The sequence below is a fragment of the Manihot esculenta genome, chromosome 17, assembly GCF_001659605.2.
Source record: "Manihot esculenta cultivar AM560-2 chromosome 17, M.esculenta_v8, whole genome shotgun sequence".
NCBI classification, from domain to species: Eukaryota; Viridiplantae; Streptophyta; class Magnoliopsida; order Malpighiales; family Euphorbiaceae; genus Manihot; species Manihot esculenta.
Genome location: NC_035177.2, coordinates 22,316,898 through 22,388,986, shown reverse-complemented (window position 1 = coordinate 22,388,986; position 72,089 = coordinate 22,316,898). Strand labels below are relative to the sequence as shown.

At 43.6% G+C, this 72,089-nt stretch overlaps 2 protein-coding genes across 2 annotated transcripts; both read right to left on the bottom strand.

The window, feature by feature from the left end:
• Positions 1-43,187: 43,187 nt before the first annotated feature.
• Positions 43,188-46,107, bottom strand: LOC110604447 (cysteine-rich receptor-like protein kinase 25). The gene is made up of 7 exons (XM_021742605.2): positions 45,244-46,107; positions 44,927-45,064; positions 44,713-44,834; positions 44,350-44,560; positions 44,023-44,260; positions 43,792-43,942; positions 43,188-43,699 (listed from the first exon to the last, which is right to left on the bottom strand). The coding sequence occupies exons 1-7, from the start codon at positions 46,028-46,030 to the stop codon at positions 43,379-43,381; spliced, it is 1,968 nt and encodes a 655-aa protein (XP_021598297.1). The 5' UTR covers positions 46,031-46,107; the 3' UTR covers positions 43,188-43,378.
• A 533-nt stretch (positions 46,108-46,640) lies between these two features.
• On the bottom strand, positions 46,641-49,533 carry LOC110604443 (cysteine-rich receptor-like protein kinase 25). Its single transcript, XM_021742602.2, has 7 exons — positions 48,689-49,533; positions 48,403-48,543; positions 48,204-48,325; positions 47,903-48,113; positions 47,560-47,797; positions 47,296-47,446; positions 46,641-47,214 (listed from the first exon to the last, which is right to left on the bottom strand). Exons 1-7 carry the CDS (start codon positions 49,500-49,502, stop codon positions 46,891-46,893), a joined length of 2,001 nt encoding a protein of 666 aa, XP_021598294.1. The 5' UTR covers positions 49,503-49,533; the 3' UTR covers positions 46,641-46,890.
• Positions 49,534-72,089: the final 22,556 nt, after the last annotated feature.

Genomic DNA, 72,089 nt, shown 5'->3' with positions numbered 1-72,089 from the left:
ACTCTGATGGCGAGGAGGTATGCTACAAAGAGGATAATAACCCTTTGCTCAAAAATACTCCTTGCTTGCCTTCTGGACCTCGAGACCTGTAAATAACTTAGTTAATTCTGCCCTCTCTTCCCCTGCTACCTCTGTAACCCGTTCAAATAATTAATAAAACTCAATTTTTGGTTATTTTTCCTCTGTTCACTTTTTATTTCCCGTATTAAATTTGTTTGTATTTTTCCACTTAGTCTGCTTTTATATGCATAACTTGTGAATGTAGCCAGGCTGTCAACTTATTAATTTGGACTTGTTTGTTTTCCTTCCTATACTTAGGCTATTTTCATGTTGAATTGTACTGAGCTGGTATTCTACCGACTTGTTTTACCTGCAGACCATCTTATTTGTTATGTTACTTATTATTTTCTGTCTGTTGGATACTTTCGTGTCTTTCTATCTCTTGTTTCTTTAAAGTTTATGAGTTTCATTTTTATTTTAATTTTGCCTTAGCTTTATTTTTCTTTAAGTCTTAGAGACATCGGGATCTTCTTCAAGGTCGGTGTTGTGCCTTAGACTTTACAAACCTTAGATTAACCTTATGATGGAGTATACTCTTTTGTGAAATTTATATTATGATTCCTTAGATGAATTTTTCTACTAGCCAAACTCTATTTATGAGGTAGGCATCATACCTTAAGTTAGTTTTTCTTATGAGCTGAGCTTCTTCGTGAGGTCAAAGTCTCATTTTCTTGTAATCTGAACTCTTAAAAGAGGTCGGCATTGTACCTTAGGTTAGTTTTTCTTATGAGCTGAGCTTCTTTGTGAGGTCAGACTCTCGTTCTTCTGTGATTCGAACTCTTCAGAGAGGTTGAAAATGGTTCCTTATTTGAGATCCGGGCCCCTTTATGAGGTCGGTCACTTAGGTTTGGGCCCTTTTCCTCGAGTCTCACGTGCGCCAGAGTCCTCTCTTTTAACTTTGCTCTCTCGTTCAATGTAACAGCCCAGCCCTCTTACCGGCACTGTTACCGCTCACGGCCCAGGGCTATCCCTCGCTTGGCCTCTTGCCACCTCTGGCTTTCCACTGGCGTCGTGAGCAGCTCTTAACATCCCTTCACCCTCACGGGTTCCAGGCAGGATTTGTCCCCTTGGGTTCTCGTCAAACGCATCCTTCCCCAAGTAGATTTGGCCCAAATTTCCCTTAGGAAATTAGGTCGCCTCCCCCACTGCTCGAACCCTTGACCTCCCACTTTAAGGGAATAGTCTGGTGAGAGTGAGTACCAATTGTTCCACTCACTCTCACCAGACTATTCCCTTAAAGTGGGAGGTCAAGGGTTCAAGCAGTGGGGGAGGCGACCTAATTTCCTAAGGGAAATTTGGGCCAAATCCACTTGGGGAAGGATGCGTTTGACGAGAACCCAAGGGGACAAATCCTGCCTGGAACCCGTGAGGGTGAAGGGATGTTAAGAGCTGCTCACGACGCCAGTGGAAAGCCCGAGGTGGCAAGAGGCAAGGCGAGGGATAGCCCTGGGCCGTGAGCGGTAACAGTGCCGGTAAGAGGGCCGGGCTGTTACATAAAAAGGCGCCTTTTTATGTAACAGCCCGGCCGTGATCCCCGGCACTGTTACCGTTCACGGCCCAGGGCTATCCCTCGCCTGGCCTCTTGCCACCTCGGGCTTTCCACTGGCGTCGTGAGCAGCTCTTAACATCCCTTCACCCTCACGGGTTCCAGGCAGGATTTGTCCCCTTGGGTTCTCGTCAAACGCATCCTTCCCCAAGTGGATTTGGCCCAAATTTCCCTTAGGAAATTAGGTCGCCTCCCCCACTGCTCGAACCCTTGACCTCCCACTTTAAGGGAATAGTCTGGTGAGAGTGAGTACCAATTGTTCCAATTGTTCCAATGGAACACTTGGTACTCACTCTCACCAGACTATTCCCTTAAAGTGGGAGGTCAAGGGTTCGAGCAGTGGGGGAGGCGACCTAATTTTCTAAGGGAAATTTGGGCCAAATCCACTTGGGGAAGGATGCGTTTGACGAGAACCCAAGGGGACAAATCCTGCCTGGAACCCGTGAGGGTGAAGGGATGTTAAGAGCTGCTCACGACGCCAGTGGAAAGCCCGAGGTGGCAAGAGGCCAGGTAACTGTGCCGGTAAGAGGGCCGGGCTGTTACATAAAAAGGCGCCTTTTTATGTAACAGCCCGGCCCTCTTACCGGCACTGTTACCGCTCACGGCCCAGGGCTATCCCTCGCCTGGCCTCTTGCCACCTCGGGCTTTCCACTGGCGTCGTGAGCAGCTCTTAACATCCCTTCACCCTCACGGGTTCCAGGCAGGATTTGTCCACTTGGGTTCTCGACGTCGCATCCTTCCCCAAGTGGATTTGGCCCAAATTTCCCTTAGGAAATTAGGTCGCCTCCCCCACTGCTCGAACCCTTGACTTCCACTTTAAGGGAATAGTCTGGTGAGAGTGAGTACCAATTGTTCCAATGGTCAAGGGTTCGAGCAGTGGGGGAGGCGACCTAATTTCCTAAGGGAAATTTGGGCCAAATCCACTTGGGGAAGGATGCGTTTGACGAGAACCCAAGGGGACAAATCCTGCCTGGAACCCGTGAGGGTGAAGGGATGTTAAGAGCTGCTCACGACGCCAGTGGAAAGCCCGAGGTGGCAAGAGGCCAGGCGAGGGATAGCCCTGGGCCGTGAGCGGTAACAGTGCCGGTAAGAGGGCCGGGCTATTACATTCAAGCTCTTTGGATCCTGTATCATTTCAGACTCTTTAGCCCTAACTTTGGTTTAAGTTTCTTACTCTTGAGTTTGTCCGTGTGCAATTTTTGAGCTGCTTGCCCCTAAGCGTCTTTCAAATCCCCCCTTTTTTTTCTAGGTTAAGTCCTAAGGTTCTCTTCTTACCGGACTAGTTTGATATCAGGGGTCAATCTTTGAGGTTGACACTTCTCATTATTGCCACTACTTTTATTTGCGTATGAGCCTTGAGGTCGGCGTGTGAAAGTTGAGCCCAGAACTAACTTATGGAAAATGTGGAGAAGCTTTGTAACTGCGTTGATGGATTTTCTTGAGAAAAATTCAAAAGAAGAAGGATCCACTTAAATTGGCTATATACGTACACGGAGAGATAAATAATGAATTGATTATTGAATTATATTTTAATAGTTATTGTGGGATTGGGGTCCTATATTCCTGCGGTCCGAGCCTTTTGACTAGGTCGGAGCTATACCTTCTACTGGTATTCTTGCAATCCGTGTCCTCTGGTGAGGTTGGATTTGAATTTTTCATTTGTGTTCTTGTAATCAGAGCCTTTATGTGAGGTCGGAGTCAGGTTATAGTCTTATTTACTGAGCTTTACGCATGCCGAGGCCCTTTTCTAAGGTCGGCTACTTATTTCTCAACTTTTCTCTTATAAGCTTATAGCCTTGCTGGTGTAGACCTTTGAAGAGGTATGTCTGGCCTTTCTGGGCTTTTGGGGAGATCGACCAAGGTTGAAGATGTCAGACTATTTGTTTTGGACCTGACCATACTGGGGTTTGATTCTTTTGTACCCAATGAATCGGAGCTTTCTACTGTCCAATTCGACCATTTAGAATGGTCCATTCGATCTTTTCGAATTGCGAGTACATGCGTCACGACCTTGATATATCTTATTTGACTTAGTGTTGGTATTACCCCTTTACATCTCCGATGGTTATTTATGATCGTTGGAGAAGGGAATCTGTCATGCTATTTTGGTGCTTCCTTTTACATGTCAATCTTGCATATTAGTTTTTACAAGCATGTTGGCTTTTTGCCGGGCTCTTTAGCCCTGGTTATTTGTTTGAGCTCTTCAGCTTTTTACATTGCTCCTGACTCCTTGATTCTTTATCTGAGCGTTTGGTTCTCGGGTACATCTTGATTGTTTGGGTTATTTACCTTATCAGGCATAATTTAGCCACATTTCTACTATTATTATTGATGCTAAATTATACATTTTCTAGCTAATTTTGTTTTTTTATAATATTTTGCAGAAAAAGATAAAGAACGAAGAATTTGTGAAAAATGGCCTAAAATGCATGAAGAGTTGATTTGGCCAAAGTAGCTTAGGCAAATCACCCCAAGAATAGCCAAGAGAGTTGCACAAGTAGATGGAAGCAAGAAGCTAAAACTCAAGATTTTGATATGTCAGAAGCGATTTGCCAAATCACTGGGCAAATCAATTATCGCAGAACAGAGAAGAGAAGAAATGACACAGACTCGCAATAAGGGCAAACGATTTGCTCAAATCACTGGGCAAATCAATCATCATAGAACAGAAAAGTGCAGAGTGGTGGAAAACACCAAAATTCAAATTTCAAGAGTCAAAAAGAAATTCATCTCATAAAAGACTGATTTAGGGTATGCATCTATAAAAGGAGTAGCAAACCTGCAGTAGCACATCATCAATTTTTGCAGAGCCTTAGCAGCACCAAGTCTCCCTTCTTTTCTTCTTTCTTTTCTCTTTGTTTTTTCTTTGTCAACCATTGTAACGACCCGAAAATCGGACCGTTACCGGCGCTAGGATCCAGATCGGCTTAAGGCAGCCGGGACCCGTAGCAAGCCTGACATATAACCTGAAAACCTGTTTAATCCCATACATGATCAACAACATACATAAAAATTAAAACTTTTCTTTCATGCATTTCTCAGGTACCAACCTCAATCTGTGCATGTACTGAACATAACCATAGCCATAACATTGACTCCTCAGTGGGATCTCATCAAAGCCCCAATGGGCTACATAACATGCGTTGAGTTGGTTCACATATACATCATAAAACATCTGAGATCATGTATTAAAAGGGATAACAACATACTAGGGTCAAGCACTATTCTAACATCCTTAAACGTCATTACATTACATATCTATACTGTACTTTTACATTACATCATTCTACAATTCGTCATGTCCACACTCTCTCTATTACATACACAAGACTTCATTACTCTTGCTGACCTCCTGGTCTACCCTGTACCTGCAAGTCTGGGGGTTAAGGGAGAGGGGTGAGCTACAATAGCCCAGTGAGCAGAATAATAAAACATTTAAAACATATGATAATATGAAATGCATCACATCACAGCTAATCACGTCAAGGATGAATTTGTCACCAATAGTCCCCTACATGGTCCAACTGTGCCAGGGGCGTAGAATGGGCCTCGCTGGTCTTTCTCTTACATAACATAACATAACATGGTCCAACTGTGCCAGGGGCATAGAATGGGCCTCACTGGTCTTTCTCTTACATGGTGCCAGGGGCGTAGAATGGGCCTCACTGGTCTTCCATACCGTATCATCATCATCATAACATATGGGGACTAAAGGATCATTCAACATTCATCCACATCATCAACATATTATGCAATGCAACATATTCATGAGTCTAATGCAAACACCCTATTATATCTCATGGCATTCATGATGCGTGAATGATGCTAAAACTGATTTATTTATTTAAAAGCATAAGGTTTATTCCACTCACCTCTGGGTAGCTCTGACCAGACACTGGAGCAGCTGACTCACTGCTGAGGTCCTCGGTTCCTCGGGTCCGAACCTACACATGTGGACTCAAATGAGGGACCAAACAACTAGAACATATCTCTAAAAAACATCCCCCAAAAACCCCCTAGAATATCATGAAACAATCATAGAAAAACTTGCAAAAGAGGGCTGGACAGGGCACTTTCGGCGGCAGGTTCGGCGGCCGAAAGTCCCTCCAGAGCCGAAAGTCAGGCAGGTTCGGCGGCCGAAACTCCCAGACAGAGGCGAAACTCATGCATGTTCGGCGGCACTTTCAGCGGCCGAAACTCCCAGACAGAGACGAAAGTCTCCTTTCGGGGGCAAGCTTCGGCAGCCGAAGGATGCATCCACAAGCATGTTCGGCGGCCGAAAGTTCCTTCGGCTGCCGAACCTGGTTTCTCCCATAATGGCAGAAACTCAGCTCTTCTATGCACACTTGCCTCCAAAACTTCCCAAACATACATAAACCTATTCTACAACACACATACACAAGCATACAAGCTCCTAGGGGCTTCAAACTATCTAAAACCCCATCTACAACACATCAAACATACATTGGCAAGCCACATTGCTCAAAACACAACAATAACTCAAAAACCTAACTATAAGCTAAACATGCATTCTACCCCATAGATCTTCATAAAACTTACTTAAAACATGCATTGAGCTTAAGATCGGCTCTTACCTCGTGAAGATCGAGAGAGAGACGACCTAAACTCGGAGATGGGAGATTTACAACTTCCTTGGGTCTCCAAGCTCAAAACTTGCTCAAAACTGGAAAATCTTCAAAACAAGACGAAAACTTGTGAAAATCGTGAAAGATTTGAAGGAAGAACTCAAAGATTGGTGAGGGACGGCGGAGAGCTCACCTTGGCCGACAATGGGGAGAAAAGCTCGCCCATTTTCGGCTAAGGGACCCTTTTATAGTGGCTGGCTAGGCCACATTCGGGGGTCGAACGTGCCTTCGCATACATGCCATGTTCGGGGGCCGAACTTGAGGTTCAGCGGCCGAACCTGGACTTCCCTCACTCATGCCTTCGGGGGCCTAAGGCACACCCGAAATGCCTGCATGTTCGGCGGCCGAACCTGGGTTTTCCTCCAAGGTTGTTTTCATGCAAAAACTCATTTCCTTTTTATTTAAAACCATAAAACACATTAAAACATTTTATGAAAACATGGTCTTACCCTTCTAGAGGTCTCCGACATCCGAGATTCCACCGGACGGTAGGAATTTCGATACCGGAGTCTAGCCGGGTATTACAACCATGAGCAGCTAAATACATTTTTCTTTTAGTTAAAGTTGGTGAAATTTCAGTTTATTTGTGAATTATGAGATCTAAAACTCTATTTTAATATTCTATTTTTCAGTATTTACGCAATTTCATTCTTCATGCCATTATTGCCTTACTGTTAGAATCAATAGGGCCCGTTACTTTTAATTGCAAAGTAATATATTGTTAGTTTGAATATTTTAGGTCCGCAATTGCTTAGATTGTTCAAACGCAAGTAACAATTAATATAACAACTAAGTGGTTGCATGTTCTAACTCACCACGCGGTCGGCTAAGTTAGAATTAGGTCTCTCTAGTTCTTAAAGCAGTTAACAATTGAAAAGTAAAATGTAACGACCCGGAAATCGGACCGCTACCGGTGCTAGGATCCAGATCGGCTTAAGGCCGCCGGGACCCGTAGCAAGCCAAACATGCTGCCTGTAAACCTGTTTAATCCCATACATGATCAACAATTCATAAAAATTTAAACTTTTCTCATTCAATTCACCAAACTCAACCTGTGCATGCACTATTCACATTCATAATCATCAACCCCACACTGGAGTCCTCATCAAATACTCCAATGGGGTAACATATCATAACTTAAGTTTGGTTTACAAAACAATGATAAAACATTATTAAAGACCATGCATAAAGGGATTAACAACATACTAGGGTCAAACACAATTCTATCCTCAATAACACCATTACATTACATAACTGTTTAACACTACTCATTACATTACCATACTAAACATTACATTTCAACATTTATCATGTCCACCACTAGCTATTACATGACCATAACTTTACTCTAGCTGACCTCCTGGTCTATTCCGTACCTGCAAACCTGGGGATTAAGGGAGTGGGGTGAGCTACTAGAGCCCAGTGAGCATAATAATAAATATTATAATTAAAACATATGAAATCATGGAATGCATCACATCGCAGACAAATCACATCAAGGATGAACTTGTCACCAATAGCCCACTATACATTCCAATAGTGCCAGGGGCGTAGACTGGGCCTCACTGGTCTTTCTCTTACACTACATAACAAAACATTCCAATATGCCAGGGGCGTAGAATGGGCCTCACTGGTCTTTCTCTTACGTAGTGTCAGGGGCATAGAATGGGCCTCACTGGTCTTCCATACCGTATCACATCATATCATGATATAATGTGGGCTAAAGGATCATCCAACATTCATCCACATCAACAACATATTATGCAATACAACATATTCGTGAATTCTAATGCAAGCACCCTAGTATGTCTCATGGCATTCATGATGCGTGAATCATATTAAGAACTAATTTATTTATGTAAAAGCTTAAAGAGTTATTCCACTCACCTTAGGCTAGCTCTGACAAGACGCTGAAGCAGCTGACTCACTGCTGGGGTCCTCGGTTCCTCGGGTCCTAACCTACACAGGTGGACTCAAATGAGGGACCAAACAAACATGAACATGACTCTAACATACTCCCCAAAAACCCCCTAAAATACCTTAAAACAATCACATAAATCATGCAAAGGAAGGCTGAACAGGGCACTTTCGGCGGCAGGTTCAGCGGCCGAAAGTCCCTCCAGAGCCGAAGGTCATGCACCTTCGGTGGCACTTTCGGCGGCCGAAGGTCCTCTCCAGAGACGAAACTCATGCATGTTCGGCGGCACCTTCAGCGGCCGAAACTCCCTTCCAAAGCTGAAAGTCCACTTTCGGGGGCAGGGTTCGGCAGCCGAAAGCTGGCCTCCACAGGCAGGTTCGGCGGCCGAAAGTCCCTTCGGCTGCCGAACCTGAGTTCTTCCAAAGGGCAGAACTCAGCCTCCTCTATGCACAAAAGCCTCCCAACTCATTGAAACATGCATTTACCTATTGTACAACATGCAAACTCAAGCATAAGCTCCTAGGGGCTTCAAACTATCCTAAACCCCAACTACAACACATCAAACCTGCATAAACAACTCACATTGCTCAAAACTCAACATAAACCCAATAAAACCTAAACATGCATTTCTACCCCAAGAAACTTCATGAAACTCAACTAAAGCATGAAAATAAGTGTGGATCTACTCTTACCTCTTGAAGATCGAGAGGAGAGGCGATCTAACTCGGAGATGGGAGAGATCTCGCTTGTAATACCCGGCTAGACTCCGGTATCGGAATTCCTACCGTCCGATGGAATCTCGGGTGTCGGAGACCTCTAGAAGGGTAAAACCATGTTTTCATAAAATGTTTTAATGAGTTTTATGTTTTTAATCAAGAAAGAAAATGAGTTTCTGCATGAAAATAGCCTTGGAGGAAAACTCAGGTTCGGCCGCCGAACCTCAAGTTCGGCCGCCGAACATGCATGCCTTCGGGAGCGCTTTAGGCCCTCGAAACCATAAGTGAGGGAAGTCCAGGTTCGGCCGCCGAACCTTATGTTCGGTCGCCGAACATGGCATGCATGCGGAGGCACGTTCGGCTCTCGAATGTGGCCTGGCCAGCCACCTATAAAGCAGTCCCTTAGCCGAAAACGGGCGAGCTTTTCTTCCCATTTTCGGCCAAGGTGAGCTCTCCGCCGCCCCTCACCGATCCTGAGTTTCTTCCTTCAAATCTTTCACGATTTTCACTAGTTTTCACTTTGTTTTGAAGATTTTCGAGTATAAAGCAAGTTTTGAAGAAACTCAATCTCTCCCATCTCCGAGCTAGGGTCGTTTTTCTCTCGATCTTCAAGAGGTAAGGGCCGATCTTGAGCTCACTATATGTTTTAAACAAGTTTTAGGTTGATCCATGGGGTAGAAATGTATGTTTATGTTAGTTGAGCATTGTTAGGTTTTATGTGTTTTATGGACAATGTGTGTTGGATATGCATGTTTGATGTGTTGTAGATGGGGTTTAGGATAGTTTGAAGCCCCTAGGAGCTGATGTATGTATCTATGCATGTTGTAGAATAGGAAAATGCTTGATTGAAGGTTTTGGGAGGCAAATGTGCATGAGGAGCCGAGTTTCTGCCCTTTTGGTAGAAACCAGGTTCGGCAGCCGAAGGACTTTCGGCCGCCGAACCTGCCTGGAAGGCAAGCCTTTCGGCTGCCGAAGCCTGCCCCCGAAAAGAGACTTTCGTCTCTGGAGGGCACTTTCGGCCGCCGAAGGTGCCGCCGAACCTGCCTGACTTTTGGCTCTGGAGGGACTTTCGGCCGCCGAACCTGCCGCCGAAAGTGCCCTGTTCAGCCTTCCTTTGCATGTTTTGCATGATTGTTTTGAGGTTTTTTAGGGGGTTTTTGGGGGATGTTTTTAGAGTCATGTTCTAGTTGTTTGGTCCCTCATTTGAGTCTACCTGTGTAGGTTCGAACCCGAGGAACCGAGGACACCAGCAGTGAGTCAGCTGCTTCAGTCATTGTCAGAGCTAGCTGAGGGTGAGTAAAATAAACCTTTTCATTTTAAAGCGAATAAATTATAAAGTTTTGAGCATGTTCATGCATCATGAATGCCATGTGATGATTCTAGGTTGTTTGCATTAGAATTCACGAGTATGTTGCATTGCATTTTATGATGTTGATGCGGATTGGTTATTGGATGATCCTTTAGTCCTCATATGATATGATATGATGATGATACATCATGATATGGTATGGAAGTCCGGTTGACCCATTCTACGTCCCGGCACCTTGGAATGTTATGTTATGTTATGTTTAAGAGAAAGACCGGTTGACCCATTCTACGTCCCGACACTTTGGAATGTAGAGGACTATTGGTGACAATACCATCCTTGATGTGACTTGTTGTGATGTGTTGCATTACATGAGAGCATGAGATTTTAAATGTTTTATTATTTTGCTCACTGAGCTCTAGTAGCTCACCCCTCTCCCTAATCCCCCAGGTTTGCAGGTACGGGCTAGGCAGAGAAATCAAGATGATTGAAGTCATGTGTATGTAATAGTTAGAATGTGGACATGATAAATTGAAAAATGATGTAAAGTTATAAATAGTTATGTCATGTAAATGTTGATTTTGAGATTGAGGTTTAGAAATTGTGCTTGACCGAGTTTGTATAGTAATCCCTTTTGTAAACATGATCTATGTTTTATGATGTTTATGTTCCACCAAGCTTGTGTATGATGAGATACCCCATTGGAGCATTTGGTTAGAGCTCCAGTGCGAGGTTTATGTTTATGTTTATGTATATGCTTATGTGCATGCACAGGTTGAGCTTGGTAAAAGAAAAGAAAAGTTCAAATTTTTATGTATGTTGTTGATCATGTATGAGATTAATCAGGTTTACAGGATGCATGTCAGGCTTGCTACGGGTCCCGGCGGCCTTATGCCGATCTGAATCCTAGCGCCGGTAGCGGTCCGATTTTCGGGTCGTTACATCGCTCCTTTGGTCTCCAAGCTCCAAAACTTGCTCTTTTGCTCAAAAATCTTCAAAACAAAGGTGAAAACTCATAAAAATCATGAAAGATTTGAAGGAAGAACTCAAGATCGGCATGAGGGTGGCGGAGACTCACCTTGGCCGAAAATGGGGAGAAAAGCTCGCCCGTTCGGACATGGGGACCCCTTTATAGGTGGTTGGCCAGGCCACTTTTGGGGACCTAACGTGCCTCCGCATGCATGCCATGTTCGGTGGCCGAACATAAGGTTCGGCGGCTGAACCTGGACTTCCCTCACCTATGCCTTCGGGAGCCTAAAGCACTCCCGAAGCGCATGCATGTTTGGCGGCCGAACTTGAGGTTCAGCGGCCAAAGCTGAATCTTCCTCCAAGGTTATTTCCATGCAAAAAAACTCATTTTCTTTCTTTCTTAAAACATAAAATACATTAAAACATTTTATAAAAACATGGTTTTACCCTTCTAGAGGTTTTCGACATCCGAGATTCCACCGGACGGTAGGAATTCCGATACCAGAGTCTAGCCGGGTATTACATTCTTCCCCCCTTAAGAACATTCGTCCCCGAATGTTCACCAAACAAACATGGCATAGCATACAACATAAACACATAACAAAACACATAAAATTCACCTTAGAAGAGATGAGGATATTGCTGGAGCATGGACTCCCGTGTCTCCCAAGTACACTCCTCGATGTTGTGGTGATTCCAAAGGACTTTCACCATCGGGATTTCCTTGTTCCTTAGCCTTCTGATCTGGGTGTCTATGATCCGCACTGGCTGCTCAACATAAGTGAGATCCTCTTGGATCTCCACATCAGGCTCACTAAGAACCTTGCCCGGATCTGACACGAACTTTCTTAACATGGAAACATGGAAAACCGGATGGATTCTCTCCATTGAAGCAGGTAAGTCCAACTTATACGATACATTCCCGATTTTCTGCAAGAGCTCAAAGGGTCCGATGTATCGTGGATCTAGCTTACCTTTCTTCCCGAACTGAATCACCCCTTTCATTGGAGACACCTTGAGCAATACCAAATCCCCTTCCTGAAAATCCACTTGCCTTCTGCGGATATCTGCATAACTCTTTTGCCTGCTTGCAGCAGTCTTGATCCTTTCTCTGATTATGGGCACCACTCTGCTGGTGATCTCTACAAGCTCAGGCCCTGCCAAGGCCCTTTTCCCAACTTCTTCCCAACAGATAGGCGACCTGTACTTCCTTCCATACAAAGCTTCATACGGAGCCATCCCGATGCTAGCATGATGGCTGTTATTGTAGGCAAACTCCACTAAAGGTAGATGCTGCCTCCAAGAACCGCCAAAATCTAGCACACACATCCTGAGCATATCCTCTATTGTTTGGATGGTCCTCTCTAATTGTCCGTCCGTCTGTGGATGGAAAGCAGTGCTAAAATCCAACCTGGTACCCATAGCGTTCTGCAGACTCTGCCAAAACCTGGAGGTGAACTGGGGTCCTCTATCGGACACTATTGAAATAGGAACCCCATGCAGTCTGACAATCTCATCAACATACACCTGTGCCAACTTGTCCACAGAATAGCCACTCCTGACAGGGATGAAGTGAGCAGATTTGGTCAGTCTGTCCACAATCACCCATATGGAGTCCAATCTGTTGGACGCTGCCGGTAACCCCACCACGAAGTCCATAGCTATATTCTCCCATTTCCACTCTGGAATAGGTAGTGGGTTAAGATTCCAGCCGGCTTCTGATGTTCCAGCTTCACCCTCTGACAAACTTTGCAGGCTGACACGAACTGTGCCACTTCTCTCTTCATAGCTGGCCACCAATAAACTTTCCTGAGATCTTGGTACATTTTGATGCCTCCAGGGTGAACACTGTATCTGGCATTATGAGCCTCCCTCATAATGTCTTCCTTTAGCCCTACGTCATCTGGTACACATAATTTGTTCCCATAGCGGAGGATCCCCTTGCTGTCAAATCTGAACTCTTCGTTCTTGCCTGACTGGATAGTCCTAACAATCTTCACTAATTCTGGGTCCTTATGCTGTTTCTGAGCCACCTGCTCCAGAAACACGGGTGCCACTCTCATCTGGGCTATCAAAGCACCTGTACCAGACAACTCCAACTGTAGCCCTTTGTTCATGAGCTCGAAGAACTGCCTCACTACTGGTCTTCTCTCTGCTGAAAGATGGGACAAACTGCCAAGTGATTTTCGGCTTAAGGCGTCTGCCACAACATTTGCCTTACCCGGATGGTACTGGATCTTGCAATCATAGTCACTAAACAGCTCTACCCATCTTCTCTGCCTCAGATTCAGCTCTCTCTGACTCAGGATGTACTGCAGGCTCTTATGATCTGTGAAGATCTCACATTTAACCCCATAAAGGTAATGCCTCCACATCTTGAGTGCAAAGATTACCGCTGCCATTTCTAGATCATGTGTAGGGTAATTCAACTCGTGCTTCTTTAGCTGCCTAGAAGCATAAGCAATCACTCTTTCATTCTGCATCAGCACACAACCCAGTCCCACATGGGACGCATCGCAATAGACTGTGAAGTCCTCATTGCTAGTTGGTAGAGCTAACACTGGTGCCGACGTCAACCTCTTCTTTAACTCTTCGAAGCTCTCTTCACACTGGTCGGTCCATACAAATCTCTGGTTCTTCTTAGTCAATCTGGTCATAGGAGCTGCAATCTTAGAGAAGTCCTGAACGAACCTCCTGTAGTAACCTGCCAAACCCAAGAAGCTCTTGATCTCTGTTACTGTAGTGGGTCTAGGCTAGTTAGCTACGGCTTCCACTTTCTTGGGGTCTACCTCGATTCCACTTTCTGACACCACATGCCCCGAGAATGAAATGCTCCTCAGCCAGAACTCACATTTGGAGAACTTGGCATACAAGTCGTGGTCCCTCAAGGTCTGCAAAACCATCCTCAGGTGATGGGCATGCTCCTCTGCATTCCTGGAATACACTAAGATATCATCTATAAAGACAATAACAAAGTGATCCAGGTATTGGCTAAACACTCTGTTCATGAGATCCATGAATGCTGCAGGGGCATTGGTTAACCCGAACAACATCACAAGGAACTCATAGTGCCCATATCTGGTCCTGAATGCTGTCTTCGGCACATCCTCTTCCCTTATCCTCAGCTGATGGTACCCAGATCTCAGATCTATCTTGGAGAAACAACCCGCTCCTGCTAGCTGGTCGAATAGATCGTCGATCCTTGGCAATGGGTACTTATTCTTGGTAGTGACTTTGTTCAACTGCCTGTAGTCGATACAAAGTCTAAGGGATCCATCTTTCTTTTTCACAAATAGCACTGGAGCACCCCAAGGTGAGGTACTCGGTCGGATGAAGCCCTTATCTACCAGCTCTTGCAACTGCTCCTTATGCTCTTTCAATTCTGCTGGTGCCATCCTGTAGGGAGGAATAGAGATCGATCTGGTTCCGAGCATCAATTCAATTTCAAACTCTATCTCCCTAGTAAGTGGTAAACCTGGCAGCTCGTCTGGGAAGACATCTAAAAACTCACTAACCACAGGCACTGAGGCGGGCTCTCTGACATGACTATCCAGTTCTCTCACATGAGCTAGAAAACCCTGACAACCCCTCCTGAGCAGCCTACGAGCCTGTAGGGCTGATATCAAACCTCTAGGTGTACCCCTCCTGTCTCCTCTGAAGACAACCTCTGACCCATCCTGACCTCTGAACTTGACTACCTTGTCTCTGCAGTCCAAGGTAGCACCATGGGTAGATAGCCAATCCATCCCTAGAATGACGTCAAAATCTGTCAAATCTAGAACCACAAGATCGGCTGAAAGGCATCTCCCCTCAACAAAAACTGGACTACATAGGCAGACTGACTCTGCCATTGATGGGTCACACTTGGGTCCACTGACCCATAGGGGACACTCTAACCTAGAGACCATCAACCCCAATCTCTCGACGGCCCTCGGAGCAATGAAAGAATGAGATGCACCAGGGTCCATTAATGCATACACATCAGAACAACCAATGATGAGATTACCTGACACCACGGTGTTGGATGTGTTTGCCTCCTGCTGAGTCATTGTGAAGATCCGTGCTGGAGTTGATGGACCTTCACCCCTGAAACCCGCTGAAGAAGAGGCTGCCCCTCTCCCTCGACCTCTGCCACTAGCCTGAGTAGCGGCTGGAGCTATTGGCTGAGCCACACTACCAGAAGCTGTCTACTGAGACTGAGCCACAAAAGCTGCTCTAGGACACTCCCGTGCCATGTGTCCCTCCTGCCCACATCTGAAGCAGGCTGTCGTCCCAAATCGACATACTCCTTTGTGCGGCTTCCCACACTTCATACACGCTGCATTATTTGCACTTGAGCTCGAGCCACTTCCTAATCCCAGACCTGATTTGATCTTGTTCCAGAACTTGTTCTTCTTTGGCTTCTTGGTGGTACTGCCCCACCTCTTACTAGCTGAACTCAGAGAAGAAGGGTCTAATCTTCCCCCACCTGGGGTCTTGGAACCAGAAGGCTGTGCCACTGACTGCTTAACTTTCCCTTCGATGATTGCACTAGCCTCCATTCTCCGAGCCATATCTACTATGGCATGGAAACTCTCCCTCTCTGCTGACTAGATCAAGGAGGAATACCTGGAATGGAGCTTCATGATATACCTCATTGACTTCTTCTGATCTGTGTCCAGATTCTGCCCAGCAAACGGCAACAGCTCCAAGAATCTGTCTGTATACTCATCCACACTCATCTCATCTGTCTGCCTTAACTGTTCAAATTCAATCATCTTCAGCTCCCTTGAACTATCAGGAAAAGCCCATCCTGCAAACTCATTTGCAAACTCCTCCCATGATAGGTTATCCAACCTCAGTGTCACATAGTTCTTAAACCACTCTCGGGCCTTCTTGCATTTTAGTGTGAACCCAGCCATCTGAATGGCTCTACTGTCATCAGCTCCTATCTCATTTGTAATTGTTCTGACCCTCTCAAGATACACAAACGGGTCATCACTGGTTTCATACTGGGGAGCACCCAGCTTCATGTAGTCGATCATTTTGACCTTGCTCCCTTCAGATGAGCTAGGTTTTGGTACTTGGGTTTCTAGGATAATAGGTGCTGCTGGTGGTGGAAGAGGTGCAGCATCCCCTGGGATAGAGTTTGCTGGACCTGGGTAGAAAGATGGGGGTGGGTACATAGGGTACTGTCAGTATGGTGGGTAGAAAGGTGGGTAAGGCATGTGAGAGTGATAAGGGTTAAAGCTGGGGTAATCCGATGTGCCTCCCATCGAATACCCGGGATTCTGTGAAAAGGGTGGGTACTGGGGTGGCTGAACAAATCCCGAGGCCTGAGTGCCTCCTTGAGATTCTCCCATGCCCTCTTCCGACATACTCACTCCAAGACTGCCATCCCTCCTTTGATCCACATCCATTTCGTTCCCCACATCTTCTGACATTCCACCTTGCACTGTCCCTCTTCTGCTCACATCAAAAGACCTTCTAGGGTCCCTTGATGCTCTCTCCCTGCCAGACCTGTAGGACATTGCCCTAGGCAATGCTGGAGGATGGGCATCAGTGCCCTCGTCCTGGGGTGGCACTCCAGTCAATCGTGCAGATCGACGAGTTCCTCTCATCTTGCTTACTGAAAAACAGCACACATCACATAAACATTAGCATCAAATGGTTCATGTGCAAACACATGAACCCGCATTACATATATCACATATCATAGCATAACATTAATGCACATGCGTATAATCATGGCATTTCACATCATCATTCAAGACATGACTCTACATCCTATCCTAGTGGACATGATTTTCCCTATTGTGCTTGACCTTCTAGAACACCTATGAGCCCGACACTCTCTAAATCCGACCATATGAACCTAGGGCTTTGATACCAATCTGTAATGACCCGAAAATCGGACCGCTACCGGTGCTAGGATCCAGATCGGTTTAAGGCCGCCGGGACCCGTAGCAAGCCAAACATGCTGTCTGTAAACCTGTTTAATCCCATACATGATCAACAATTCATAAAAATTTAAACTTTTCTCATTCAATTCACCAAACTCAACCTGTGCATGCACTATTCACATTCATAATCATCAACCCCACACTGGAGTCCTCATCAAATACTCCAATGGCGTAACATATCATAACTTAAATTTGGTTTATAAAACAATGATAAAACATTATTAAAGACCATGTATAAAGGGATTAACAACATACTAGGGTCAAGCACAATTCTATCCTCAATAACACCATTACATTACATAACTATTTAACACTACTCATTACATTACCATACTAAACATTACATTTCAACATTTATCATGTCCACCACTAGCTATTACATGACTATAACTTTACTCTAGCTGACCTCCTGGTCTATCCCGTACCTGCAAACCTGGGGATTAAGGGAGTGGGGTGAGCTACTAGAGCCCAGTGAGCAGAATAATAAATATTATAATTAAAACATATGACATCATGGAATGCATCACATTACAGACAAATCACATCAAGGATGAACTTGTCACCAATAGCCCACTATACATTCCAATAGTGCCAGGGGCGTAGACTGAGCCTCACTGGTCTTTCTCTTACACTACATAACATAACATTCCAATATGCCAGGGGCGTAGAATGAGCCTCACTGGTCTTTCTCTTACATAGTGCCAGGGGCGTAGAATGGGCCTGACTGGTCTTCCATACCGTATCACATCATATCATGACATAATGCGGGCTAAAGGATCATCCAACATTCATCCACATCAACAACATATTATGCAATGCAACATATTCATGAATTCTAATACAAGCACCCTAGTATGTCTCATGGCATTCATGATGCGTGAATCATATTAAGAACTAATTTATTTACTTAAAAGCTTAAAGAGTTATTCCACTCACCTTAGGCTAGCTCTGACAAGACGCTGAAGCAGCTGACTCACTGCTGGGGTCCTCGGTTCCTCGGGTCCAAACCTACATAGGTGGACTCAAATGAGGGACCAAACAAACATGAACATGACTCTAACATACTCCCCAAAAACCCCCTAAAACACCTTAAAACAATCACATAAATCATGCAAAGGAAGGCTGAACAGGGCACTTTCGGCGGCAGGTTCGGCGGCCGAAAGTCCTTCCAGAGCCGAAGGTCATGCACCTTCGGTGGCACTTTCGGCGGCCGAAGGTCCTCTCCAGAGACGAAACTCATGCATGTTCGGCGGCACCTTCGGCGGCCGAAACTCCCTTCCAGAGCCGAAAGTCCACTTTCGGGGGCAGGGTTTGGCAGCCAAAAGCTGGCCTCCACAGGTAGGTTCGGTGGCCGAAAGTCCCTTCGGCTGCCGAACCTGAGTTCTTCCAAAGGGCAGAACTCAGCCTCCTCTATGCACAAAAGCTTCCCAACTCATTCAAACATACATTTACCTATTCTACAACATGCAAACTCAAGCATAAGCTCCTAGGGGCTTCAAACTATCCTAAACCCCAACTACAACACATCAAACCTGCATAAACAACTCACATTGCTCAAAACTCAACATAAACCCAATAAAACCTAAACATGCATTTCTACCCCAAGAAACTTCATGAAACTCAACTAAAGCATGAAAAGAAGTGTGGATCTACTCTTACCTCTTGAAGATCGAGAGGAGAGGCGATCTAACTCGGAGATGGGAGAGATCTCGCTCCTTTGGTCTCCAAGCTCCAAAACTTGCTCTTTTGCTCAAAAATCTTCAAAACAAAGGTGAAAACTCATAAAAATCATGAAAGATTTGAAGGAAGAACTCAAGATCGGCATGAGGGCGGAGGAGACTCACCTTGGCCGAAAATGGGGAGAAAAGCTCGCCCGTTCGGACATGGGGACCCCTTTATAGGTGGTTGGCCAGGCCACTTTCGGGGACCTAACGTGCCTCCGCATGCATGCCATGTTCGGCGGCCGAACATAAGGTTCGGCGGCCGAACCTAGACTTCCCTCCCTTATGCCTTCGGGGGCCTAAAGCACTCCCGAAGCGCATGCATGTTCGGCGGCCGAAGCTGAATCTTCCTCCAAGGTTATTTCCATGCAAAAAAACTCATTTTCTTTCTTGCTTAAAACATAAAATACATTAAAATATTTTATAAAAACATGGTTTTACCCTTCTAGAGGTTTCTGACATCCGAGATTCCACCGGACGGTAGGAATTCCGATACCGGAGTCTAGCTGGGTATTACATAAAAACTCTTAAGGACGTTCCTTGGCAACTTGTTAACTAGTGTTTGATTAGCGAACGTTTCCTAATCATCTAAAACTAAGGAGAGATTTGATTGTGAGAAGCGTCTTCCGCAATCTAAACTGATTCATTGAAACAAATAAAAGAATCAAAGTATCAATGATCAATTCATAAACTGAAATGGATCCCACACTTCAACTAGAATCTTTTTATCATTAATTTACTCTTCTTTTAATCATTGCTTCCTTTTATTAATTTAGTTTTAGTCTTAGTTCATCATCATCAAAAACCACCCCCTTGCTTTACTCTTATTGTTAATTTTCCCAAATCATTATTAGAAAAGTCATAGTGTCTGTAACGACCCGGAAACCAGACCGCTATCGGCGCTAGGATCCAGATCGACTTAAGGTCGCCGGGACCCGTAGCAAGCCTAACATACAACCTGTCATACCTGATAAATCCCATACATGATCATACATTTACATAAAAATTTTAAACTTTTCACACACTAAGCTTGACCTGTGCATGCACCATAACTATAAACATAAAACCCCACACTAGAGCCCTCATCAAATGCTCTAGTGGGGCATCATATCATATGTCAAACCTGGTTCAACATAACTCATCATTAAACATTTATTAAAGATCATGTACAAAAAGGGATTACTATACATTAGGGCCAAGCACAATACTAATCCTCAATACATAACCGTACAATACCTTACATTACATTACATTTCATATCATTTCATGTCCACTACTAAACTATTACCTACACAAGCCTTTACTCTTGATGACTTTCCGGTCTATCCTGAACCTGCAAACCTGGGCGTAATTCCATATGGATTAGACCCTATTACCACTATCCACAGTTCTTAATTATTGATTACAAATAGGTTTATTTTTTACGGTTTTGATAACCGTTATCATTGCCCCTAAGCGCTTTCCGGACTATCTGCTCCTACGCGTCTTTCAGGCTCTTTACTACCTAAACCTTTCTCCAGACTAACCGAACTGGTTTGGTGCCAGCAGTCAATTCTCAAGGTCAACACCTCTTATGATTTCCCTTGGTCTTTCGTTTAGTTCTCTATCTCGGTATGCATTTTGTAACGGTCAGCTGCCTACTTCCAGTGCGGAAGCTATCCCACATTGGAAGATGATGGAAAAATTAAAATTGTATATAATAGCTAGTACGAAACTACTAAATAATTTGGATTAACCATTTTGGACCAAGTGAAAAGTGGATCCAAATGTTATTTGGGCCAGTTTGGGTTCGGCTGTTTCACATTTTGCCTAGGATTCGCTTTGCCTTAGTTCTATCTGCCTATTGGCTTTACCAGCACCAAGCTCATTTTCTTGAGGTCGGCATAGTGCTTTGGCTATGTGAGCCTTGAATTGGCATTTAGTAGGCCGCATTGCTTCATGAAGCGGGAAATGGGATGCCTTAGATTAATTTCCTTATACGTTTGTGAGATTGAAATCTCAGTATCCTCTAATCTGAGCTCCTTTGGGAGGTCGGATTCAAATTTTTTATTTGTGGTCTAATGCCTTGATCCTTCATGTGAGGTCGGAGCTAGACCTTTACTTTTTATCTTGGAGGCTTATGGCCTTTGTTGATGCTGTTTTTCTGTGTTGGCGCTTGCTCCCTAGCCGATTTTCTAGTGTCGGCGGTCCTGTTCTGAGACCGGTCACCTACCTCATTGAGGGCTTCATCTTCCCAACCGGTTTTGTGGTGCCGACAGTCATATTTTGAGATCGATCACCTATCTCACTGGGGTCTTCTTTTCCTTAGCCGGTTTTGTAGTGCCAGTGGTCATATTTTGATACCAGTCACCTACCTCACTGAGGGCTTCATCTTTCCAGTCAATTTTGTGGTGTCAGCGGTCATGTTTCGAGACTGGTCACCTATCTCATTGGAGTCTTCTTCTCCTCCTCATCCGGTTTTGTAGTGCCGGTGGTCATGTTCCGAGACCAGTCACCTACTTCACTGAGGGCTTCATCTTCTCAGCCGGTTTTATGGTGCCGGCGGTTGTGATCCGAGACTGGTCACCTATCTCGCTGGGGTCTTCTTCTCCTCATTCGGTTTTGTGATGCCAGTGGTCATGTTTTGAGACCGGTCACCTACCTCACTGAGGGCTTCATCTTCCCAGCCAGTTTTGTGGTGCCAGCGGTCATGTTCCAAGACCGATCACCTACCTCACTGGAGTCTTCTTCTCCTGAGCCGGTTTTGTGGTGCCGGTGGTCATGTTCCGAGACCGGTCACCTACCTCACTGAGGACTTCATCTGTAATACCCGGCTAGACTCCGGTATCGGAATTCCTACCGTCCGGTAGAATCTCGGATGTCGGAAACCTCTAGAAGGGTAAAAGTATGTTTTCATGATATGTTTTCATGTTTTTAATAATTTTAAGTATGTTTTTAAACGAGTTTTTGTATGAAAAGTCTTTGGAGGAAAACCCAGGTTCGGCCGCCGAAAGTCAAGTTCGGCCGCCGAACATGCATGCGTTTTGGAGGCACGTTAGGCCCCCGAAAGCATGAGTGAGGGAAGTCCAGGTTCGGCCGCCGAAAGTCAAGTTCGGCCGCCGAACATGGCATGCATGCAGAAGCACTTTCGGCCCCCGAACGTGGCCTGGCCAGCCACTATAAAAGGGTCACTTAGCCGAAATGGGCGAGCTTTCTCCCATTTTCGGCCATAGCTAGCTTCCGACCTCCCTCTCCCCAGATCTTGTGTTCTTTCTTCAAATCTCCTCCATTTTTCTTGAGTTTTCACCTCTCATTGCAAGTTTTGAGCATTTAAGACAAGTTTTGGAGCTTTGGGAACTCAGGAGCTCATTTGCTTGGATCTCCGAGTTTAGGTCGTCTCTCTCTCGATCTTCAAGAGGTAAGAGCCGATCTTAAGCTCATTATATGTTTTAAGTAAGTTTTATGCAAGATCTTTGGGGTAGAGATGCATGTGTAGGTTTTTAGTGAGTTATGGATGATTTTTGAGTTTATGCAAATGTGGCTTGCAAATGCTTGTGTATGTGTGTTGTAGTTGGGGTTTAAGGTAGTTTGAGACCCCTAGGAGCTTGTATGCATGTTTTGGTTGAGTTATATGCATGTTGGAAGAGTTGGGAGGCAAATGTGCATAAAGGAGCCAAGTTTCTGCCCTTTGGCAGAAACCAGGTTCGGCAGCCGAAGGCACTTTCGGCCGCCGAACATGGCTGGGGAGGCAGGCCTTTCGGCTGCCGAAGTTGCCCCCGAAAAGAGACTTTTGTCTCTGTCTGGGACTTTCGGCCGCCGAAGGTGCCGCCGAACATGCATGAGTTTCGCCTCTGTCTGGGAGTTTCGGCCGCCGAAGGTGCCGCCGAACCTGCCTGACTTTCGGCTCTGGAGGGACTTTCGGCCGCCGAAGGTGCCGCCGAAAGTGCCCTGTCCAGCCATTTCTTGCATGTTTTTATGTAGTTATTTTATGATGTTTTAGGGGGTTTTTGGGGAGTATATTAGAGTTATGTTTATGTATGTTTGGTCCCTCATTGGAGTCCACCTGTGTAGGTTCGGACCCGAGGAACCGAGGACCCCAGTAGTGAGCCAGCTGCTACAGAGTTTGTCAGAGCTAGCCAGAGGTGAGTGGAATAAACCTTAAGTTTTAAAATAAATGAAATATGAATTTTGAGCATGATCCATGCATCATGAATGCCATGTGATATATTAGGTTGTTTGCATTAGTATTCACGAATATGTTGCATTGCATTTATAATGTTGATGTGGATTGGTTATTGGATGATCCTTTAGTCCTCATATGGCATGATGATGTTACGACATGATATGGTATGGAAGTCCAGGTTGTACCCATTCTACGTCCCTGGCACGATGTAAGAGAAAGTCCAGGTTGTACCCATTCTACGTCCCTGGCACATTGGTATGTTATGATATGTTATGATAAGGGAAAGACCGGTTGTACCCATTCTACGTCCCGGCACAGTTGGACTATGTAGAGGACTATTGGTGACAATACCATCCGAGATGTGATTAGTTGTGATGTGTTGCATTACATAATGGCATGAAATTTTAATGTATGATTTCACTATTCTGCTCACTGGGCTTTGTAGCTCACCCCTCTCCCCTAACCCCAGATGTGCAGGTATAGGGTAGACCAGGAGGTTAGCCAGAGTTTTGAAGTATATTTTTGTAATAGTTAGATTGTGGATATGACAATTGTACTATGATGTAATGTAAGAGATTACAGTATGTTATGTAATGAGGTATTTTGAGGTTATAGATGTGCTTGACCCTATGTGTATTGTAATCCCTTGTGGATGCATGATCTTAGATATTTGATGATACAGATGAAATCCAACTCATCTCATGTTGTATCGCCCATTGGGGCATTGTTGAGATCCCACAGAGGGATCATGATTATGATCATGACTATGTACATGTATGTTCAGGTTGAGTTGGATGATGGAAGGAAAAGTTTTAAATTTTTATGCATGTTGTTGATCATGTATGGGATTATACAGGTTTACAGGATGAATGTCAGGCTTGCTACGGGTCTTGGCGGCCTTAAGCTGTCCCGGATCCTAGCGCCGGTAATGGTCCGATTTTCGGGTCGTTACAGAATGGTATCAGAGCCCTAGGTTCATATGGTCGGACCTAGAGTGTCGGGCTCATAGATGTTATAGAAATTCAAGCATAATAGGAAGATCATGTCCACTAGGATAGGATGTGGAGTCCTGTCTTGCATGATGATGTGAAATGCCATGACTTTGTGCATGTGCATTAATGATATGCTATGCTATGTGATGTATGTGATGAGGGTTCATGTGTGCCCACATGAACCATATGATGCTAATGTTTGTATGATGTGTACTGTCTTTCAGAAAATAGGATGAGAGGAACTTGTCGATATGCACGATTGACTGGAGTGCCACCTGAGGATGAGGGCACGAGCGCCCGTCCTCCCACATTGCCTAGGGCAATGTCTTGTAGAGCCAATAGAGAAAGAGTGTCAAGGGACCCTAAAAGGTCTTTTGATGCTAGCAGAAGGGGGACTGATAGAGGAGGAAGTTCTTCAGATGTGAGGGAGGTTATGGAAGAGGATCAGAGGAGGGATGGGAACCTGGATGTGAGCATGGAGGAAGAAGGGACAGGGGAGACTCAGGGAGGCGTTCAGGCCTCGGGGTATGGTTTTTCACCCCATTATCCACCCTTCCCACAGGGTTCAGGGCATCCGATGGGAGGTACATCGGATTACTCCAGCTTTAACCCCTACCCTACCTACATGCCTTATCCACCTTTCTATCCACCTTACACACAGTACCCAGCTTATCCACCCTCACCCTTCTATCCAAACCCGGCAAACACCACCTCGGGGAATGCTGCACCTCCACCTCCACCACCTACAGAACCAGCAGCCCCAGTTACTCAACCTCCTAGACCTAGCTCAGCTGATGGGAGCAAGGTAAAGATGACAGATTACCTCAAGCTAGATGCTCCCAAATACAAGTCAGGGGATGACCCCTTTGAGTATCTGAGAGTGGTTAAGACAATAACTGATGAGCTAGGGGCAAGTGACAGCAGGGCCATTCAGATGGCAGGGTTCACTTTAAAGTGCAAGAAGGCACGGGAATGGTTCAAGTGTTATGTGGACCCGAGACTAGACGGTATGACATGGGAAGAATTTGCGAATGAGTTCGCTGGATGGGCTTTTCCAGACAGTTCTAGAGAACTGAAAATGATTGAGTTTGAGCAACTGAGGCAGTCAGAGCACATGGGTGTAGAGGAGTTCACGGATAAATTCTTAGAGCTATTGCCTTTTTCAGGGCAAGCTCTAGATACAGATACGAAGAAAGCCAAGAGGTATGTTATGAAGCTGCATTCCAGGTACTCCTCGTTGATTCAGTCAGCTGAGAGAGAAAGTTTCCACACTGTGGTGGATATGGCTCGAAGAATGGAAGCAAGTGCTATAGTTGAAGGGTCAGTGAAGCAGTCAGTGACCCAGTCTTCAGGGGTTAAGACCCCAGGCAGAGGAGGACCAGGGTTCTCTTCTCAGAGCTCAGGAAAGAAGAGGTGGGATAACACCACCAGGAAGCCGAAGAAGAATAAGTTTTGGAACAAGCTGAAATCCGGTCTGGGATTTGGCGGTGGCTCGAGCTCAGGCTCAGATGGTACAGAATGCCAGAGATGTGGAAGACCGCACAGGGGAGTGTGTCGAGCTGGGACTAATACATGTTTCAGATGTGGACAGGAGGGACACATAGCTCGGGAGTGTCCTAGAGCGCCTTTTATGGGCCAGCCCCAGCAGACAGCTTCTGGTAGTGTGGCACAGCCAGCAGTTCCAGCCACGACTCAGGGCAGTGGCAGAGGTAGAGGGAGAGGGGCAGCCTCTTCTTCTGGTTCCCGAGGTGAAGGTCCATCAGCTCCAGCCAGGATCTTCACCATGACTCAGCAGGAGGCTAACACATCCAACACCGTGGTGTCAGGTAATCTCGTCATTGGGTGTTCTGATGTGTATGCATTAATGGACCCGGGTGCATCTCATTCATTTATTGCTCCGAGAGCCGTTGAGAGGTTGGGTCTGATAGTCTCTGGGTTAGAGTGTCTCCTATGGGTCAGTGGACCCAAGTGTGACCCGTCAGTGGCAGTGTCAGTCTGCCAGTACAGTCCAGTTTTTATTGAGGGAAGATGCCTCTCCGCCGACCTTGTGGTTCTAGATTTGACAGACTTTGACGTCATTCTAGGGATGGATTGGCTATCTACCCATGGTGCTACCTTGGACTGCAGGGACAAGGTAGTCAGGTTCAGAGATCAGAACGGGTCAGAGGTCGTCTTCAGAGGAGACAAGAGGGGCACGCCTAGAGGTCTGATATCAGCTCTTCAGGCTCGTAGGTTGCTTAGGAAGGGATGTCAGGGGTACTTAGCTCATGTGAGAGAGCTAGACAGTCAGGTCAGGGAGCCGGCCTCGGTGCCAGTTGTCAGAGAGTTTCAGGATGTTTTTCCGGATGAGCTTCCAGGTTTACCACCTGTTAGGGAGATAGAGTTCGAGATAGAGTTGGTGCCTGGAACTAGACCGATCTCTATCCCTCCCTACAGGATGGCTCCAGCCGAGTTGAAAGAATTGAAGGTACAGTTGCAAGAGTTGGTAGAAAAGGGCTTCATCCGACCGAGCACCTCACCTTGGGGTGCACCAGTCTTGTTTGTCAGAAAGAAGGATGGATCCCTTAGGCTTTGTATCGACTACAGACAGTTGAACAAAGTCACTACCAAGAACAAGTACCCTTTGCCAAGGATCGACGATCTATTCGACCAGCTAGCAGGAGCGGGTTGTTTTTCCAAAATAGATCTGAGATCTGGGTACCATCAGCTGAGGATCAGAGATGAGGATGTGCCAAAGACGGCTTTCAGGACCAGATATGGGCATTTTGAGTTCCTTGTAATGCCGTTCGGGTTAACCAACGCCCCTGCAGCATTCATGGATCTCATGAACAGAGTGTTTAGCCAGTACCTGGATCACTTCGTTATTGTCTTCATAGACGATATCTTAGTGTATTCCAGGAATGCAGAGGAGCATGCCCATCATCTGCGGTTGGTCTTGCAGACCTTGAGGGAACATGGCTTGTATGCCAAGTTCTCTAAGTGTGAGTTCTGGCTAAGGAACATTTCGTTCTTGGGGCATGTAGTGTCAGAGAATGGGATAGAGGTAGACCCCAAGAAGACAGAAACTGTGGCTAACTGACCTAGACCCATTTCAGTGACAGAAATCAGGAGTTTCTTGGGTTTGGCAGGTTACTACAGGAGGTTCGTACATGACTTCTCAAAAATAGCAGCTCCTCTGACAGGACTAACCAGGAAGAATTAGAAGTTTCTGTGGACAGACCAATGCGAAGAGAGTTTTGAAGAGCTTAAGAAGAGGTTGACTTCAGCACCAGTTTTAGCTCTGCCATCTAGTGATGAGGACTTTACAGTCTTTTGTGATGCGTCCCGTGTGGGACTGGGTTGTGTACTGATGCAGAATGAGAGGGTGATTGCTTATGCTTCTAGGCAACTGAAGAAGCATGAGTTGAATTACCCCACACATGACCTTGAGATGGCAGCAGTAATCTTTGCACTCAAGATGTGGAGGCACTACCTCTATGGGGTAAAATGTGAGATCTTTACAGATCATAAAAGCCTGCAGTACATCCTGAGTCAAAGAGATTTGAATTTGAGACAGAGGAGATGGGTAGAGCTGCTGAGTGACTATGATTGCAAGATTCAGTATCATCCGGGTAAGGCGAATGTCGTGGAAGACGCCCTAAGCCGGAAGTCACTAGGCAGTCTATCCCACATCACGGCAGAGAGGAGACCAGTGGTGAAGGAGTTTTACAAGCTCATTGATGAAGGTCTACAGTTGGAGTTGTCTGGTACAGGTGCGTTAGTGGCCCAGATGAAAGTGACACCCGTGTTTCTGGAGCAGGTGGCTCAGAAACAGCATGAAGACCCAGAGTTAGTGAAGATTGCTAGGACTGTTCAGTCAGGCAAAGACAGTGAGTTCAGATTTGACAGTAAGGGGATCCTCCGCTATGGGAGTCGATTGTGTGTACTAGATGACATAGGGCTAAAAGGAGACATTATGAGAGAGGCTCATAATGCAAGATACAACATTCACCCCGGAGCCACCAAGATGTACCAAGATCTGAAGGAAGTTTATTGGTGGCCGGCAATGAAGAAAGAAGTGGCACAGTTCGTGTCAGCCTGCGAAGTGTGTCAGAGGGTGAAGCTGGAACATCAGAAGCCGGCTGGAATGCTTAACCCGCTACCTATTCCAGAGTGGAAATGGGAGAATATAGCTATGGACTTCGTAGTGGGGTTACCGGCGACGTCCAACAGATTGGACTCCATATGGGTGATTGTGGACAGACTCACCAAATCTGCTCACTTCATTCCGGTCAGGAGTGGCTACTCTGTGGACAAGTTGGCGCAGGTATATGTGGATGAGATTGTCAGGCTGCATGGGGTTCCTGTTTCGATAGTGTCAGATAGAGGGCCCCAGTTCACCTCCAGGTTTTGGCGGAGTCTGCAGAATGCCATGGGTACTAGGTTGGATTTCAGTACTGCCTTCAGCCCCCAGACTGACGGACAGTCGGAAAGGACCATCCAGACTATCGAGGATATGCTTAGAATGTGTGTGCTGGACTTTGGCGGTTCTTGGAGGCAGCATCTACCTTTGGTAGAGTTTGCCTACAATAACAGCCATCATGCTAGTATCGGGATGGCTCCATATGAAGCTTTATATGGAAGGAAGTGCAGATCACCTGTTTGCTGGGAGGAAGTTGGAGAGAAGGCCTTGGCAGGGCCTGAGTTAGTAGAGATTACCAGCAGGGTGGTACCCATAATCAGAGAGAGAATCAAGACTGCTGCGAGCAGATAGAAGAGTTATGCAGACATCCGCAGAAGGCAGATAGAGTTTCAGGAGGGGGATCTGGTATTGCTCAAGGTGTCTCCAATGAAAGGGGTGGTTCGGTTCGGGAAGAAAGGTAAGCTAGCTCCACGATACATCGGACCCTTCGAAATATTGCAAAAGGTCGGGAATGTGTCGTACAAGCTGGATTTACCTGCTTCAATGCAAAGAATCCATCCGGTTTTCCATGTTTCCATGTTGAGGAAGTTTGTGTCAGATCCGGGCAAGGTTCTTAGTGAGCCTGATGTGGAGATCCAAGAGGATCTTACCTATGTTGAGCAGCCAGTACGGATCATAGACACCCAGATCAGAAAGCTAAGAAATAAGGAAATCCCGATGGTGAAAGTCCTTTGGAACCACCACAATATAGAAGAATGCACCTGGGAGACACGGGAGTCCATGCTCCAGCAATATCCCCATCTCTTTTAGAGGTTAGTATCCTTGTGTGCTATGTGTTATGTATGTATGTTATGTTGTTTTGCTATGCATGTACTAGTTGAGGAACATTCGGGGACGAATGTTCTTAAGGGGGGAGAATGTAATACCCGGCTAGACTCCGGTATCGGAATTCCTACCGTCTGGTGGAATCTCGGATGTCGGAAACCTCTAGAAGGGTAAAAGTATGTTTTCATGATATGTTTTCATGTTTTTAATAATTTTAAGTATGCTTTTAAACGAGTTTTTGTATGAAAAGTCTTTGGAGGAAAACCCAGGTTCGGCCGCCGAAAGTCAAGTTCGGCCGCCGAACATGCATGCGTTTTGGAGGCACGTTAGGCCCCCGAAAGCATGAGTGAGGGAAGTCCAGGTTCGGCCGCCGAAAGTCAAGTTCGGCCGCCGAACATGGCATGCATGCAGAAGCACTTTCGGCCCCCGAACGTGGCCTGGCCAGCCACTATAAAAGGGTCACTTAGCCGAAATGGGCGAGCTTTCTCCCATTTTCGGCCATAGCTAGCTTCCGACCTCCCTCTCCCCAAATCCTGTGTTCTTTCTTCAAATCTCCTCCATTTTTCTTGAGTTTTCACCTCTCATTGCAAGTTTTGAGCATTTAAGACAAGTTTTGGAGCTTTAGGAACTCAGGAGCTCATTTGCTTGGATCTCCGAGTTTAGGTCGTCTCTCTCTCGATCTTCAAGAGGTAAGAGCCGATCTTAAGCTCATTATATGTTTTAAGTAAGTTTTATGCAAGATCTTTGGGGTAGAAATGCATGTGTAGGTTTTTAGTGAGTTATGGATGATTTTTTAGTTTATGCAAATGTGGCTTGCAAATGCTTGTGTATGTGTGTTGTAGTTGGGGTTTAAGGTAGTTTGAGACCCCTAGGAGCTTGTATGCATGTTTTGGTTGAGTTATATGCATGTTGGAAGAGTTGGGAGGCAAATGTGCATAAAGGAGCCAAGTTTCTGCCCTTTGGCAGAAACCAGGTTCGGGCACTTTCGGCCGCCGAACATGGCTGGGGAGGCAGGCCTTTCGGCTGCCGAAGTTGCCCCCGAAAAGAGACTTTCGTCTCTGTCTGGGACTTTCGGCCGCCGAAGGTGCCGCCGAACATGCATGAGTTTCGCCTCTGTCTCGGAGTTTCGGCCGCCGAAGGTGCCGCCGAACCTGCCTGACTTTCGGCTCTGGAGGGACTTTCGGCCGCCGAAGGTGCCGCCGAAAGTGCCCTGTCCAGCCATTTCTTGCATGTTTTTATGTAGTTATTTTATGATGTTTTAGGGGGTTTTTGGGGAGTATATTAGAGTTATGTTTATGTATGTTTGGTCCCTCATTGGAGTCCACCTGTGTAGGTTCGGACCCGAGGAACCGAGGACCCCAGCAGTGAGCCAGCTGCTACAGAGTTTGTCAGAGCTAGCCAGAGGTGAGTGGAATAAACCTTAAGTTTTAAAATAAATGAAATATGAATTTTGAGCATGATCCATGCATCATGAATGCCATGTGATATATTAGGTTGTTTGCATTAGTATTCACGAATATGTTGCATTGCATTTATAATGTTGATGTGGATTGGTTATTGGATGATCCTTTAGTCCTCATATGGCATGATGATGTTACGGCATGATATGGTATGGAAGTCCAGGTTGTACCCATTCTACGTCCCTGGCACATTGGTATGTTATGATATGTTATGATAAGGGAAAGACCGGTTGTACCCATTCTACGTCCCGGCACAGTTGGACTATGTAGAGGACTATTGGTGACAATACCATCCGAGATGTGATTAGTTGTGATGTGTTGCATTACATAATGGCATGAAATTTTAATGTATGATTTCACTATTCTGCTCACTGGGCTTTGTAGCTCACCCCTCTCCCCTAACCCCAGATGTGCAGGTACAGGGTAGACCAGGAGGTTAGCCAGAGTTTTGAAGTATATTTTTGTAATAGTTAGATTGTGGATATGACAATTGTACTATGATGTAATGTAAGAGATTACAGTATGTTATGTAATGAGGTATTTTGAGGTTATAGACGTGCTTGACCCTATGTGTATTGTAATCCCTTGTGGATGCATGATCTTAGATATTTGATAATACAGATGAAATCCAACTCATCTCATGTTGTATCGCCCATTGGGGCATTGTTGAGATCCCACAGAGGGATCATGATTATGATCATGACTATGTACATGTATGTTCAGGTTGAGTTGGATGATGGAAGGAAAAGTTTTAAATTTTTATGCATGTTGTTGATCATGTATGGGATTATACAGGTTTACAGGATGAATGTCAGGCTTGCTACGGGTCTTGGCGGCCTTAAGCCGACCCGGATCCTAGCGCCGGTAATGGTCCGATTTTCGGGTCGTTACATCATCTTTCCAGTCGATTTTATGGTGCCAACAGTCATGTTCCGAGACTGGTCACCTACCTCACTAGGTTCTTCTTCTCCTCAGCCGGTTTTGTAGTGTTGGTAGTCATGTTCCGAGACCAATGGAACATGACTGGTCACCTACCTCACTGGGTTCTTCTTCTCCTCAGCCGGTTTTGTAGTGTTGGTAGTCATGTTCTGAGACCAATCACCTACCTCCCTGAGGGCTTCATCTTTCCAACCAGTTTTGTGGTGCCGATGGTCGTATTCCAAGACTGGTCACCTACCTCACTAAGGGCTTCATCTTCCTAGCCGATTTTTTGGTGCCGGCGGTCATGTTCCGAGACCGGTCACCTACCTCACTAGGGTCTTCTTTTTCTTAGCTGGTTTTGTGGTGCCGGTGGTCATGTTCCGAGACCGGTCACCTACCTCACTGAGGGCTTCATCTTCTCAACAAGTTTTGTGATGCCTACGGTCATATTTCAAAATCAATCACCTGCCTCACTGGGGTCTTCTTTATTTCTTTTTAACATTTTTCTGCAAAATAAAAACTTGCACATGGTATATTACAAGTGAATACAAGTATTAATTTTGAACAACCCTATCTTTTTATATGATTTAAAGGATTCACTAAATAATAATTAACATGCTTGATTTATTTTACAATTTTTTCTCAATAGCATGCGTAAACAAATAATCATTTTTTAATATTTTCCATATTAAAATTCATGCCTTTAAACTACTTCAGTATACTATCATGTTCAGTCTAATATACACAAGACTTTTGTCTACAATTGTAATACCCGGCTAGACTCCGGTATCGGAATTCCTACCGTCCGGTGGAATCTCGGATGTCGGAGACCTCTAGAAGGGTAGAATCATGTTTTATAAAAATGTTTTCATGTTTTTAATGGTTTTAAAGTATGAAACTAAATGAATTTTTGCATGAAAATAGCATTGGAGGAAAACCCAGGTTCGGCCGCCGAAAGTCAAGTTCGGCCGCCGAACATGCATGCGTTTTGGAGGCACGTTAGGCCCCCGAAAGCATGAGTGAGGGCAGTCCAGGTTCGGTCGCCGAAAGTCAAGTTCGGCCGCCGAACATTGCATGGATGCGGAGGCACATTCGGCCCCCGAACGTGGCCTGGCCAGCCACCTATAAAAGGGGCACTTAGCCGAAATGGGCGAGCTTTCTCCCATTTTCGGCCACAGCAAGCTTCCGACCTTCCCTTTGCAACTCTTGTGTTCTTCTTCCAAATCTCTTCCATTTTTCTTGAGTTTTAAACTCACATTGCAAGTTTTGAACATTTAAACCAAGTTTTGGAGCTTTGGGAACGCAGGAGCTCATTTTCGTGGATCTCCAAGTTTAGGTCGTCTCCCTCTCGATCTTCAAGAGGTAAGAGCCGATCTTAAGCTCCTCATGTGTTTTAAGTAAGTTTTAAGTGATTTTATGGGGTAGAATGGCATGTATAGGGTTGTATGAGTTTTTAAGCAAATGTTAGGTTTTATGTGATTCTTGAACAATGTGGCATGTTTGAGTATGCTTGAAGTGTTGTAGTTGGGGTATTTGATGTTTTGAGGCCCCTAGGAACTTGTATGCATGATTTGGTTGATGTATATGCATGATTGGTGAGTTTGGAGGCGAAAATGCACAAAGGAGCCAAGTTTCTGCCCTTTGGCAGAAACCAGGTTCGGCAGCCGAAGGCACGTTCGGCCGCCGAACATGGCTAGGGAGGCAGGCCTTTCGGCTGCCGAAGTTGCCCCCGAAAAGAGACTTTCGTCTCTGTCCAGGACTTTCGGCCGCCGAAGGTGCCGCCGAACCTACCTGAGTTTCGTCTCTGTCCAGGACTTTCGACCGCCGAAGGTGCCGCCGAAAGTGCCCTGTTCAGCCACTCCATGCATATCTCTATGTGATATTTTCAGGATGTTTTAGGGGGTTTTTGGGGAATGTATTAGAGTTATGTTTTGTATGTTTGGTCCCTCATTGGAGTCCACCTGTGTAGGTTCGGACCCGAGGAACCAAGGACCCCAGCAGTGAGCCAGCTGCTACAGAGTTTGTCAGAGTCAGCCAGAGGTGAGTGGAACTAAACTTAACCTTTTTAAATTAAGAAATGAAATGCTTTTATCATGCTTCATGCATCATGATCATATTATAGGTTGTTTGCATTAGAATTCACGACTATGCCGCATTGTATTGTTGTGATAGATGATAGTGGATGGACATTAGGATGATTCATTAGCCTTCTGTATACGAAGTCCTGTGGTGCCCATAATAGGGCCGGGCAATAACTCCGAATACGAAGTCCTGTGGTGCCCATAATAGGGTCGGGCAATACGAAGTCCTGTGGTGCCCATAATAGGGCCGGGCATGGAGTTGAGGGATTTTTGAATCAGTCCATCCGTGGTGTGATTTGTTGTGCAGTGACGCATTTCATGATAGCATGTTTTAAATATTCTTTTTATAGTTCTACTCACTGGGCATTTAGCTCACCCCTCTCCCCTAACCCCCAGGTTTGCAGGTACGGGATAGATAGAGAAGGCAGGAAGAGAGAAAGTCATATGTATGCAATAGTTAGTTGGTGGACATGACAATTGTATTATGATGATATGTAAGAGATTACAGTATGTATGTAATGAAGTTATTGAGGATAGAGTTGTGCTTGACCATAATATATTGTTAATCCCTTTTGTATATACATGATCTTATATTATGATGTTTATGTAAACTAACTCAACACAGGATGTTTTGCCTTTAAGGCTTGATGAGATCCCACAGAGGGACTATGTTATGTATATGTTCAGAATATGCACAGGTTGAGTTAGTTGATGACAGTATGTATGAAGAACAGTTTTAATTTTTATGCGTGTTGTTGATCATGTATGGGATTATACAGGTTTACAGGTTATATGTCAGGCTTGCTACGGGTCCCGGCGGCCTTAAGTCGACCCGGATCCTAGCGCCGGTAGCGGTCCGATTTTCGGGTCGTTACAGAATGGTATCAGAGCCCTAGGTTCACATGGTCGGACCTAGAGTGTCGGGCTCATAGATGTTATAGAAGGTCAAGTACAATAGGAAGGTCATGTCCACTAGGATAGGATGTTGAGTCCTGTCTTGTATGATGATGTGAAATGCCATGATTCTGTACATATGCATTGATGATATGCTATGCTATGTGATGTATGTGATGAGGGTTCATGTGTGCCCACATGAACCATATGATGCTAATGTTTGCTTGTTATGAGCTGTTTTCAGAGAATAGGATGAGAGGAACTCGTCGATCTGCACGATTGACTGGAGTGCCACCTGAGGATGAGGGCACGAGCGCCCGTCCTCCTACATTGCCTAGGGCAATGTCTTGTAGAGCCAACAGAGAGAGAGTGTCAAGGGACCCTAGAAGGTCTTTTGATGCTAGCAGAAGGGGGACAGATAGAGGAGGGAGTTCTTCAGATGTGAGGGAGGTTATGGAAGAGGATAAGAGGAGGGATGGGAACCTGGATGTGAGCATGCAGGAAGAAGGGACAGGGGAGTCACAGGGAGGCGTTCAGGCCTCGGGGTATGGTTTTCCACCCCATTATCCGCCCTTCCCACAGGGTTCAGGGTATCCGATGGGAGGTACATCGGATTACTCCAGCTTTAACCCCTACCCTACCTACATGCCTTATCCACCTTTCTATCCACCCTATACACAGTACCCAGCTTATCCACCCTCACCCTTCTATTCAAACCCGGCAAACCCCACCTCGGGGAATGCTGCACCTCCACCTCCACCACCTACAGAACCAGCAGCCCCAGTTACTCAACCTCCTAGACCTAGCTCAGTCGATGGGAGCAAGGTAAAAATGACAGACTACCTCAAGCTAGATGCTCCCAAATACAAGTCAGGGGATGACCCCTTTGAATATCTGAGAGTAGTGAAGACAATAACTAATGAGCTAGGGGCAAGTGACAGCAGGGCCATTCAGATGGCAGGGTTCACCTTAAAGTGCAAGAAGGCACGGGAATGGTTCAAGTGTTATGTGGACCCGAGACTAGACGGTATGACATGGGAAGAATTCGCGAATGAGTTCGCTGGATGGGCTTTTCCAGACAGTTCTAGAGAACTGAAAATGATTGAGTTTGAGCAACTGAGGCAGTCAAAGCACATGAGTGTAGAGGAGTTCACGGATAAATTCTTGGAGCTATTGCCTTTTTCAGGGCAAGCTCTAGATTCAGATACGAAGAAAGCCAAGAAATATGTCATGAAGCTGCATTCCAGGTACTCCTCGTTGGTTCAGTCAACTGAGAGAGAAAGTTTCCACACTGTGGTGGATATGGCTCGAAGAATGGAGGCAAGTGCTATAGTTGAGGGGTCAGTGAAGCAGTCAGTGACCCAGTCTTCAGGGGTTAAGACCCCAAGCAGAGGAGGACCAGGTTTCTCTTCTCAGAACTCAGGTAAGAAGAGGTGGGATAGCACCACCAAGAAGCCGAAGAAGAATAAGTTTTGGAACAAGTTGAAATCCGGTACAGTCCAGTTTTTATTGAGGGAAGATGCCTCTCCGCCAACCTTGTGGTTCTAGATTTGACAGACTTTGACGTCATTCTAGGGATGGATTGGCTATCTACCCATGGTGCTACCTTGGACTGCAGGGACAAGGTAGTCAGGTTCAGAGATCAGAACGGGTCAGAGGTCGTCTTCAGAGGAGACAAGAGGGGCACACCTAGAGGTCTGATATCAGCTCTTCAGGCTCGTAGGTTGCTTAGGAAGGGATGTCAGGGGTACTTAGCTCATGTGAGAGAGCTAGACAGTCAGGTCAGGGAGCCGGCCTCGGTGCCAGTTGTCAGAGAGTTTCAGGATGTCTTTCCTGATGAGCTTCCAGGTTTACCACCTGCTAGGGAGATAGAGTTCGAGATAGAGTTGATGCCTGGAACTAGACCGATCTCTATCCCTCCCTACAGGATGGCTCCAGCCGAGTTAAAGGAGTTGAAAGAGCAATTGCAAGAGCTGGTAGAAAAGGGTTTCATCCGACAGAGTACCTCACCTTGGGGTGCTCCGGTCTTGTTTGTGAGGAAGAAGGATGGATCCCTTAGACTTTGTATCGACTACAGGCAGTTGAACAAAGTCACTACCAAGAATAGGTACCCTCTGCCAAGGATCGATGATCTATTCGACCAGCTAGCAGGAGCGGGTTGTTTCTCCAAAATAGATCTAAGATCGGGGTACCATCAGTTAAGGATAAGGGATGAGGATGTGCCAAAGACGGCTTTCAGGACCAGATATGGGCATTTTGAGTTCCTTGTGATGCCGTTCGGGTTAACTAACGCCCCTGCAGCATTCATGGATCTCATGAGCCGAGTGTTTAGCCAGTACCTGGATCACTTCGTTATTGTCTTCATAGATGATATCTTAGTGTATTCCAGGAATGCAGAGGAGCATGCCCATCATCTGCGGTTGGTCTTGCAGACTTTGAGGGAACATGGCTTGTATGCCAAGTTCTCTAAATGTGAGTTCTGGCTGAGGAGCATTTCATTCTTGGGGCATGTAGTGTCAGAAAATGGTATTGAGGTAGATCCCAAGAAGACAGAAACTGTGGCTAACTGGCCTAGACCCACTTCAGTGACAGAGATTAGAAGTTTCTTGGGTTTGGCAGGTTACTACAGGAGGTTCATTCAGGACTTCTCAAAGATAGCAGCTCCTCTGACCAGACTGACCAGGAAGAATCAGAAGTTTCTGTGGACCGACCAGTGCGAGGAGAGTTTCGAAGAGCTTAAGAAGAGGTTGACTTCAGCACCAGTGTTAGCTCTGCCATCTAGTGATGAGGACTTTACAGTCTTTTGTGATGCGTCCCGTGTGGGACTGGGTTGTGTACTGATGCAAAATGAGAGGGTGATTGCTTATGCTTCGAGGCAGCTAAAGAAGCATGAGTTGAATTACCCCACACATGACCTTGAGATGGCAGCAGTAATCTTTGCACTTAAGATGTGGAGGCACTACCTCTATGGGGTAAAATGTGAGATCTTTACAGATCATAAGAGCCTACAGTACATCCTGAGTCAAAGAGATTTGAATTTGAGACAGAGGAGATGGGTAGAGTTGCTGAGTGACTACGATTGCAAGATTCAGTATCATCCGGGTAAGGCGAATGTCGTGGCAGACGCCCTAAGCCGGAAGTCACTAGGCAGTCTATCCCACATCACGGCAGAAAGGAGACCAGTGGTGAAGGAGTTCTACAAGCTTATTGAGGAAGGTCTACAGTTGGAGTTGTCTGGTACAGGTGCCTTAGTGGCCCAGATGAGAGTAGCACCTGTGTTTCTGGAGCAGGTGGCTCAGAAACAGCATGAGGACCCGGAGTTAGTGAAGATTGCCAGGACTGTTCAGTCAGGCAATGATAGCGAGTTCAGATTCGACAGTAAGGGGATCCTCCGCTATGGGAGCAGAATATGTGTACCAGATGACATTGGGCTAAAAGGAGACATTATGAGAGAGGCTCATAATGCAAGATACAGCATTCACCCCGGAGCCACCAAGATGTATCAAGATTTGAAGAAAGTTTATTGGTGGCCAGCGATGAAGAAAGAAGTGGCACAGTTCGTGTCAGCCTGCGAAGTGTGTCAGAGGGTGAAACTGGAACATCAGAAGCCGGCTGGAATGCTTAACCCGCTACCTATTCCAGAGTGGAAATGGGAAAATATAGCTATGGACTTCGTAGTGGGGTTACCGGCGACATCCAACAGATTGGACTCCATATGGGTGATTGTGGACAGACTCACCAAATCTGCTCACTTCATCCCTGTCAGGAGTGGTTATTCTGTGGACAAGTTGGCGCAGGTGTATGTAGACGAGATAGTCAGACTGCATGGGGTTCCTGTTTCTATAGTGTCAGATAGAGGGCCCCAGTTCACCTCCAGGTTTTGGCGGAGTCTGCAGAATGCCATGGGTACTAGGTTGGACTTCAGTACTGCCTTCCACCCCCAGACTGATGGACAGTCAGAAAGGACCATCCAGACTATCGAGGATATGCTCAGAATGTGTGTGCTAGACTTTGGCGGTTCTTGGAGGCAGCATCTACCTTTGGTGGAGTTTGCCTACAACAACAGCCATCATGCTAGCATCGGGATGGCTCCATATGAAGCTTTGTACGGAAGGAAGTGCAGATCACCTGTTTGCTGGGAGGAAGTTGGAGAAAAGGCCTTGGCAGGGCCTGAATTAGTAGAGATCACCAGCAGGGTGGTACCCATAATCAGAGAAAGAATCAAGACTGCTGCAAGCAGACAGAAGAGCTATGCAGACGTCCGCAGAAGACAGTTAGAGTTTCAGGAGGGGGATCTGGTATTGCTCAAGGTGTCTCCAATGAAGGGAGTGGTTCGCTTCGGGAAGAAAGGTAAACTAGCCCCACGATACATCGGACCCTTTGAAATCTTGCAAAAGATTGGGAATGTGTCGTATAAGCTGGATTTACCTGCTTCGATGGAAAGAATCCATCCGGTTTTCCATGTTTCAATGTTGAGGAAGTTTGTGTTAGATCCGAGCAAGGTTCTTAGTGAGCCTGATGTGGAGGTCCAAGAGGATCTCACCTATGTTGAACAGCCAGTGCGGGTCATAGACACCCAGATCAGAAAGTTAAGAAACAAGGAAATCCCGATGGTGAAAGTCCTGTGGAACCACCACAATTTAGAGGAATGCACTTGGGAGACACGGGAGTCTATGCTCCAGCAGTACCCTCATCTCTTTTAAGGTTAGATCCCTATGTGTTTATGTGCCTTGTATATGTGTTATGTTTTATGCCATGCTATGTGTGCTAGTGAGGAACATTCGGGGATGAATGTTCTTAAGGGGGGGAGAATGTAATACCCGGCTAGACTCCGGTATCGGAATTCCTATCGTCCGGTGGAATCTCGGATGTCGGAGACCTCTAGAAGGGTAGAATCATGTTTTATAAAAATGTTTTCATGTTTTTAATGGTTTTAAAGTATGAAACTAAATGAATTTTTGCATGAAAATAGCATTGGAGGAAAACCCAGGTTCGGCCGCCGAAAGTCAAGTTCGGCCGCCGAACATGCATGCGTTTTGGAGGCACGTTAGGCCCCCGAAAGCATGAGTGAGGGCAGTCCAGGTTCGGCCGCCGAAAGTCAAGTTCGGCCGCCGAACATTGCATGGATGCGGAGGCACATTCGGCCCCCGAACGTGGCCTGGCCAGCCACCTATAAAAGGGGCACTTAGCCGAAATGGGCGAGCTTTCTCCCATTTTCGGCCACAGCAAGCTTCCGACCTTCCCTTTGCAACTCTTGTGTTCTTCTTCCAAATCTCTTCCATTTTTCTTGAGTTTTAAACTCACATTGCAAGTTTTGAACATTTAAACCAAGTTTTGGAGCTTTGGGAACGCAGGAGCTCATTTTCGTGGATCTCCAAGTTTAGGTCGTCTCCCTCTCGATCTTCAAGAGGTAAGAGCCGATCTTAAGCTCCTCATGTGTTTTAAGTAAGTTTTAAGTGATTTTATGGGGTAGAATGGCATGTATAGGGTTGTATGAGTTTTTAAGCAAATGTTAGGTTTTATGTGATTCTTGAACAATGTGGCATGTTTGAGTATGCTTGAACTGTTGTAGTTGGGGTATTTCATGTTTTGAGGCCCCTAGGAACTTGTATGCATGATTTGGTTGAGGTATATGCATGATTGGTGAGTTTGGAGGCGAAAATGCACAAAGGAGCCAAGTTTCTGCCCTTTGGCAGAAACCAGGTTCGGCAGCCGAAGGCACGTTCGGCCGCCGAACATGGCTGGGGAGGCAGGCCTTTCGGCTGCCGAAGTTGCCCCCGAAAAGAGACTTTCGTCTCTGTCCAGGACTTTCGGCCGCCGAAGGTGCCGCCGAAAGTGCCCTGTTCAGCCACTCCATGCATATCTCTATGTGATATTTTCAGGATGTTTTAGGGGGTTTTTGGGGAATGTATTAGAGTTATGTTTTGTATGTTTGGTCCCTCATTGGAGTCCACCTGTGTAGGTTCGGACCCGAGGAACCAAGGACCCCAGCAGTGAGCCAGCTGCTACAGAGTTTGTCAGAGTCAGCCAGAGGTGAGTGGAACTAAACTTAACCTTTTTAAATTAAGAAATGAAATGCTTTTATCATGCTTCATGCATCATGATCATATTATAGGTTGTTTGCATTAGAATTCACGACTATGCCGCATTGTATTGTTGTGATAGATGATAGTGGATGGACATTAGGATGATTCATTAGCCTTCTGTATACGAAGTCCTGTGGTGCCCATAATAGGGCCGGGCAATAACTCCGAATACGAAGTCCTGTGGTGCCCATAATAGGGCCGGGCAATACGAAGTCCTGTGGTGCCCATAATAGGGCCGGGCATGGAGTTGAGGGATTTTTGAATCAGTCCATCCGTGGTGTGATTTGTTGTGCAGTGACGCATTTCATGATAGCATGTTTTAAATATTCTTTTTATAGTTCTACTCACTGGGCATTTAGCTCACCCCTCTCCCCTAACCCCCAGGTTTGCAGGTACGGGATAGATAGAGAAGGCAGGAAGAGAGAAAGTCATATGTATGCAATAGTTAGTTGGTGGACATGACAATTGTATTATGATGATATGTAAGAGATTACAGTATGTATGTAATGAAGTTATTGAGGATAGAGTTGTGCTTGACCATAATATATTGTTAATCCCTTTTGTATATACATGATCTTATATTATGATGTTTATGTAAACTAACTCAACACAGGATGTTTTGCCTTTAAGGCTTGATGAGATCCCACAGAGGGACTATGTTATGTATATGTTCAGAATATGCACAGGTTGAGTTAGTTGATGACAGTATGTATGAAGAACAGTTTTAATTTTTATGCGTGTTGTTGATCATGTATGGGATTATACAGGTTTACAGGTTATATGTCAGGCTTGCTACGGGTCCCGGCGGCCTTAAGTCGACCCGGATCCTAGCGCCGGTAGCGGTCCGATTTTCGGGTCGTTACAACAATCTATTTATAACTAATCATGATAATGAAAATATTTTGAGTTAAAGAAGTGACCGTACAACTTAGTTTCGATGCCTTTCTTCCACGATTTGTGAATCGCCTCTGCGTTGCCCTTTTTCATTATATTGGCATCTTCCTATGTCCGACTTTCGCCATGTGGCTTTTTGATATAGGTGGTGATTTTTGGGTCTTTCCCCATCCCGTGGCACCACAGAGATAGAGAATGAGAACTGCGGTTCTTCCCGAGCAGAGTTCAGATCATTTGAAGAGCTTCCGATGTAATTTTCATCGTGATTGGCCATGTGGATTTCAGTGGGTGTAGTAAGGATGAGAACTTCGCTGATGAGAAGATCCCCTTCGTTCCCACAGACGACGCCAATTGATGATCTGAGATACAAAAGAAGATAGAGTTTCTGGTATATGTGAGTGAGCTTAGTCCCCTTGTTTCCCCCCTTTCCTCCCTATATTTCTCCTCTTTTGTATTCTAGCGATGTGTCCTCATCATACAGGGTCGTACGTACGGATGTTTTCCTTTCCTTCCATTGTCAAACGGCTATTTAATTCCCTCCTGCACCTCTATGGGCCTGATTCTGGATGCAAAGGGGCCTGTAACCCTACTGACCCATGCAATCGAGTAGACCGAACTTTAACATCTCGGGTCCTGACCGTATTAGGTCAAGCCTGTTAGCCTAAGACTTAAGTTGTGCTCAGTAAAATAGAGCGGTATTCTAAAGTGTCTGAGACTCTAATCTGACCCTCTCTTATGAGTTTAATAAAGATCGGAATGTTCGAAACTCAACTGTTATCAATTAACATTTGATATTTTATATATAAATCTCATTAAACTTTTTATTTTTAAAAATTTCAACGAATAATAAAATAAATATTTTTTACAAAATAAATGTGATATAATTTAATAATATTATTAAAATATTTGGTCCCACAATGAGAAGGAGACTGGGATATTTCCGTCTCCTATTGACTATTGAGAGTAAAAGTCAAGAGTCTATGGAAAAGTAAAAGAAGGGACAAGCATATGATGTAATTACAATTGAAATTGATACATCAATTATTTAACGGATAGAAGGCCTGGTTCCGGATACAAAAGGGTTTGTAGTCTTATGGACGCATGCAATCGAGTAGACTAGACTTTGACATCTCAGATTCTAATTGTATTAGGTTAAATTTGATGTATTAAATTAGATTTGTTAGTTTAAGAGTTAAGGTGCATTCAAAAAAATAAATTAATATTTTAGAGTGTTATAAGATTTTAATCTAATTCCCTAATAAAAATTTGAGTGTTCGAATATCAATTAATATTATATATTTTATATATAAATCTATTCAACTTTTTATTTTTAAAAGTTTTCATGAATAATAAAATAAATATTTTTTACAAAATAAATGTAATATAGTTTAATAATATCATTAAAACATTTGGTCCCACAATGAGAAGGAGACTGGAATATTTCTGTCTCCTGTGACTATAGAGAGTAAAAGTCATAAGTCTATGGAAAAGTAAAAGAAGGGACAAGCATGATGTAATTACAATTGACATTCGGCAGCTAATAAATTCGACTTTGTTTCTGTCCATTAAATAATTGATGTATCATTTTCAATTAGAATCACAATCCATAATTTAACTCAAGGCTTAAATAATTACAACTAGTTTCAGATTTTATCTGATTTTTATATTAATTTAGATATCGTTTTGTATCTTTTTTATAACTATCCATCAAGAGAACAAAAATACAGCAGCAATATGTTGGATAACTATTAACATACATTTAAAACTTTTAAAAAAAAAAGAAAAAAAATATAATATTAATATTATTCTACACAACCCCATCGTAGAAACCTATGCTCTAACGAGGGTATATTTCAGTAACAGACATTTCATTGGCAGATAATTGGATTGATTGAACAGAGTCCAGTTCCTCTGATTGTGTTTTCATCTCTGTTCCACTGTGGAGAAAAAGTCCAGGTTGTTCTGGCAGTGGCAAAACAATGGAGGAACTGCTGTGCATTATAATAATTGATTTCATGGTAGGTCTACCTCCTGGATTTTCTTGAACACACAATAATCCAATATGGATGCATTTAGTTATCTCGTTTCTTTTGTACGAATTTCTCAGAACTGGATCCATAAATTGCAGCGTTGTCTCTTCGCACCAATGTTTCCATGCCTGCAGCAATGATCATGCACATCGAAAAGTTAATACTAACCCATTAATATTCACCCGATGACATATTTGTTACAAAATTGTTTGATACTCGCATAGCTCAAGAGGTCCTCAGCTCCATCTGCTTGGCAAAAAGAACTGTTCTTTTTGCCGCTTTTTATCTCGAGAATTAAGACTCCAAAACTGTATACATCAGACTTCACAGAGTAATGTCCATGCATTGCATACTCCGGAGCCATGTATCCACTGCAAAACGACAACAATACTCAAACCATTACTTGAAGTTACTAATTCTTTAGCTAGCCGGAAAAATTTACTGAACTTACAAGGTACCAACAACTCTTCTTGTATTTGCTTGCGTTTGATCTGCTCCAAAAATTCTTGCCATGCCAAAATCTGATATCTTCGCATTCATATCCTCATCTAACAAAATGTTGCTAGCTTTGAGATCACGATGGATAATTCTTAGCCTCGAGTCTTCTTGAAGGTAAAGCAGACCCCGAGCAATGCCTTCGATAATCTTATACCGTGTTGGCCAATTCAGTTGTCCTTGTTTTTCAGTGTCTAACCAACCATCAAAATCATCCAATTTAAGTGAAAATAAGGAAGACGGAAGAACATTCAAGAATTAGATGTGCTTAGAAGAGCCAAACCAAATAGAAAGTAGTCAAGGCTTCCATTAGCCACATATTCATATACAAGGATCTTCTCTTGTCTATCTAGGCAAAATCCCAGCAGCTGCACCAGATTTTTGTGCTGAAGCTTAGCTACCAACATAACCTCATTCTTAAATTCTGTTGCACCTTGCCCAGAGTTCCTTGATAGCCTCTTCACGGCTATTTCTTGCCCATTATACAGTTTACCCTGAAAACATACTATATTTAGTCTTTATATTAATTGGAAAGTCAGAGTGCAAATTTAAGAATTCTGAGCATTCAAATTGAGAATTGTACACATCATAACAAATTGTGCTACAACAAAAGAAAAAAAATAAATAAAAGGAGGAAAGTTCTTACCTTGTACACTGCACCAAATCCACCTTCACCTATCTTCTTGTCATCAGAGAAGTTGTTTGTGGCATACCGAATTGTGGCCAAATCAAATTGCAAGGAGTTTATATTTGTAATTTCATCCCCAACTACATGGCCCAATAAACAGTTCAGTCCTCTTAAACATTCACAAGCATGAAAAATTCTGAAACATTCTAAGATTGACAATAACTGAAATTACCATTTTGTTCTTCCAATGCATTGTATTTCTTCATTGCTCTCCTTCTTAGAAAACAAATGCCCAGGGCCAGTAGCACTAAGGATATAACTACAGGAGCAATAATGGCTGCAATTAACTGTGTTGGTATCCTACTTTTTCCTGCATATAGTATACAAGAAAGCTTGAAAATTACCCATTTTGAATCACTATTTCCTAACTGTTCCTTCATAAATTCTCATTTTTTTTAGATGGGATTCCTAATCTCATCCAGAAGTCTACAAGAACAAGATAGTTTTCATTTTTAACAAAAAGGAAAAGACCTGAAGAAAAAAAAATACCTTTATCTTTTGTTGTTGACGGTGAGGGTGCTGGAATGGTAGTATTGATTCTGTAGAAGGGAAACAGTTCATATCTAATAATACAGCTTGGAAGCAGAACCTTTCCACCTCGTTTCCCAGTGCAGCACATGGGAAGAGCAGCTATTGCAGATTGAAAACATCTATTGCAAAGGTACTCGGAAAGATCTGGCGTGCACTGCACTAGACTGTAAAGTGTTTGAGAACTAGTAAAATTTTCTTCATCAGTTGCAAACTTTTTAAAAGATTGTGATGCTGCTTTTGAAGCTAAACTGTTCATTGTACTGGCTAACAACTGATTGAAGCGTTCAGGTTCCGTAACGTTCTCTGGATCAGGCAGGTCAAAGCTGGGCACTTCTCTGATGATGGAGAAAATAGACTGGTTATTATAACGTAATAAACATTCTTCATACCAAATATAAGATTCCTTTTCTCTGGGACAACGACGGATTATCTCTTTGGCCGCTGTATCGACGCATTCTCGACAGGTAACTGAAGGGATGTCGCCACGGCAGAGAAAGAGGCCGTACACAACATCAGGAGGTTCTCTGCCAGCAGCAGAGTTGTAGAACCCGTTGCTGCTTGTGGCGTTGGAGGAAAGAGCAGAGAGGACGGAGTCGAGATTGACCTGGTAAGTGCTATTGGGGGTGAAAATAGTTGTATTTGAGCAAAAGTGGACGCTGTAAGTAAGGGCTGCTGCACTGGTTGCACAAATCAAGAATCGCATGAAAATCAACACAAGGGTCATGAAGAGATTGAAGAGAATCATTAAGATGATTATTGATTAATCTCAGGTTTTTTTTTTTTCTTTTTTTCAGAAGTAATGTAAATCAAGTTGTTTCTTTGCTTTAAAATTCTTGGTACCCTGATTTTGTCTTTTGCAGTGGGAGAGAGAGAGAGATAAGGACTGTAGTCTGTAGGAGCCTAGGTCGTGAAGAAGCGAACTTGGACGCGGAAACCTTAATTGACCTCACCTGTGACCTGACGTTGATGGTTATAGTTTCTTGGACTTTCTGCATTTTCAACGGGCAGTGGAGGATGTAGGCCACACTATGAATTGAATCTTTATTTTTGCGCTATTGAAATCATGGAACTACAATGACAATATACACACTCCTAATAGAAGGTAATCTTCGGATTGGTCTTTAAGAACCAAAGTCTTAATTCGAACCCGATATTTCGTCAAGAAAATTCTGTGGGGTTAAAAATCTTGGCCATTTCTCTAATTAATTCATGCCTTTGATAAGAAAGGTCAGCTTGCTTTACACACCGTGGCTTCTAGGTTTCAGCGAAGCCGGTGAAAACTAGTGCATGACACGTGAGAGTGTACATGCAAGAAAAATATGAAAAAGCATTAAAATAAAACCATCTTTTGATTATTGATTATTGTAAATTGAGTGTAGACATAAAGAACCTGCTTGCACTACTGGGTTCTATTGCTTCATCAGAATTGTTTGTTGAGTATGTTGCTTATAGATCGAGGAGTAGACAATAATTTTCCAAATCTAAACCGTGTAGCTTTTTGCATAATATTGCATACATTTCCAAACCATATAAAGGTTTTAAGAAAATAGTAGAATACAAAATCTTACTAATTAGTTTTATGAACCTATATATATCTGCTCATTTCTACCGAGGCTGTACTTCAGTGATTGAGGCCTCATCTACGGAATATGGCATAGACTTGCTTGTAGTTTGATGTGATCCCAATTCTTTCCACTGATTTGTTTCACTATGAAGAAAAAATGCTGGTTTTTGAGGCATTGGAAGAGTGACAGAGTAGCTATCCAGCATGAGAACTATTGTTCCCATTGTAGGCCTCTCAGCTGGATTTTCTTGAACACATAATAAACCAAGTTGTATGCATCTCATCACCTCATTTTTCGAATAAGAATCTATTAAATTCTTATCCAAAAATTGCAAGGCTGTTCCTTCGCTCCAGTGTTTCCATGCCTGCAAAAATCATGAAACAATATTCAATAATAATACACTAGATTGTTAAAGTAGGTCTGCAAGTTGGAACTTTTTGCTCACACAGCTCAATAGGTCCTCAGCATCGTCTGATTGATCAAATGAACTAATCTTCTTGCCGCTTATAATCTCCAGAACAATAACACCAAAACTATAGATGTCAGACTTCAAAGAATATCGACCGTGGATAGCATACTCAGGAGATAAATAACCACTGCAGACCAGCAACATCCAATATGGCTATATCAGTTAGCTTCATAAGAAGCTTATGATAACCTTTTGAGTAGTTAAAAAAAAAAAGAATGAGAACTATGATCAGCAACTTACTATGTTCCGACAATTCTGTTCGTATTGTCCTGAGTTTGATCTACTCCTAAAATCCTAGCCATTCCAAAATCTGAAATTTTTGAGTTCATTTCTGCATCTAGCAATATATTGCTAGTTTTGAGATCCCGATGTATAATTCTAAGCCGAGAATCTTCATGGAGATAAAGAATTCCTCGAGCTATTCCTCCTAAAATCTTGTAACGTCTTGACCAATCTAAGAGTCCTTGTTTTTCAGGATCTACGCATGCAGATATTGCAAGTTAAAACTTAAAATAGGGCTAGTTTAGAACATATTTGATATAAAGAACAAAAAAAAAAATGAAATATATGGATGAAGCAAGACCAAAAAGGAAGTAATCAAGGCTTTTGTTGGGAACAAATTCATAGATGAGCATCTTTTCTTCTCCTTCCACGCAAAATCCTAATAGCCTCACAAGATTTCTGTGTTGTAGTTTGGCCACCACCACAACCTCATTCTTAAATTCTTCTAGACCTTGCCCTGAGTATAAAGACAGCCTCTTCACAGCAATTTCCTGTCCACTAGGAAGTATGCCCTGAAAAAGATCTCCACCAAATTATTAGAGAGAATCTAGCAAAAAAGTTTGTAGTTCTGCACACATAAATTCGTAACAAAAATTTCTCACCTTGTAAACCACTCCAAATCCACCTTCACCTAACTTGTTTTCTTGAGAAAACTTGTTCGTGGCAGCTTCTATAACGCCAAAATCAAATTGCAGGGACTCTACAGTTGAAATCTCATCCCCATCTACACAAACCAAATAAAATATCCAATGAATGCACTGCTCAAACCCTTCCAATAAAATTGTACATGCAAGTTTTTACCACTTCGATCTTCTTGAGTAGGACTGAACTTCTTCCTTGATTTCCTTACTAGGAAACAGCAACCAATGGCAAAAAGAAGAACAGAGACAACAATTGGAGCAACAACGGCAATTATGGTTCCCGTAGAAATGCGACTCTTCCCTGCATACCCAAAACTCAAAGGATTTGACAGTTACAGTTAGTAATATTAAGTTCAGCACAATAAGAATTGAAGTATTATCTCCAAGAGAGCCTCAATTGGAGTTTGAGCCAAATTAATTGAAAAATATTTACACCTCCATCGCACCTCTAGGCTTTGGAGCTGGAGGGAGAAGCACTGGTACTGGCGACGGCGCTGGGGCGGTCGCCTCAACTCGATAAAACCTGTACAGTTCATATCTAACGTTGCAGCTGGGGAATATAGTCCTGCCCCCTTGCTTCCCATCACAGCACCTGGGAAGCCTAGCGATGGCCTCATGGAGACAAGAATTACACGCCTGAGCTGATAAATCCCATGTGCACTGCACAAGTGTATACAAAGACTGAAAACTCGTGAAATTCACTTCTCCAGTGGAAAACATCTTGCCAGAGCCGGACCGATCATTCGCTGCCCGTGCTGCTGTATCATTCATTGTTTTCTCCAACAACTTCATGAATCTCTCTACCTCACTTACATTCTGGGTGTTCCACATTCGTAGCCAGGGGCGATACTGCACTTGAGAGAAGAATGATTCGTTGGAATAGCGTAACATACACTCGTCATAGTAAATGATGGATTCGTTGTTTCTGGGGCATCTTCGAATGATCTCTTTGCTTGCAGTCGCTACACAATCTTGGCAGACGTCTTGCGCAACATCCCCACGACAAAGGTAGAGGCCGTAGACCTTGGTGGATGGGTCTTGACCAGCGGTGGCGTTGTAGAATCCATTCTTTTGCGTGGAATTGGAAGAAAGAGAAGAAACCAGGGAGTTTATATTTTTGTCGTAGATACTGTTTACTGGGGAAATGGTTGCTTTTGGACAATATGTGTACAAATAGACGATGTCTGCTCCATCGAGGAGGTTGAAGAAGCAAAGTACGATGGTTAACAAAAGGTTTATGAAGATATTGAAGGAATCCATGTCCTGATTATTGGTTCAGTTTCCTCTTCCTGGAGCTCCCTTTAATATTTGCTTTGCTTCAGCATATATTTATTTTTTATTTTTAATATGAGTATTTTTTTTATATATAACTAAATTTAAATTATTGAATAATTTAAAGTAATTATGAGTTTTATTTATAAGTAATTTAAAATTATTAAATAATTTAAATTAATTATTTTAAATTAAGTAAAAATAAATACAAAAATAATTTACATTAAATTTAGCCGAACTGTTACATAATCAATTAAATTATTTTTAATTAAATAACTATTAGAAATTATTGAATATGCTTAAAATTATAATTTTTTTTATTAACATAAAAATTAAAATTTTAATATAATTTATAAAATACTTCCCTGTAATGAATTGAATTAAATTCATTTTAATTATAATTATCTTAAATCATATTGAGTTGGATTGAATAATTAATTTTAATTTAAAAAATTAAATTTTCATATTCTAATTTTTTTTAAAAAAAGTCAAATTTGATCAATCTATTAGAATGAAACCAAAGTTAAAATAAAAGTGAACTAAAATCAAAATAATAAAAATTGAAAATTGAGAGAACCTTTTTATTAAATTCCAAATATGCTACTTCTACTACTAAATCGTTAATTAGTTTCAAATTTAAGTCTGATTCATAGGTGTGCCCTGCAATTTTTTTTTCGTAGAATTATCATTTATTTAATGATTAAGTATATATCAAGTCAAAAAATATTCTTTTTTTTTTATAAAATTATAATAAATTTTATGTAAAAATATATGTTAAATATTTTCTTTAATATAGCACTAGTCTGGATTTTTTATGGTTTTAAGATAAATTTGCTTGCTTCGATTAAAGAAAAGAAAAAGGACGAACATATTTATTTTGTTGCGTGTCAAATAGAAATAATTACATCAGCAATACACGTCACTGCCATGTGCTATGTTGCATAGTTGAATGAGTCAAAAGACGAAAATACTCCACTAAACCAAGTTCACATAAATAATGTAAATAGGATTGATATAAAATTTTATATATTTATATTATGTATCTAATGAATTTTAAAAGTATATTATTTTTCATTCTTATGAGGTAAAATTGAATGATAATATTTTTAAAATAAACTATTTGGCATTTCTTTTCCCTTGTAGATAAAAAGTATAGTGTGTCACGATTTTATGTGAATAATAAATTATTAGAAAATAATAAATTATTAGAAAATAATAAATTATTAGAAAATAATAAATGAATGAACACAATTATTTTTTAAACGAATTACTTGATAATTCTTTTATGCGAGTGAGTTTATTTATAGGATATATTTTTTATATAAAATTATTTATATGAAGTAATGATTTCACCGTAAATTTTTTTATTTTAATATAATAACGTTAAATATATAATGAGATTTATATAAAATTTATATATTTATATTATGAATGTTTATCCGTTAAGAAAAAATTATTTTTTAGTCTTTGATATTTAACATAATTAACACTTCTATCTTTCTATTTTGGCGATCCAACAGTTAAATCTCTCACTTTCTCTTTCGTCCAAATTCGTAATCATTCTATCCAAAATAACTGTTTAGGACACATAAATTAATAAAATTGACCCTCACTAAAAGTCCCTCTATTTTAAAATCACGAAACCTAAACCCAATGCGTCTTCACTGTAGATTCTTCTTCTTTTTCTTCCTAATACTATTTCTCCAACTCTCCATCTCCAAATCACTGATCCCTCAGATCCCATGTCAGCCTCCTCACCATAACTCCTACTCTTTCTGTAATAAATCTGTCTTTATTCCTATAAGAGCTCATTCTTTCATCTCTCTATTGACCTTCTAAGAAAAGATCTTGCAACTCTCAAATAATGTTTCAAGGATCCCAAGAATTGGAATCTCACCTTATGAATGGTGTCTGAGTCTCTCCATGGAATTGCCACTAATAGTCTTTGTAATACCCGGATAGACTCCGGTATCGGAATTCCTACCGTCCGGTGGAATCTCGGGAGTCGGAGACTTCTAGAAGGGTAAAACCATATTTTTATAAAATGTTTTAATGCGTTTTATGCTTTTAAGCAAGAAAGAAAATGAGTTTTTGCATGAAAATAGCATTGGAGGAAAACTCGGGTTCGGCCGTTGAACATGCATGCGCTTCGGGAGTGCTTTAGGCCCCCGAAGGCATAAGTGAGGGAAGTCCAGGTTCGGCCGCCGAACCTTATGTTCGGCCGCCGAACATGACATGCATGCGGAGGCACGTTAGGCCCCCGAAAGTGGCCTGACCAGCCACCTATAAAAGGTTCCCATGTCCGAACGGGTGAGCTTTTTCTCCCCATTTTCGGCCAAGGTGAGTCTCCGCCGCCCTCATGCCGATCTTGAGTTCTTCCTTCAAATCTTCCATGATTTTTATGAGTTTTCACCTTTGTTTTGAAGATTTTTAAGCAAATAGCAAGTTTTGGAGCTTGGAGGTTCAAGGAACTCGATCTCTCCCATCTCCGAGCTAGGATCGTTTTTCCTCTCGATCTTCAAGAGGTAAGAGCCGATCTTGAGCTCATTATATGTTTTAAACAAGTTTCAAGTTGATTCTTGGGGTAGAAATGCATGCTTAGGTTGGTTGAGCTTTGTTAGGTTTTGTGTTGTGTTTATGGATAATGTAGGTTGCTGGGTTGCTTTTGATGTGTTGTAGTTAGGGTTTAAGATAGTTTGAAGCCCCTAGGAGCTTATGTATGTGATTGTGCATGTTTTGGTTGAGTTGTATGCATGATTAAAGGTTTTGGGAGGTAAATGTGCATAAGAGCCGAGTTTCTGCCACTTTGGGAGAAACTCAGGTTCGGCGGCACCGAAAGGACTTTCGGCCGTCGAACCTGCCTGTGGAGGCAAGCTTTCGGCTGCCGAAGCCTGCCTCCGAAAGTGGACTTTCGTCTCTGGAGAGGACTTTCGGCCGCCGAAGGTGCCGCCGAACATGTATGAGTTTCGCCTCTAGAGAGAACCTTCGGCCGCCGAAAGTGCCGCCGAAGGTGCATGACTTTCGGCTCTGGAGGGACTTTCGGCCGCCGAACCTGCCGCCGAAAGTGCCCTGTTCAACCCTCCTTTGCATGAATTCTTTGATTGTTTTGAGGTGTTTTAGGGGGTTTTTTGGGGGCTATTTTTAGAGTCATGTTCTAGTATGTTTGGTCCCTTATTTGAGTCCACCTGTGTAGGTTCGGACCCAAGGAACCGAGGACCCCAACAGTGAGTCAGCTGCTTCAGTTCATTGTCAGAGTTAGCCTGAGGTGAGTAGAATAAACCTTATGTTTTAAATTAATGCAAGTTTTAGCATGAATCATGCATCATGAATGCCATGTGATATAATAGGTTATTGCATTAGAATCCACGAATATGTTGCACTGCATTCTTTGTTGTGGATGTGGGTGAATGCTGTATGATCCAATTAGTCCCTGAGGAAAGACCAGGACCCCATTCTACGGCCTAGCACGGTATGAAACGTGAAGACCAGGTGCCCAGATGAGGCCCTGGGGCAATGGTAAGTAATGTTATGATATGACAGGAAGACCAGGACCCCATTCTACGGCCTGGCACGGATATGATGCTGGGACTATTTGGTGACAGGTTTACCCTTGATGTGATATGTCTGTGATATGATGCATTACATGATGGCATATGTTTTAAATGTTTTAGTATTCTGCTCACTGGGCTCTAGTAGCTCACCCCTTTCCCCTATATTTCCCAGGTTTGCAGGTACAGGCTAGATCAGGGAATCAAGAAGAGTAAAGTCATGTGAATTGTAATAGTTAGATGTGGACATGATGATTTGTAAAATGATGTAAGGTTATGATCAGTCATGTTGTGTAATATTGATATTGAGGATTAGAATTGTGCTTGACCATAGTATGTTTGAATAATCCCATGTATATACATGATCTATATTTGATGATGTTTATGTTCAACCAAGCTTGATGTCTAATGAGATACCCATTGGAGCATGTGATGAGACTCCAGTGTGTGGTTTATGTTTATGTTTATATGCATGCACAGGTTGAGCTTGGTAAAAGAAAAGAAAAAGTTCTTATGTTTATGGATATGTATGATCATGTATGGGATTTGACAGGTATTGGGATGCATGTTAGGCTTGCTACGGGTCTCGGCGACCTTATGTCGATCTGGATCCTAGCGCCGGTAGCGGTCCGATTTTCGGGTCGTTACAGAGTGGTATCAGAGCCCTAGGTTCATATGATCGGACCTATAGTGTGTCAGGCTCATAGGTGTCATAGAAGGTCAAGCACAATAGGAAAGATCATGTCCACTAGGATAGGATGTGGAGTCCTATCTTGTATAATGATGTGAAATGCCATGATTTTATGCATGTGCATTAATGATATGCTATGTATGTGATGCATGTGATGCGGCTTCATGTGTTCCCACATGAACCATATGATGCTAATGCTTGTATGATATGTGCTGTTTTTCAGAAAACAGGATGAGAGGAACTCGTCGATCTGCACGATTGACTGGAGTACCACCCCAGGACGAGGGCACTGATGCCCATCCTCCTGCATTGCCTAGGGCAATGTCAAGTAGGTCCAGCAGAGAAAGAGCAGTAAGAGACCCTAGAAGGTCTTTGGATCTGGGTAGAAGCAGATCAGTTGGGGGAACAGTGCAAGGGAATATGTCAGAGGATGTAGGGGATCAGATGGATGTGGATCAGAGGAGGGATGGCAGTCTCGGAGTAAGTATGTCGGAAGAGGGAATGGGAGAGTCTCAAGGAGGCACTCAGGCCTCGGGGTTTGTTCAACCACCTTACTACCCATCCTTTTCACATAATCCCGGGTATTCGATGGGAGGTACATCGGATTACCCCAGTTTTAACCCTTATCACTCTCAGATGCCATACTCACCTTTCTACCCACCATACCCACAGTACCCTATGTACCCACCCCCACCCTACCATCCAGGTACAGCAAACCCTACCCCAGGGGATGCTGCACCTCCTCCACCACCAGCAGCACCTACTGTCCCAGAAACCCAAATGCCTAAACCTAGCTCATCTGGGAGGAGCAAGGTCAAGATGACCGATTACATGAAGCTAGGTTGTAATACCCGGCTAGACTCCGGTATCGGAATTCCTACCGTCCGGTGGAATCTCGGATGTCAGAGACCTCTAGAAGGGTAAAACCATGTTTTCATGAAATATTTTAATGTTTTTGATGATTTTAAGTAAAGAGGAAATGAGTTTTTGAATAAAAACAACCTTGGAGGAAAGTTCAGGTTCGGCCGCCGAAACTCAAAGTTCGGCCGCCGAACATGCATGCATTTCGGGTGAGCCTTAGGCCCCCGAAGGCATAAGTGAGGGGAGCCTAGGTTCAGCCGCCGAACATGGCATGCATGCGGAGGCACATTCGGCCCCCGAACGTGGCCTGGACAGCCACTATAAAAGGGTCCCTTAGCCGAAAACGGGCGAGATTTTTCCCCATTTTCGGCCAAGGTGAGCTCTCCGCCGTCCCTCACTGATCCTTGATGTTTTTCCTCTAGATCTTTCAAGTTTTTCATTTGTTTTAACTTTGTTTTGAAGATTTGAGCTTTTGAGCAAAGTTTTGGAGCTTTGAGGTTCAAGAACTCAAATCTCTCCCAACTCCAAGTTTGGTCGCCTCTACTCTCGATCTTTAAGAGGTAAGAGTCGATCTCTAGCTTATATTATGTTTTAAGTAAGTTTTATGAAGTTCATGGGGTAGAAAATGCATGAGTAAGCTTATGTTGAGTTTATGAGTTTTTGTTGAGTTTTTGAGCAATGTGGCTTGTAATGTGCGTTTGATGTGTTGTAGTTGGGGTTTAAGGTAGTTTGAGACCCCTAGGAGCTTGTATGCATGTTTTGGTTAAGCTAAATGCATGATGGTTTGAGTTTGGAGGCATTTGTGCATGTTTGAACCAAGTTTCTGCCCTTTGGGAGAAACCAGGTTCGGCAGCCGAAGGGACTTTCGGCCGCCAAACCCTCTTGTGGAGGCAGCCTTCGGCTACCGAAGCTTGCCCCCGAAAGGAGACTTTCGTCTCTGTCTGGGAGTTTCGGCCGCTGAAAGTGCCGCCGGAGCTTCGGCCGCCGAAGGTGCTGCCGAACCTACCTGACTTTCGGCTCTGGAGGGACTTTTGGCCGCCGAACCTGCCGCCGAAAGTGCCCTGTCCAGGCCTCCTTTGCATGTTCTTCTATGGTTGTTTCATGATGTTTTAGGGGGTTTTTGGGGGATGTTTTTAGAGTTATGTTCTAGTTGTTTGGTCCCTCATTTGAGTCCACCTGTGTAGGTTCGGACCCGAGGAATCGAGGACCCCAGTAGTGAGTCAGTAGCTTCAGTCAGTGTCAGAGCTAGCCAAAGATGAGTAGAATAACTCCTTATGTTTCAATTAAATAAATCAGTTTTGAGCATGTTCATGCATCACGGATGCCATGTGATATTTTAGGTTGTTTGCATTAGAAATCACGAATATGTTGCATTGCATAATATGTTGTTGATGTGGATGAATGTTGAATGATCCATTAGCCCTCATATGTTATGACATGATGGTATGATATGGAAGTCCAGGTGTGGCCTGCACTACGCCCCTGGCACTATGTAAGAGAAAGACCGAGTGTGGCCTGCACTACGCCCCCGGCACCATTGGGTATGTATGTTATGTTATGTATAAGAGAAAGACCAGGTGTGGCCTGCACTACGCCCCTGGCATGATTGGAATATGTAGAGGGCTAAATGGTGACAAGTTCATCCTTGATATGATTAGTTGTGATGTGATGCATTCCATGATAGCATGTGTTTTAAATGCTTTATGATTCTGCTCACTGGGCTCTAGTAGCTCACCCCTCTCCCAAATTCCCCAGGTTTGCAGGTATGGGTTAGACAGAGAAGTCAAGAAGAGTAATGAAGTCTTATGTATGTAATAGTTAGAATGTGGACATGACAGATTGTATAATGATGTATAGATATGTAATGTAACGATATTAAGGTTAGAAGTGTGCTTGACCATAGTATATTGTAATCCCTCTTTGATACATGATCTAAATGTTTATTGATGACTATGTTTAACCAACTCAACACATGTTATGCCACCCATTGGGGGCATTGTTGAGGTCCCACTGAGGGGCCAATGTTTATGATTATGTTCAGTGCATGCACAGGTTGAGTTTGGTGTATGAATGAAAGAAAAGTTTTAAATTTTTATGTATGTTGTTGATCATGTATGGGATTAAACAGGTTTTCAGGTTGCATGCTAGGCTTGCTACGGGTCCCGGCGGCCTTAAGCCGACCTGGATCCTAGCGCCGGTAGCGGTCCGATTTTCGGGTCATTACAGAATGGTATCAGAGCCCTAGGTTCATATGGTCGGACCTAGAGTGTCGGGCTCATAGAGGTTATAGAGGGTCAAGCACAATAGGAAGATCATGTCCACTAGGATAGGATGTGGAGTCCTGTCTCGTTTGATGATATGAAATGCCATGATTATATGCATGTGCATTAATGATATGTGATGTATGTGATGCGGGTTCATGTGTGCCCACATGAACCATATGATGCTAATGTTTATGTGATGTGTACTGTTTTTCAGAAAACAAGATGAGAGGAACTCGTCGATCAACAAGATTGACTGGAGTACCACCTGAGGATGAGGGCACGAGCGCCCGTCCTCCAGCATTGCCTAGGGCAATGTCTAGTAGGTCTAACAGAGAAAGAGCAGTAAGAGACCCTAGAAGGTCTTTGGATCTGAAGAAGGCAAGGAGATATGCCATGAGACTTCATCCCAGGTACTTCTCCTTGATCCTTCCAGTAGAGAAAGAGAGTTTCCACTCGATAGTGGATGCAGCCAGGAAGATGGAGGCAAGTTTCATCATTCAGGGGACAGTTAAACGGCAGGTGGCACAGTCTTCGGGTTCTAAGACCCCCAGTGCGGCAGTTTCAGGCAGCAAAAAGGGAGAAAAGTTCAAAGGCAAAAAGAATAAGTTCTGGAGCAAGATTAAGTCGGGTCTGGGAATGGGTAGCAGCTCAAGCTCTGGCACAGGCAGTCCAGTATGTATGAGATGTGGGAGGCGGCACCAAGGAGTCTGTCGGATGGGATCTTCAGCCTGCTACAGATGTGGGCAGGAGAGACATTTTGCACGAGAATGTCCTACAGTGACCTTGATGACACCATCCTAGCAGATGACCTCAGGTAGTGTTGCTCAGCCAGCAGTTTCAGCCATGCCTCAGAGTGGTGGCAGAGGTAGAGGGAGAGGGTCAGCCTCTTCTTCAGCAGCAGGTTCCCGAGGTGAAGGTCCAACAGCCCCAGCACGGATCTTCACAGTGACTCAAGAGGAGGCTAACACGTCGAACACAGTGGTGTCAGGTAATCTCATCATAGGGTGTTCTGATGTGTATGCTTTGATGGACCCCGATGCTTCGCATTCCTTCATTGCTTCTAAAGCCGTAGAGAGGTTGGGCCTAATAGTCTCAGAGTTAGAGTGTCCTCTCTGGGTCAGTGGACCCAAGTGCGACCCATCAGTGACAGAGTCAGTCTGTCGTTTCAGTCTAGTGTTCATAGAGGGTAGATGCCTTCCAGCTGACCTTGTGGTTCTAGATTTGACAGATTTTGACGTCATTCTAGGGATGGATTGGCTATTTACATATAGTGCTACCTTGGACTGCAGAGACAAGGTAGTCAGTCTCAGAGATCAGGATGGGTCAGAGTGTGTCTTCAGAGGAGATAGGAGGGGTACACCTAGGGGTTTGATATCAGCCCTTCAGGCTCGTAGGTTGCTTAGGAGGGGATGTCAGGGGTTTCTAGCTCATGTGAGGGAGCTAGACAGTCAGGTTAGGGAACTAGCTTCAGTACCAGTAGTCAAGGAGTTTCCAGATGTGTTCCCAGACGAGCTTCCAGGACGACCACCTGATAAGGAAATAGAGTTCGAGATAGAGTTACTGCCCGGTACTAGACAGATCTCTATCCCTCCCTACAGGATGGCACCAGCAGAGTTAAAGGAGCTTAAAGAGCAGTTACAGGAGTTGGTAGACAAGGGTTTCATCTGCCCTAGTACCTCACCTTGGGGTGCTCCAGTACTCTTTGTCAGAAAGAAGGATGGATCCCTTAGACTTTGTATCGACTATAGGCAGTTGAACAAGGTCACTACCAAGAATAAGTACCCCCTGCCTAGGATCGACGATCTATTTGACCAGTTAGCTGGAACGGGTTGTTTTTCTAAGATAGATTTGAGATCCGAGTACCATCAGCTGAGAGTTAAAGAAGAGGATGTGCCAAAGACAGCTTTCAGGACCAGATATGGGCATTATGAGTTCCTGGTAATGCCGTTCGGGTTGACTAATGCCCCTACAGCACTCATGGATCTCATGAACAGAGTTTTCAGAGAGTATCTGGATCACTTCGTTATTGTCTTCATTGATGATATCCTAATGTATTGCAGAGATGCAGAGGAGCATGCCCAGCATCTGAGGACAATGTTGTAGACCTTGAGAGAGCATGGCTTGTATGCCAAGTTCTCTAAGTGTGAGTTTTGGCTAAGGAGCATATCGTTCTTGGGGCATGTTGTATCAGCAGAAGGTATAGAGGTGGACCCCAAGAAGATAGAGGCTGTAGCTAACTAGCCTAGACCCACTACAGTGACAGAGGTTAAAAGCTTTCTGGGTTTGGCAGGTTACTACAGGAGGTTCGTACAGGACTTCTCTAAGATTGCAGCTCCTATGACCAGACTAACTAAGAAGAATCAGAGGTTCGTATGGTTTGAACAGTGTGAGGAGAGCTTTGAAGAGCTCAAGAAGAGGTTGACTTCAGCACCAGTGTTAGCTCTGCCTGTCAGTGGTGAGGACTTCACAGTGTTCTGTGATGCGTCCCGAGTGGGACTGGGTTGTGTGTTGATGCAGAATGATAGGGTGATTGCTTATGCTTCTAGACAGCTGAAGAAGCATGAGTTGAATTACCCCACACATGACCTAGAGATGGCAGCAGTGATCTTTGCGCTCAAGATGTGGAGGCATTACCTTTATGGGGTTAAATGCGAGATCTTCACAGATCATAAGAGTTTACAGTACATCTTGAGTCAGAGGGAGCTGAATTTGAGGCAGAGAAGATGGGTAGAACTGCTCAGTGACTATGATTGCAAGATCCAGTACCATCCGAGTAAGGCGAATGTTGTGGCAGACGCCCTAAGTCGAAAATCACTTGGCAGTTTATCCCATATAGCAGCAGAGAGAAGACCAGTGGTGATGGAGTTTTATAAGCTCATCGACGAAGGGCTACAGTTGGAGTTGTCTGGTACAGGTGCTTTGATAGCACAGATGAGAGTAACACCCGTGTTTCTGGAGCAGGTGGCTCAGAAGCAGCATGAGGACCCTGAGTTAGTGAAGATTGCCAGGAGTGTTCAGTCAGGTAACAGTGCAGAGTTCAGATTTGACAGCCAAGGGATCCTCCACCTCGGGAATAGACTATGTGTACCAGATGACAGCAGTTTGAAGGAAGACATTATGAGGGAAGCTCATAATGCTAGGTACAGTGTTCACCCAGGAGCCACCAAGATGTATCAAGATCTGAAGAGAGTGTATTGGTGGCCATCTATGAAGAGAGAAGTGGCACAGTTTGTGTCCGCCTGTGAGGTTTGCCAGAGGGTGAAACTGGAACATCAAAAGCTGGCTGGAATGCTTAACCCACTACCGATTCCAGAGTGGAAACGGAAGAATATAGCTATGGATTTTGTGGTGGGGTTACCGGCAGTATCCAACAGGATAGACTCCATATGGGTGATTGTGGATAGACTGACTAAATCTGCCCACTTCATCCCTATCAGGAGCAACTATTCTATGGATAAGTTAGCACAGGTTTATGTGGAGGAGATAGTAAGGTTGCATGGGGTTCCCGTGTCTATAGTGTTAGACAGAGGACCTCAGTTCACCTCCAGGTTTTGGCGGAGTCTGCAGGATGCTATAGGCACCAGGTTGGATTTTAGCACTGCTTTCCATCCACAGACTGACGGACAGTCAGAGAGGACCATTCAGACCATAGAAGATATGCTCAGGATGTGTGTGTTAGATTTTGGAGGTTCTTGGAGGCAGCATCTACCTTTGGTGGAGTTTGCCTACAATAACAGCCATTATGCTAGCATCAGAATGGCTCCTTATGAAGCTCTATATGGAAGGAAGTGCAGATCGCCTGTTTGCTGGGAAGAAGTAGGAGAGAAGGCTCTTGCAGGGCCTGAACTAGTAGAGATCACCAGCAGGCTAGTGCCCCTTATCAGAGAAAGGATCAAGACTGCTGTGAGCAGACAGAAAAGCTATGCAGATATCCGCAGGAAGCAGATAGAGTTTCAGGAGGGGGATATGGTATTGCTAAAGGTGTCTCCGATGAAAGGAGTGGTTCGGTTTGGGAAGAAGGGTAAGCTAGCTCCACGGTACATTGGTCCTTTTGAGATCTTGCAGAAGATCGAAAATGTATCGTATAAGCTGGATTTACCTGCATCTATGGAGAGAATTCACCCGGTTTTCCATGTTTCTATGTTAAGGAAGTTTGTGTCAGATTCGAGTAAGGTTCTCAGTGAGCCTGATATAGAGATCCTAGGGAATCTCACCTATGTGGAACAGCCAGTACGGATTCTAGACACCCAGATCAGGAAGCTGAGGAACAAGGAAATTCCGATGGTGAAAGTCCTGTGGAACCACCACAATATGGAAGAGTGCACCTGGGAGACAAGGGAGTCTATGCTCCAGCAATACCCATATCTGTTTTAAGGTTAGTTTTTCCTCTCTTTTTATGTGTTTAGTTGTTTGAGGAACATTCGGGGATGAATGTTCTTAAGGGGGGGAGAATGTAATACTCGGCTAGAGTCCGGCATCAGAATTCCTATAGTCTGGTGGAATCTCAGGTGTCGGAACCCTCTAGAAGGGTAATACATGTGTTTTTCTAAAGGTTTTTAAGTTGTTTTATGTTTTAAGTTTAAAGGAAAATGAGTTTTTGAAAGAAAAGAGCCAAGGAAGTTCTGCCAGGTTCGGCCGCCGAAGGTGATTTTCGGCCGCCGAACATGCATGGCTTTCGGGATCACATTTGGCCACCGAAGGTGGTCTGGCCAGCCACCTATAAAAGGCCAAAGGGCAGTGGAAAGATAAGATTTTCTTTCCTTTCCCACTCACAGAGGTGAGACCATGATCTTCCTTGGGTGATCTTCATGTTTTCTTCAAATCTTTCAAAGTTTTAAGAGTTTTTATGTTGGTTTTGAAGGTTTTGAGCAAAAGAGCAAGTTTTGAAGCTTGGAGACTTTGGAAGCTTGTTTCTCCATATCTCCACATTGGGATCGCCTATCCTCTCGTTTTCAAGAGGTAAGTGAAGATCCCTAGCCTCTCATCAAGTTTTATAAAGGTTTTATGGAGTTTGATGGGTAGATATGCATGTTTAGGTTAAGTAGGTTTTATGTGAGTTTTGTGTAAAAGCATGCTTATGTGATGTTTTGACGTTGTTGTTTGGGGTTTTAAGTTAGTTTTTGACCCCTTTGTGCATGTACTTGAGTATGTGCTTGTGGTGGAGTGTTGTGATGCATGTTGGAGTTTGGTTTGAGGGAGTTGTGCATGAGTTGGAGCAGGGTTCTGCCTAACGGGGGAACCCAGCTTCGGCCGCTGAAGGAAGATTCGGCCGCCGAACGAGCTAAGGAGGTGGTTTCGGCTGCCTAAGCTCGCTTTCGAAAGTTTGGACTTTCGGCTCTGGAGCGGAGTTTCGGCCGCCGAAAGTGCCGCCGAAGGTTATAGACTTTTGGCTCTGGAGTGTCTTTCAGCCCCCGAACCTTGCCCCCAAAAGTTTGGACTTTCGGATCTGGAGGGGACTTTCGGCTGCTGAAGGTGCCATTGAAGGTGCCCAAGTTTCGGATCTGGAGAGGACTTTCGGCCGCCGAACCTGCCGCCGAAAGTGTCCTGTCCAGCCTTCTTTTGCATGCTGTATGTAATTGTTTTAGGATCTTTTAAGGGAGTTTTGGGGAGTTTATTAGAGTTGTTCTTGAGTTAGTTTGGTCCCTCATCTGAGTCCACCTGTGTAGGTACGAACCAGAGGAACCGCAGAGATCAGCAGTGAGCACTGCACCAGCGTTACTAGAGTCAGACCAGAGTCAGCCAGAGGTGAGTGGAACTAAACTTAATTGTTTTAATATGGAAAAGTAAATATTTTATCATGTATCATGCATCATTCATGCCATGTTGATGTTAGGGTGTATTGCATTAGTATACACGAATGTGTTGCATTGCATCTATCCTTGTACTTGGCACTGTTCCTTGTACATTGTTTATGTGTGGTACAGACTTAGTGTTGGATCCATTAGCCCTCGCAGGAAAGTCCTGGAACAGCCCTGAGGGGACCAGGCACAGGGTACTTCGATACTAGAGTATGTTCATCAAGACCTGAGGAGCTCCTTCGCGGGCCGGGCACAGTTTAGAGGGATTTTTGGTCCGTCCGACCAAGATGGGTGATTACTTGTGATGTGATGCATTCCATGAGAGCATGTTTTATCACCATGTTTTTATTGATTCTACTCACTGGGCTAGTATAGCTCACCCCTCTCCCTTAACCCCAGATTTGCAGGTTCAGTGTACAGGGAGAGTCAGAAGAGTTCAGGAAGAGAGAAGTCATGTAATAGCTTAGTATGGACATGTATTCTTGTAAAGAAATGTTTATGTAACAGTTGTAAAAGATGTTTTGAGTATAGCATGGTGCTTGACCTATATGTATTTGTAATCCCTTTGTATATACATGGCAGTTTATGGTTATGCTTCTTTGTTGAGCATGGATACCAGGTTTTTTATATCTTGTGTGGACCTATCTAGAGCTTTGATGAGTGCTCTAGTAAGGGGGTCTGTGCACATAGAGAGAGTGCATGCACAGGTTAAACCTTGGTATAGAGTTGAGTTTACAGATGTATAGAGTATGTTTATCCATGTATGGGATTTTTACAGGTACACAAAGAGTATAGCAGGCTTACTATGGGTCCCGGCGACCTTAAGTCGATCTGGATCCTAGTGCCGGTAGCGGTCCGATTTTCGGGTCATTACAACTCTACCTTTTTGCTTTCAATATTAGTTTACTGCAATCAATCTCAAAACCCCCCAATTTTACTTTCAATTTATTGCTTTCAGCTTATTCCGTTTTCAGTTTATTTTTGTTTCAGTTTATTTCTCTTGGTCTCAATAAGAAAGATAGGTAAGTTATCAATTCCTTGTGGATTTGATCCTTTCACCACTACTTACAGTTGTAAGATTGTTGATAACCAGAAAGGTTATTTTTTACCGGCTTCGACAACCGCAATCAGTAGATTATAACTTTGGTCTCCAGGAGGTATGGTCTGAATTTTTCTAAAGCAAAGACAACAGCTAGGAGCTCCTTTTCTATTGTTGAGTAATTGTTTTGGGCAACGTCTAGAGTTCGGGATGCATAGTGAATCACATGGGGTGTGTTGCTCACACGTTGTCTGAAGACTGCCCCCACACAGTAGTTGCTTGCATCGTACATGATTTCAAAGGGCAAGTTCCAATCAGGTGCTTGAATGATTGGAGCAGTCACTAGTAATTCTTTTATCAGATCAAATGTTGTCTTGCAACCTGCATCGAAATCAAATGTTACATCTTGTTGAAGCAATCTGCATAATAGTTGCGTGATTTTGGAGAAATCTTTTATAAATCTTTTGTAGAATCCTGCATGGCCAAGGAAGGAGAGGATTTCTCTAACATTTGTGGGGTAGGACAGATTTTTTATGGTGTCCACCTTGGCTTTGTCCACTTCAATTCCTTTGGCTGAAATAACATGGCCTAGGATCAAGCCTTGGTTAACCATGAAGTGGCACTTTTCATAGTTGAGCACAAGATTTGATTCAAGGCATCTTTGTAAGATCTTTTCTAGATTGGCAAGGCATTCTTCGAAGGGGTTTCTATATACTATGAAGTCATCCATGAAGACTTCAATGATTTTCTCCACATAATCAGAAAATATGCTCATCATACAGCGTTGGAAGGTAGCAGGCGCATTGTATAGTCCGAATGGCATTCTTTTGAATGCAAAGATGCCAAAAGGACAAGTGAATGTGGTCTTCTCTTTGTCTTTTGGGGCCACTGGAATCTGATAAAATCCTGAATAACTATCCAAACAACAATAGTGTGACTTACCTGCAAGCCTCTCTAGCATCTGATCTATGAAAGGTAGAGGGAAGTGATCTTTTCTTGTTGCTGCATTTAGCTTCCTATAGTCCATGCATACTCTTCAGCCATTTTGAACACGAGTTGGAACAAGTTCTCATTCGGAGTTTGGAACAATGGTGATCCCAGTTTTCTTTGGGACTACATGTACAGGACTTACCCATTTGCTATCAGAGATTGGATAGATGATTCCTGCGTCTAGAAGCTTGATTATCTCTTTTTTCACCACTTCCATCATAGGGGGTTTAGTCTCCTTTGAGCATCTCAGACAGGCTTGCAATTTTCTTCCATGTGTATCCTATGCATGCATGTGGTAGGTGAGATGCCTTTTATGTCATCTATGGTCCATCCTATGGCTCCCTTGTGCTTCTTTTGTACTTATAGAAGGCTTTCTTCTTCATGTTGGCTCAATTGATTTGACACTATTACTGGATGTGTCTTTTCAGCTCCCAAGTACATGTATTTCAAGTGTCTAGGAAGGGGCTTCAAATCTGGTTATGAACTTTTTTGATTTGCTGGTTGCTGTTTGGGCAAACAGAATTCTGGTCATTTTGCTTCTACCGTTTGTTTGGTCGAACAGCAGCTCATCTGTGCAAGCAATCTGGTCTTGCTGGATTCTGCCTTCTCTGGCTGTTTGGGTAAACAACAATCTTCTTCACGCTTCCTTATTGGTTGTTCATGTAAACAGTATTTTGACTCTCCAGGTGACTCTGCTGCATGCTCAATAGATTTGGGCATGTTGTTTTCTGCTTTCTGAGGTGGTATGGACGGGCTGTGTGCTATCTGAGTTGGGTGCTGGGCCTGTTTGGGCAAACAGGAGCTTGCCTATCCTGCCTTTGTTGTCTATTTGGGCAAACAGCAGTCTGTTTGCTGCATGCAGTAGACTGTTGCTGCTCGTTTCAGCTTTTCTTGGCTTCCCTCATTTTCTTGGCTAGCCTCCCTGCAAAAATCATTATTTAGCATATTATTTTGATTCATATCAAAAATTTCTTGACTCAAACAATCAATGATATCTAAACCATAAATATGGGACATGTCATGGGGGTATTTGATGGTATCATAAACATTGAATTTTATTTCTTCCCCTTCAAATTCCATAGTCAATGTGCCATCATGCACATCTATCTTAGTCTTGGCCGTGCTCAAGAAGGGTCGTCCAAGCAAGATGTCTGAGGTAGTGTTGCTATTGTCCTCCTCCATATCAATTACATAGAAGTCTACTGGAAAGATAAGTTGATCCATTTGCACTAGAACATCTTTTAGAATGCCTTTTGGATATGCCACAGATCTGTCAGCCAATTGAATGACTACGCTAGTGTCTTTAAGTGCACCTGCATTCAAAGAGTTATAAATAGAAATAGGCACAATGTTAATTGATATACCTAGGTCACACATGGCCTTCTTAATGCCCACATTGCCAATTTCGCAAGAGACAGCGAACATCCCTCTATCTTTGCACTTGGCTGGGAGTTTCCTCTTTATGACAGCAGTAACAACCTCACCTATACTTACCTTTTCCTTCTCAGCAAGCTTTCTTCGATTTGTGCATAATTCTTTCAAGAACTTTGCATACCTTAGTATTTGTTTCACAGCATCTAGTAAGGGTATGTTGATCTCCACTTTCCTAAAGGTTTCAAGGATCTCTCTTTCTTCTTTTTTTTTTTTGTGATTTTTCAAACCTGTTTGGAAAGGGAGGTGGAATCTTGAAGCTTACTTACTGGTTTTTATTCTGCTAGAGTATTATGCTGTTTGCCCAGTCTGTTTGGGCAAACAGTATTCTGGCTGCTTGGGCAAACTGTCCCTATCCTGCTGTGTATGCTATCTACTTGTTTGCCTAGTATGTTTGGGCAAATAGCAGTCTATCTCAGTTTCTGGCAGATTTTCTTCAGTAGCTCGTTTGTGCTATTGTGAACCTCCATCATCATCCTTGACATCTTAAAGTTCTCTCCCATTTCTCGACATGATAGCACTTATATTTTTCTTGAGTTTTGCCTCAGTTTGGGAAGGTAATTTCCCTTGAGATTCTAGCTTACTCACGGAAGTAGCCATTTGACTCATCTGCTCTTGAAGGTTTTGCACCGTATTTGTTAAAGATTCTACCATCTCTTCAAGGTGCATGTTGTACCTTGGAGGTGTTGCTTGGGTTTGATGTCTTGGATAATTTTAGTAGTTGTTAGCCCTAGCATAGCTGAAGTTTGGATCGTCTTTCCAACCTGGATTGTAGGTATTGGAATATGGATCATGTGTTGGCTGTCCATTGAATCCTCCAATGGCATTTACTTGCTGATCATCCTCTTGAAGTGTAGGACATTGATCAATTGGGTGTCCTACATGTTCACATATCTCACATGGCCTTATTTGCTAAAGTTGTTGAGCTTGTTGGGATTGACCTATAATAAGACTTCTCACAGCAGAGGTTAGTTCAGAACTTTGAGATGTAAGAACAGATGTACTTACCTCATTGACTCTCCTTGGCAGCTGTCTTTCATCTCCATATTGTCTAGATGCGGTTGTAAGTGTTGAACTCAACTCTCTAATTGCTTGAGGTGTTCTATCTTCAATTGAACCTCCACATGCTACATCAATGAATTTTCTTTTGGATGGTAGTAATCCTCCATAGAAGTATTCTATGAGTGATTTATCTAAGATGTCATGTTGAGGGCAGCTTGTGCATAGTCTCTTGAATCTTTCCCAATAATCATACAAATCTTCAGTCTCTTTTTGCTTGAAGCCACTAATCTCTCTCCTTATGCCTATGACTTTAGAAGCTGGAAAATATTTGTTTAGAAAGGCTCTAACCATACCATCCCAAGATGTGATTGATCCAGGTGGTAGGTAAAATAGCCAATCTTTGGCATAATCATCAAGGGAGAATGGGAATGCTCTTAATTTCACATGTTCTTCGGATATGCCTTGTGGCCTTATGGTAGAACACACTATGTGAAATTCCTTCAAGTGTTTATGTGGATCTTCATTCTCCAAACTTCTGAATTTAGGTAGGAGGTGTACCAAACCTGTTTTTAGTTGAAAAGGGGCTGTCAATGGCAGATATGCGATGCAAAGAGGTGCTTGATCACCTATAGGGCCTGCCAACTCTCTTAGTGTTCTTTCTCTTGGAATTGGGCCCTTATTGCTTGGTTTTCTGGTTCTATTGCAGCAAAGACAGCAGGTTCAGCTGGTCTTCGGACTAGTGCAACAGGTTGCACATGAAATTCAGCCATCTCAGCGGCTGTTTGGGCAAATTCAGTTGAGTTGTGTTCTGTTTCAGCAGTAGGTGTTGCTGGTTCTGCTGGTTCAGCAATTTCTAATGCAATTACAGCAACTTCTAATGCAATTACAGCAACTTCAGTATGTGTTGTCTCTTGGACAGCAGCAGGTTCAGCAGGTTGCCGTTCTTGGACAGCAGCTGCTGATGTGGTTGGCTTTGAGGCTTGGTTCCTTGGATTGGTTTGCTTCCTTAATTGCTTGGCTGTACGCTCAATTTATGGATAGTAAAGTAAAGTTTCCTTGCATCCAGCCCTGATCATGAAAGAAAAATAAATTAGTTAAATCAATTCCCCAGCAACAGCGCCAATTTTTAATTGTGCGATTGTCGAAGCCGGTAAAAAATAACCTTTTTGGTTATCCACAATTTTACAACTGTAGATAGTGGCAAAAGAATCGAATCCATAAGGAATTGATACTCACATGTTTTCCTTATCAAGATAAAGTAAATAAATAGACAATAAAAGTAAAATGGGGGGGGGTTCTTAGATTGATAAACTAAACTAGAATTAAAAATAGCAAAGCAAACTAAATAATAAAGAGAATTCAATAATGAGAAAAGCTCTAGTTGAAGAATTGGATCACTTCAGTTGTTGGGATTGATCATTGACACTTAGGTTCCTTTATTTGACTCAATAAATTAGTTATGGAGGTGGAAGACGCTTCTCACCTCCATATCCCTTCTTAATCATAGATTAACTAGGGAACGTTCTCTAATTAATCACTAATCAACAAGTGGCCAAGGAACGTCCTTGGGGCTTTTAGCATCTTACAACTGTCAATTGCATTAAGAGATAGAGATACCTAATTCTAGCTACCCAAACGTATGGTGATATTGCTAGATCATGCAATTGCCTTGATTTTTTTTACACCAAGAGTTACTTGTGTTTGAATAATTCAAGCAATTACGGACTTAAAACTATCCAAACTAACAAATTATTACTTTGCAACCAAGAATCAATGGGCCCTATTAATCTAAATAACAAAGCAACAATGGGATTAAGCATGAAATTGCATAAATATTGATAAATAAAAGAAGAACATATTAGGTTCAGATCTCTCAATCCATAACCAACTTGAAGTTTCACCTAATCTTCAGCTAGAAAAAAGGGTTTCAGCCGCTCATGGCTGAAACTAACAAAAACTAAAAGAAAGAAAATAAGAAAAGATGGAGAAAGGCCGGCGGCTGGTGTGCAGCTACTGGTGCATTTCTACCGAAGATGGAGTGTGATCCGAAGATTTCTCTTTGCTAGTTTGCTTTTCCTTTTTATAGCTGAAGAGGCTGCCCTAGGTTTCCTTGTTGAGATGGGATTCCTTTTCCTACTTGGAGTTGAATTCTTTAAAGTAATTGTATCTTCTTAAGATTTGGCTTCCTAAATATGTAGGATAGAGTGTTGAGGTGTATTATTGAGTTGCTGAGTTGTCCTCACGTGTTTGGTGTTGAGAAGACTTCTTGAAGATTCAAAATTCAAATTTCATGCAACTGATGTCTTGCTGTCGTAAGTGCCTGTTTGCCCAGGTTGTGTGGGAAAACAGTTCGGGCAAACAGTCTGTCTTGCCTGCTGTCTGTGCACTGCTTCTGTCTTGCAGTTCTGTTTGCCCAGTTTGATTGGGCAAACAACTTAGTCTAACAGCAAGTCTGTATTTTCTTCATTACTTTCCATTTTAGCTGCAACTTGGTTTGGACAAACCAGGCTTGTTCTATTTTGCTCTCTTTTGGGCAGATTTAAGGTTATTTTTACCAAATTACCTTTTTACTCCATTTTCTGCAAAATAAGATCAAAACCACAAAATTAGGTAGAAAATGTGTAAATTAATATAAATAAAAACATGGAAAATGGGTCTAAATTTGGCTCTATCACCTGGCGGAGTTAATGAAGAGAGCAGAGAAGTATATAAGGTAAGACGACGCCTTAACCACCAGTAGGTTCGCTAGGGAGGCCGGAGACAGCGGAAAGTTCGTGGAAGAAAGAAGGCTTGAGAGGCAAGAAAGGAAGCAGAATCATGGGCATGAGATGTATAGGCAGCCCTGGGAAAGGAGAGAATAGAGGGCATACCAATCCCGGATCCTCGAGGCAATCACTCCTCTAAATGCATTTAGAGCTAAAGTGCTCATGGTAGTACATGACAAGGAATTTATCCAATGGCCTAAGCCCATGAGAGCTAACGCCACTCGAAGGGATCCAGATAAGTACTGTCAGTACCATTGGACCCACAGCCACAATATCTATAGCTGCTATCAACTGATCAATGAGATAGAAAGGCTGATCAAGAGGGGACATCTCCGAAACTTTGTGAAAAAAACTAAAAGGAGAGAGGCCCCAACAAAATGCCATAGCAGAGAGGCCTTGTAGATACGAAGTAGAGGCAGTGAATGATGGCTCTAATGGAACCATTAACATGATTGTGGGAGGGATTGGAGGATGGATGAGCAGGAGAGGGTGGAAGAGAAGCCAGAGTGGAGATAGGAGTAACAATGAAGTTGATCGCAGTTGTCGAAGCTGGTAAAAAATAACCTCTCTGGTTATCAATAAATTTACACTTGTAGATAGTAGTGAAAGGATCGAATCCACAGGAAATTGAGAACTTACATATCTTTCTTATTGAGACCAAGAGAAATAACTGAGACAAAAATAAACTGAAAGAGAAGTAATGTAATACCCGGCTAGATTCAGACATCGGAATTCCTAACGTCCGGTGGAATGCGAGGATGTCAGAGGTTTCTAGAAGGGTAAGAGAAAGGTTTTCTAAAATGTTTTCAAGTGTATTAAAGGTTTAGAATGGAAATGGATTGAGTTTTGAAGAAAAAAAGGCCAAGGAGGCATTTTGCCATGTTCGGCCGCCAAAGGTAAAGTTCAGCCGCCGAAAGTGCCCTAGATTCGGCCACCGAAAGTTTGAGTTCGGCCGCCGAACGTTGCATGGTTTTGCATGCGATTCGGCTGCCGAAGCTGAGGCGGTTGTTCATCTATAAAGGGCACCGAGTCAAAAAAAAAGGAGGAGGATTCTTCTCTCTCTGGCCTAGGTGAGTTCTTGATCTCCTTGGATTGTTTTCATGGTTTTTCTTCAAATCTTTCAAAGTTAAACAAGTTTTAAGTAAGTTTTATGTGTTTTTGAAGAGTTTGAAAGCTTGGAGGAGTTTGGAGCTTGGATCTCCATATCTTCGAGTTTGGATCACACCAGCCTTTGTTCTTCAAGAGGTAAATGGAGATCCTTGGTTTTTATACTGTTTTCTATGAGTTTTATGAAGGGAAAAGGGAGTTTATGCATGAGTTTGCATGGTTGTGCATATTAGGGTTTATGGACCCTTTATGCTTTATGTTTGCTTGCTGAGCTTGTTTGTTGGAGTTTAAGTTGTCTTAAGCTCCTATATGCTTGTTGTTTTGAGATATGGATGAGTTAGAGAGGTTGGATGCATCTTGGGAAGGATTGGAAGGTGTGGAAGGCGTGTTTATGCATGAAGCTGAGTTCTGAATGAACTCAGGTTCGGCAGCCGAAGGAGGATTCGGCCGCCGAACATGCCCGACTTTCGTCTCTGGAGGAGACATTCGGCCGCCTAAGGTACTGCCGAAGGTGCCCTGTCCAACCTTCCTTTGCTTGTTTTGCATGCATGTTTTGAGGTGTTCTAGAGGGGTTTTGGGGAGTTATTTATCAGTTGCATAGAGTATGTTTGGTGCCTCATTTGCGTCCTCCATTGTAGGATTAGATCCGAGGAACCGAGGTGTTTAGCAGTAGTAGCTGCTTCAGAGTTAGAGTTGGCCCAGAGCTAGCCACTGCTTGGCTACAGGTGAGTGGAACTAAACTTAAGATTTTAACTTGAGAAATGACACGTTTCTAGCATGATCCATGCATCATAAAATGCCATGTTGTGTATTAGGTTATGTTGCATTAGAATTCACGAATATGATGCATTGAATAAGATGTTGTTTATGTGGATGAATGTTGGATGATCCTTAGCCCTTGATATGAGATCAGAGATTATGAGTTGAGATATGGCATGAGATAGCCATACCAGGTCGCTCCTGGATAGTCCAAGTCGCTCCTGGTACTATGAGTTAGACAGACAGCCTGTCAGATCAGAGATAAGAGAAGTCCAGGTGATGACCTAGTCTCCTTGGCACAGTGGGACATGTTATGATAT

Excerpts from the sequence above, each read along its gene's own strand:
- LOC110604443 (XM_021742602.2), bottom strand. The coding sequence starts at position 49,502 with ATGGATTCCTTCAATATCTTCATAAACCTTTTGTTAACCATCGTACTT. Across the intron at positions 48,326-48,402 it reads TACTCAAGAAGATCGAAGTG|ATGGGGATGAGATTTCAACT; the intron begins GTAAAAACTTGC and ends TGGTTTGTGTAG. Across the intron at positions 47,447-47,559 it reads AACAGAATTGTCGGAACATA|TGGTTATTTATCTCCTGAGT; the intron begins GTAAGTTGCTGA and ends GCTGGTCTGCAG.
- LOC110604447 (XM_021742605.2), bottom strand. The coding sequence starts at position 46,030 with ATGATTCTCTTCAATCTCTTCATGACCCTTGTGTTGATTTTCATGCGA. Across the intron at positions 44,261-44,349 it reads CCTTGACTACTTTCTATTTG|ACACTGAAAAACAAGGACAA; the intron begins GTTTGGCTCTTC and ends ATGGTTGGTTAG. Across the intron at positions 43,943-44,022 it reads AGAAGAGTTGTTGGTACCTT|TGGATACATGGCTCCGGAGT; the intron begins GTAAGTTCAGTA and ends GTCGTTTTGCAG.